The sequence below is a fragment of the Schistocerca nitens genome, chromosome 2 (genome assembly GCF_023898315.1).
Source record: "Schistocerca nitens isolate TAMUIC-IGC-003100 chromosome 2, iqSchNite1.1, whole genome shotgun sequence".
In the NCBI taxonomy this organism is placed as follows: domain Eukaryota; kingdom Metazoa; phylum Arthropoda; class Insecta; order Orthoptera; family Acrididae; genus Schistocerca; species Schistocerca nitens.
This window is the reverse complement of record NC_064615.1, coordinates 801,001,628-801,073,716: the sequence shown is the minus strand read 5'-3', so window position 1 is coordinate 801,073,716 and position 72,089 is coordinate 801,001,628.

The following is a 72,089-nucleotide window of genomic DNA, read 5'->3' as shown; positions in this document are numbered from 1 at the left end:
TCTCGCATGCTCACCTTACAGTCCTTCTCATATTACACTATTAACTGGTATTGTGTCACTTACCTACGGGTAATCATCATTAAACAAGAATTAATTGCGTCTTTCCACTAGTATCGAAATACGACTCTGTTCATAATTATCATCATGCGATAAATAACCTTACGTGAAACTATCTCACTGTGAGAGTCTAAATGATCAGCATGTAGTTATGAAGGAATTCAAAAGAAGTATTTCATATGATCAGCATATAGCTGTGAAGGAATTCTAAAGATGTATCTCATAACGACCTTGTGATGATTCGTTGTATATCGAAATATCATGAATGGATTCCAAGGAATGAGTAACACAGTTACAAAATCATTATAAATTTTGCCAACTTCGCTACCCGGTCACACTGACGGATCCACCAAAATTTTTAGTTCCTACACGCCCGGAACCCCCTGCCCCCTCCTCCTCAAAGAAGAAAAGATGTCGTCTTAGAGTCCCATAAACCAAAAATATTTGAGAAGGTCGATTTTCTAGGTTTCTTTTAATTTACTTAAGTAACAAGAAGTTCATCGCAACCCGGTTCTGTATAAATGCCTCATGAACGTAGAACTCTCCGTTCAACTTCTGAATTGAAACAGATTGAACACGACATATGATGAATTGAAAAAGAATGGAGTTACGTAGAACGACATTCAGAGTTTCATACATAAAGGAAGTTCGTAAAATTCTTAACTACAAAGGCGGAGCAATGTATTAGGATTAGAAACCTCATCCGGAAGTTCGTAATTGGAAGGGTACGCTCGTATAATTTAATTATCATAGAACTGCTTCCTTATTTCCACCGCAGTCCAGTATCTCGCAGATAATCTTAATGCTTAAGCGTGCAGGTGTGTAGACTGATACAACTCTAAAATTAAAATTAGGTCACGTAGCAGTTGTTAAGGTGGAAAGCGTTCGTCTCCTCTATGCAGCTTCTGTTTGGTGTGAAGATGACACTGAGGGATGAGTATTACAATGTACGGATGTTCTGACAACGAACCCAACGGTGAAATACAGAGATGTAAAATCTCTGAGAAGTGAACGCTGCACAGTCGCGGCAGCAAGTAGTAATTCATAATATTGTTGTCAATAACGCTTCCTCGATATATATATATATTATCGATTATGGTTTGAGAACATCACGACTGCTTTCTTAGATATCACTGAAGAAACAACAGCAACCAGCTACTCTTTTTGAATGAATGATGTATTCCAATGCAACTAATTGTTGTGTTGGGCCATTGTCAGACAGCAGCGAAGATTTCCCGTACAAATTTCACAGTCCTATCCTACAGAATAAAAAATGTCCGTGATTTTGTAGTTAACATAAACTTTTAAATTGTGTGAATTGTCTGTGCATTTTATTTACTTGAGGAAAAGTTCTCCCTTTTACATTACAGAATAGGCGTCTGCTTCATTGATACGTGACATACTGAACCATTAGTTGGACTAAAGATACGATGGCGGACACATGTGTTGGCATCTTATTGTGATATGAGTGTACGAAAGGACATGATGGTACAGTAATGAAACGCCTTTGCAGTTTTGATGTCTATGACGGCAAATATTCTTGTCTTAGTCGAGGTCATCATGAAAGCTATCGCTACATTTTATTTTAAAACATAGTGGCAACATCTAATGAAGATTTTTTATTTTATTTTTCGTTTTATTTCCTTTTTTCAATTTTTCAGGATAATGTTTCGCTTGTTTTCTTGATTAAGTAGGTAAGCTAAATATGGAAGCAAACATATTCTCTCTTTCAGTATAAAATTGCAGGAGTTGGATGAAATTTTGTAGGTGCATTTGGTTTCTTTAACTGATCAATCAAGATGTAGTCAGGCTTGTGGTGTTTCTGCATGTTTTTAGTTCTTCCTACAAATTCATAGTATTCCTTTCACAGAAAGGTGTAGTATTTCAAGTTCTCTTCAATGCTGTTCTCTGTGTACACATTTTGGCCTATGTGAGCAACAAAAAATTATTAAGCTATATAGTCTAAGTGCACCTACTCTGCTCTATTTCCCCCGAAATGATCCTAACAGTTTTCGACTGTAAATTGTGCAAGTGTTTTGCAAGGAATCTCTTTCTACTAAAGGGAAATTTCCAACTATTCTTCCAATTACTCATACGAGTTACACACAACTGAATCCGCGAGTTCGTTCCATTTCATAACCGACATACTTTTACTTTCACGTTACTTAATGCGGCGAATGAACCTAGGTGTAAATCTTTCGTCATATTGGCCAAAACTATTACTTTTTGTCACTTTCATTAGCTTACAGTAAGAGCTAGTTCTCAGACCTAGCACCATACAGATATTGTATCAATGTATAAATTAATAATACTGCACACACTGTAAGGCAGCATTTCCTCGTAGATCATCACGCCATCTATGGTAGCTTGAGACTTGCATGTACGACCATATGGCAAGTCACTATTACATGTATTAACAGTGGGGAAGTTTTTACATTTCCCAGGGGGCATTTTCGACTTACTTCTTAGTCTGTAAAAGGTTCTCTGTGGAGGATAGTGAACCGTGTGCTCGACGAAAAGAGGTACTCACTGCTGTCACAAACTAAGCCCAGTAGATCTACTGAGGATTTTGTCTTTAGAAGGCTCCGGATCGCTGCAAAACTGAGCGACTTTCGAAAATATAGAACCGTAACTTCAGTTTTTGGTTTTTATATTATCTGTTTATTTTCAAACCATGTTAATTTCCATGGCGGACGTCATTTTGTCTCCGTTATGTCATTGGGTTTGAACTGAGACGTCAGTAACAAGGGAAGGTAATACTGTATTGCCTGTTCTCCTGACAAATTTTTTAAATTTATTTTTTATTTTTTAAATTTTTTATTATTTATTTATTTATTTTGAGATGTGTGTGTTCTTCGCCTTCTTCCAATGGTTGTGAACAACTCTTCGTTGAGTGCGCCTGCGGTAAATTGTGATTAAGAGTATAGTTAATTCATTTTCGAGATTATTTACAAATGTTGAAACGGACGGTTTGGGCTCGTAAGACCTTTCTAGTTTCTGGGATCTGATTCGATTTTGGATATTACTAGCTATTTCATCTACTTAATCCATGGTTAATGTGATATGGTAATGAAATACTGAGAGCTTTCCTTGAACCAGCTGTGTGAAGAAGCTGTAAAAAATACTGAATATTCTTGATGGAGTATTTACTTTGTCTTTTCCGGTTCTGTTAGGAAATGTTGTCAGGCTGATGAAACAATTTTTCAATACTATATTTCGATGACTGTCTTAGTCGATCAGCGACGGCTTTCGGCGTACTAGGTGTCCACAATGAATTGAAAAGTCATCAAAATATTGATCATTAATGTGATACTGGCAGTTGGAGCATATGTGTCTTCTTCCAATATCGTCGAGGAAATTCAGGAACAATATCTAGACCCTAATTTATCTTCCACAGAGAGTTTTGGCACACGACGCAATAGTTTTCGAGAGCTTACCGTATTTGCTTTATCAAGTAAGTGTGCGTTAGTTACATGTCCGCATCTACGATCATTCTGGTCTACAAGGATCGATTAAATTATAGGTTCGTAGATATTAGTCGATAATAGAGACCTTCTTCCGATTTTGCTTCCATTTATATTGCGGATGGTCCGATGTAAATGCCCAATTAACTGTTACATTTTCTAGGAAATACATTATGCACCTTTCTCTTAGGTTTTCCTTCAGCTAAAGAGATGTTATTTCCAGACGAGAAAACAAGGGCAACAAACTCAGTGTGTTAGATTTTCTTGTCCGTCCTAGTCGTGGGTCACAAATATGGTAATAGCGAAAAGCCACGATGCCTTGTCCCAGCGCTTCGTGGCGAAGCAATAAAATAAATACTCTCGTGCCTTTAATTCAACAAAGTTTTTCAGTCAGAACCACTTATGTTCATAGTAACTATTCAGCTGGCATGTACTTTTTTGCATTAGTAACTTATTTTCACATCACAGAAGATAAGTTTCCCTCGAGATCCTCAGGAGCTATGACACTGAGATACTTTCTTTTGTGATAGCATGTCACAACAACGAAGAATGATAGATCTGTGAACGAATCAATGAACGTACCGTCTTGTGTAGATCAGGTGAAATCTAAATGTACTTCCTGGGAACCAAACTTGGGTTCAGAACAGAGAAAGTTAATCAATGACTAACAGTATAGCATTTCATACGCTATAATGTTGCGTTTAAGTATGTGTGTCTGTGACGAACCATACCGTAGAATAATGAGACTGCGTAATATTATTTTCATTGGGGCTCATTCACTCTGAAAAAAGAGCAGCTTTTATATGGAATTCAGTGACCACTGAAAGCAGCAGCATAAGTATACAAATATATCATATTTTACAGAAACCATAGAGGTTCTTGTAAGATTTTCTATACAGTGGAATCTTCACTTCATTGTATGATTCCTATTTGTGTATCACACATGACAAATTGTGATCGGTATAAAATCGGTGAACCTGTCAACGTCCGTCACGCAAGTTTTTGGAGCCGATGTTGAAAATGTTTAATAAAAGTTAGGAATTTACACATGAAATGCGCAGATCTACGTCTTTTTATTTTGACAATCGATTCCGATCACAGTCTCACCATCTTCGGTTTATCTGTGCCAGTGGAGAACAATAATATATCACGTACATACACAAACTGAACATTGTGCCTTACAAAACATTTTTCATCAAATATACATGCAGCAGAAACAGAGGTGACAGAAGTCTGGAATACCTCCTAATATCATGTCGGGCCTCCTTTTTCTCGGTATAGTGATGCAACTCGACGTGTCATGGACTCAACAAGTCGTTGGAAGTCTTCTGCAGAAATACTGAACCATGCTGCCTCTACCGTCGTCCATAATTGCGAAAATCTTGCCTGTGCAGATTACTGTGCACGACCAGATCTCTCGATTGTGTCTCATAGATGTTCGATGGGATTGGCGTCGGTCGACCTGGGTGGCCAAAACATTAGCTCGCATCGTTCAGAATGCCCTTCAAACCAATCGGGAACAATTGTGACCCCCCGTGAAATAGCGCATTGCCATCCATAGAAATTCCATCGCTGTTTGGGAACATGATGTTCACGGATGGCTGAAAATGGTCTCCAGGTAGCCGAACATAACCATTTACAGTCAACTATCGGTTCAGTTGGACCAGAGGACTTCGTCCATTTCATGTAAACACAGCCTACACCATTATGAAGCCACCACCAGCTTCCATAGTGCCTTGTTGACAATTTACGTCCATGGCTTCGTGCGTTCTGCGACAAACTCAAATTCTGCCATCAGCCTTTACTAATTAAAACCACGACTCGTCTGATCAGGCCAAGGTTTTCCAGTCGTCTAGGGTACAACCGATATGGTCACGTCTAGCGGTTCTGGCGCTGCAGTCCGGAACCGCGGGACTGCTACGGTCGCTGGTTCGAATCCTGCCTCGGGCATGGGTGTGTTAGGTTTACGTAGTTCTAAGTTCTAGGGGACTTATGACCTAAGATGTTGAGTCCCATAGTGCTCAGAGCCATTTTGATATGGTCACGAGCCCAAGAGAGGGGCAACTGGCAATGTGCTATTAGCAAAGGCACTCGTGTCGGTCAGTTGCTGCTTTTGCCCATTACACCCATATTTCCGTGCACTGTTCTAACAGATGCGTTAGCAGTACGTCCCACACTGATTTCTGCAGTTATTTCACGCAATGTTGCTTGTCTGTTAGCACTGACAACTCTACGCAAACGCCGCTGCTCCCGGTCGTTAAGTAAAGGCCGTCGTCCGTTGCGTTGTTCATGGTGAGATCTAATGCCTGAAATCTGGTGTGCTCGTCACACTCTTGACACTGTGGATCTCGGAATAATGAATTACCTAAATATTTCCGAAATGGAATATACCATGCGTATAGCACCAATCACCAATCCGTGTTCGCCGGCCGTTGTGGCCGAGCGGTTCTAAGCGCTTCAGTCGGGAACCGTGCTGCTGCGACGGTCGGAGGTTCGAATTCTGCCTCGGGGATGGATGTGTGTGATGTCCTTAGGTTACTTAGGTTTAAGTAGTTCTAATTCTAGGGGACTGATGACCTCAGATGTTACGTCCCATACTGCTCAGAGCCAATCCGCGTTCAAAGTCTGTTAACTCCCGTCGTGCGGCTGTTATCACATCGGAAACATTTTCGCATGAATCCCCTAAGTACAAATGATACCTCCGTTAATGCACTGCTCTTTCATACCTTGTCTACGCGATACTATCACCATTTCTATATACGCATATCGATCGTTATTCCATGACCTATGTCACCTCAGTGTGCAAAGAGATCACTTAAGTTTAGAAAGGATATACTTAAAAATTGCTGTAATGGGATATGGACGCACAATTCCCAACTTAAATATGTAATGAAAATCTACAAAAGCTCCATTTTGGGACCACTTGTGAATACAAAAGTACATATTTAGTAATATCAAATTATTCCTAAATGGGGCATTTAAAGAGTTCTGTTTCTAATTAATATACACTCCTGGAAATGGAAAAAAGAGCACATTGACACTCCCTGAAACTCTCTACAACCTCTGGTTCTTTCAGTTTATCCAGGTCCCATCTCCTTAAATTCCCACCTTTTTGCAGTATCTTCAGTTTCAATCTGCAGTTCATAACCAATAGATTGTGGTCAGAATCCACATCTGCCCCTGGAAATGTCTTACAATTTAAAACCTGGTTCCTAAATCTCTGTCTTACCATTATATAATCTATCTGATACCTTTTACTATCTCCAGGATTCTTCCAGGTATACAACCTTCTTTTATGATTCTTGAACCAAGTGTTAGCTATGATTAAGTTATGCTCTGTGCAAAATTCTACAAGGCGGCTTCCTCTTTCATTTCTTCCCCCCAATCTACACTCCTGGAAATGGAAAAAAGAGCACATTGACACCGGTGTGTCAGACCCACCATACTTGCTCCGGACACTGCGAGAGGGCTGTACAAGCAATGATCACACGCACGGCACAGCGGACACACCAGGAACCGCGGTGTTGGCCGTCGAATGGCGCTAGCTGCGCAGCATTTGTGCACCGCCGCCGTCAGTGTAAGCCAGTTTGCCGTGGCATACGGAGCTCCATCGCAGTCTTTAACACTGGTAGCATGCCGCGACAGCGTGGACGTGAACCGTATGTGCAGTTGACGGACTTTGAGCGAGGGCGTATAGTGGGCATGCGGGAGGCCGGGTGGACGTACCGCCGAATTGCTCAACACGTGGGGCGTGAGGTCTCCACAGTACATCGATGTTGTCGCCAGTGGTCGGCGGAAGGTGCACGTGCCCGTCGACCTGGGACCGGACCGCAGCGACGCACGGATGCACGCCAAGACCGTAGGATCCTACGCAGTGCCGTAGGGGACCGCACCGCCACTTCCCAGCAAATTAGGGACACTGTTGCTCCTGGGGTATCGGCGAGGACCATTCGCAACCGTCGCCATGAAGCTGGGCTACGGTCCCGCACACCGTTAGGCCGTCTTCCGCTCACGCCCCAACATCGTGCAGCCCGCCTCCAGTGGTGTCAAAAAAATGGTTCAAATGGCTCTGAGCACTATGGGACTCAACTGCTGTGGTTATCAGTCCCCTAGAACTTAGAACTACTTAAACCTAACTAACCTAAGGACATCACACACATCCATGCCCGAGGCAGGATTCGAACCTGCGACCGTAGCAGTCGCACGGTTCCGGACTGCGCGCCTAGAACCGCGAGACCACCGCGGCCGGCCCAGTGGTGTCGCGACAGGCGTGAATGGAGGGACGAATGGAGACGTGTCGTCTTCAGCGATGAGAGTCGCTTCTGCCTTGGTGCCAATGATGGTCGTATGCGTGTTTGGCGCCGTGCAGGTGAGCGCCACAATCAGGACTGCATACGACCGAGGCACACAGGGCCAACACCCGGCATCATGGTGTGGGGAGCGATCTCCTACACTGGCCGTACACCACTGGTGATCGTCGAGGGGACACTGAATAGTGCACGGTACATCCAAACCGTCATCGAACCCATCGTTCTACCATTCCTAGACCGGCAAGGGAACTTGCTGTTCCAACAGGACAATGCACGTCCGCATGTATCCCGTGCCACCCAACGTGCTCTAGAAGGTGTAAGTCAACTACCCTGGCCAGCAAGATCTCCGGATCTGTCCCCCATTGAGCATGTTTGGGACTGGATGAAGCGTCGTCTCACGCGGTCTGCACGTCCGACACGAACGCTGGTCCAACTGAGGCGCCAGGTGGAAATGGCATGGCAAGCCGTTCCACAGGACTACATCCAGCATCTCTACGATCGTCTCCATGGGAGAATAGCAGCCTGCATTGCTGCGAAAGGTGGATATACACTGTACTAGTGCCGACATTGTGCATGCTCTGTTGCCTGTGTCTATGTGCCTGTGGTTCTGTCAGTGTGATCATGTGATGTATCTGACCCCAGGAATGTGTCAATAAAGTTTCCCCTTCCTGGGGCAATGAATTCACGGTGTTCTTATTTCAATTTCCAGGAGTGTAGTTGTAAGCACTTATTATATACATATATTGTTCTCCTTCAGTACAGACGGCCTAAGGATGGAAGATTGTAACCTTTTGCACAGAGTAGTATGAAAACGAAGAATAAAATGTTTTGAGATGTCTCGAGCCGCGAGTGGGTAGACAAAATCCCAGGGGGGGGACATCAGAACCTAAGCGAACATGCCTGTCCGGTCTATTGATCCTATGACGGCGAGTCTCATTGCGCCTTTATCTGAAATGTAATATAATGATGTTTCGGTATTAGTTGACGATATGAGGGCAGCAGCTAAGTTAGGGAAATGGTTAGAGGAAACGCGTCTGTACATGGTTAAATTACGATTAGTGGGTGACACTAAAACGTAGGGCTGTACTATGAAACGCTTATGAAGGCATAGACATTTCACCAGATGCTTGTAGGTCTTGTGGATTTTCGTAGAACAGTTTTTGCAACATATCCAGCAGTACCGAGAGAAGCAGCATTACCAATCATCGTCAATAAATGGATGTTAATTAAATGCTGTCTCGTTGCCGCCTTAGGAGTGATACAGTTCTCGCTGCTAGACCGTCATGAATTCTCGTTGCAACAGGCTTAGCCACATGACAGACAACATAAAAGACTTGTGCAGAGATTTTGATGGTGAGGTATCTAATGTTCAAATGGTTCAAATGGCTCTGAGCACTATGGGATTTAACTTCTGAGGTCATCAGTCTTCTGGCGTGCCACAGGGGAGGGTTATGGGACCATTGCTTTTCACAATATATATAAATGACCTAGTAGATAGTGTCGGAAGTTCCATGCGGCTTTTCGCGGATGATGCTGTAGTATACAGAGAAGTTGCAGCATTAGAAAATTGTAGCGAAATGCAGGAAGATCTGCAGCGGATAGGCACTTGGTGCAGGGAGTGGCAACTGTCCCTTAACATAGACAAATGTAATGTATTGCGAATACATAGAAAGAAGGATCCTTTATTGTATGATTATATGATAGCGGAACAAACACTGGTAGCAGTTACTTCTGTAAAATATCTGGGAGTATGCGTGCGGAACGATTTGAAGTGGAATGATCGTATAAAATTAATTGTTGGTAAGGCGGGTACCAAGTTGAGATTCATTGGGAGAGTGCTTAGAAAATGTAGTCCATCAACAAAGGAGGTGGCTTACAAAACACTCGTTCGACCTATACTTGAGTATTGCTCATCAGTGTGGGATCCGTACCAGATCGGGTTGACGGAGGAGATAGAGAAGATCCAGAGAAGAGCGGCGCGTTTCGTCACAGGGTTATTTGGTGACCGTGATAGCGTTACGGAGATGTTTAATAAACTCAAGTGGCAGACTCTGCAAGAGAGGCGCTCTGCATCGCGGTGTAGCTTGCTCGCCAGGTTTCGAGAGGGTGCGTTTCTGGATGAGGTATCGAATATATTGCTTCCCCCTACTTATACCTCCTGAGGATATCACGAATGTAAAGTTAGAGAGATTAGGCGCGCACGGAGGCTTTCAGACAGTCGTTCTTCCCGCGAACCATACGCGACTGGAACAGGAAAGGGAGGTAATGACAATGGCACGTAAAGTGTCCTCCGCCACACACCGTTGGGTGGCTTGCGGAATATAAATGTAGATGTAGATGTAGATGAACTTAGAGCTACTTAAACCTTACTAACCTAAGGACATCACACACATCCATGCCCGAGGCAGGATTCGAACCTGCGACCATAGCGGTCTTGCGGCTCCAGACTGTAGCGCCTAGAACCGCTCGGCCACCCCTGCCGGTTATCTAATGTAGGGGAGCAGGAAACAGCCTAGTTAACAACTTAGAAAATAGCATTAACAGTGACACTCGTGTGGCTTTTGTCAACGTTTGGCAGTGACATGACCAGCTGTTTGCCATGTGAACAAAGATCTGAGCGAGTTGCTTTTGACTGAAACAACGTCTTGTATCTGAGCCGTGTCTGTTTCTGCGATTGGGAGATGCGGATACACTAATCATGTCCTGCTTCTAAATGGGAGGAGGAAGGAAAGATTAACTGAGTATTCTGCGGAAAGTGTAAGGAGAGCACAAGCTCACAAGACAAAATTCCTTTGATTACTGGAACCAAAGTCACACTTTTTATGTTAGAATCAGGTTACGGACAAACAGTACTGAAAAAAGTTAGAGCAATACAAGTCCAAATATGTGTAACAGATTCCAGAATAATAAAATTAATTTATTTCATGAGATCATTAGAGGGTTGAAAAACCAGATACATGCGTTTATCGTATGCACAGAAGATGTGGAAAGTTCTGAAGGGATAGCTGTTCTGTGCCTCTCTGAACACCATTTAACCACAGGGATGGAGAAGTTAAATATCAGGGATTATAGACTTGCATCATTTTTATGTAGAGTTAACATGGAGAAATGTGGACCTGCAACATATGTAAGGTTGGACACATAGTCAAAAACCTGGAAACAAATATTTTTGTGTTGATCAGAACCTAGAAGTATGTGCTTGTGAGCTTTTAGTGCAGAATACTTTGTAACCGCCTACAGATCCCCTCTAGGAAACTTTCAGCTATTAATGAGAAAACTACATACGTTATTGAGCTACTTGTCAGACAGGGAAAAGTTAGTAGTTTGTGGAAATTTCAGTGTACATTTTTGAAAGATACAGTCACGAAAAGTGAAATAGAATTATTACTTGACTGTTTCATTTTAATTTCAGTGGTCAATTTTCCAACTTTTGTGCCGCAGAATAGTAGGACACTGATTAATAACTTTTTATAGACAGTGCTAGGGCTAAAATCATTCCTGCGTACCTAGTTTCTAATCGGGTCTCCGGTAATGATTCACAATTAAGGGAAATAAACAGTCTGGCACATTACAGCCTGGACACACTCATACAAAGCAGTTAGGTACATTAATGAGAACAGGATACAATAATTTATAATTACACTGAAAGGGATGGTAACGGTTGAGGTATCTATAGGAACAGATGCCAATGCACAAATTTAATTTTTTACATACTAAATTTGTGTCAATACTTTCCAAGTTACTTTTGAATACATTATGGGAGTGACAGTGATCTATGTGTTACAAATATTTGCTATAAAAACAGTCTTGATCACGATTTATTTATTAAGGTGACCGGTTTCGATTACTACTGTTGTCATCTTCAGACCGTTGAGTAGGAACTTCTTTCTGCTGGAGAATAGAGAGTAGTGATTCTCCAGCAGAAAGAAGTTCCTACTCAATGGTCTGAAGATGACCACAGCAGTGGTCGAAACCGGTCACTTTAATAAATAAATCGTGATCAAGACTGTTTTTATAGTTAATAAAAACTTTTAAAGTTGTTTTACTAAAAAAATATCCATTAAGAAAACAAGTAATCCTTGGATAACAAAGAGAATTAAAATATCAAGAGGGAGACAGAAACTTACGTAAAACCCCAAAAAAGTCAAGATTCAACATTACTTGCATATTACAAAAATACTTCAGTATATTAAGAAAAGTCATTAAAATGTCCAGAAGTATCCATGTCCTGCCGGAAATACACTGAAGAGCCAAAGAAACTTCTACACTTGTCTAATATCGTGTAGGGCCCCCGCAAGCATGCAGAAGTGCCGCAACACGGCTTGGCATGACTCGACCAATGTCTGAAATAGTGTTGGAGGGCATGGACACCATGAATCCTGTTGGGCTGTCCATAAATCCGTAAGAGTACGAGGGGGTGGGGATCTCTTCTAAACATCACGTTGCAAGGTCTCCTAGATATATTCAATAATGTGCATGTCTGGGGAGTCTGGTGGCCAGCGGAAGTGTTTAAACTCAGAAGAGTGTTCCTGGAGCCATTTTGTAGCAATTCTGGACGTTTGGAGTGTCGCACTGTCCTGCTTGAATTGCCCAAGTCTGTCGGTATGCACAATGGACATGAATGGATGCAAGTAACCAGACAGGATGTGTCACCTGTCAGAATCGTATCTAAACGTATGAATTGTATCCTATCACTCCAACTGCACGCGCCCCACATCATTACACAGCCTTCACCAGTTTGAACAGTCATCTGATGACATGCGAGGTGCATGGATTCATGAGGTTGTCTGCATACCCGTACACGTCCATCCGTTCGATACAAATTGACACGGGGCTCGTCCGATCTGGTATCATGTTTTCAGTCATATTTCATGAGATCATTAGAGGGTTGGAAAACCAAATACATGGGTTTATCGTATGCATGGCAAATGTGGAAAATTCCGAAGGGATAGCTGTTCTGTTGATGAATGGAAACAGTCATCAACACTTCAATGTCGGTGTTGACGGGCGCAGGCGAAGCGTAAAGCTTTGTGTCGTGCAGTCATCAATGACGTTTCATTGAATGGTTCGCACGTTGACACTTGTTGATGGCCCAGCATTGAAATCTGCAGCAATTTGCGGAAAGAGTTGCACTTCTGTTACGTTGAAAGAGTCTCTTCAATCCTCGTCGGACCCGTTCTTACAGGATCCTGTACAGGAGGCAGCGAAGTCGGAGATTTGATGTTTTACCGGATTCCTGATAGTCACGACACACTCTCTAAATGGTCGTACATGCAAGTCCCCCCTTCATCGCTGCCTAGAATATGATGCGTCCCAAGCGTCGACTATAACCCCACGTTCAGACTCACTTAAATCTTGATAACCTGCCATTGTAGCAGCAGTAACCGATCTAACAAAAGGTTCAAATGGCTCTGAGCACTATGGGACTTAACATCTGTGGTCATCAGTCCCCTAGAACTTAGAACCACTTAAACCTAACTAACCTAAGGACATCACACACATCCATGCCCGAAGCAGGATTCAAACCTGCGACCGTAGCGGTCGCGCGGTTCCAGACTGAAGCGCCTAGAACCCCTCGGCCACTCCGGCCGGCCACCGATCTAACAACTGCGCCAGACACTTGTTGTCTTATACACGCGTAGCCGGCCGCAGCGCCGTATTCTTCATGTATACATATCTTTGCATTTGAATACGCATGCCTATACCACTTTCTTTGGCGCTTCATTGTAAATAACGCCAATAATAAGATTCAATCTATATAGAACATTGTCAAATCGGATACAGGACAGCCATTCAGTGTATAAGTTAAACTAAATAATAACAATTAAATTAACTGACAATGTTGTGACTCTTAATTTACAAGTTGCAAGTAATTTTAAAAATCACTTTCTAAATACACTCCTGGAAATTAAAATAAGAACACCGTGAATTCATTGTCCCAGGAAGGGGAAACTTTATTGACACATTCCTGGGGTCAGATACATCACATGATCACACTGACAGAACCACAGGCACATAGACACAGGCAACAGAGCATGACAATGTCGGCACTAGTACAGTGTATATCAACCTTTCGCAGCAATGCAGGCTGCTATTCTCCCATGGAGACGATCGTAGAGATGCTGGATGTAGTCCTGTGGAACGGCTTGCCATGCCATTTCCACCTGGCGCCTCAGTTGGACCAGCGTTCGTGCCGGACGTGCAGACCGCGTGAGACGACGCTTCATCCAGTCCCAAACATGCTCAATGGGGGACAGATCCGGAGATCTTGCTGGCCAGGGTAGTTGACTTACACCTTCTAGAGCACGTTGGGTGGCACGGGATACATGCGGACGTGCATTGTCCTGTTGGAACAGCGAGTTCCCTTGCCGGTCTAGGAATGGTAGAACGATGGGTTCGATGACGGTTTGGATGTACCGTGCACTATTCAGTGTCCCCTCGACGATCACCAGTGGTGTACGGCCAGTGTAGGAGATCGCTCCCCACACCATGATGCCGGGTGTTGGCCCTGTGTGCCTCGGTCGTATGCAGTCCTGATTGTGGCGCTCACCTGCACGGCGCCAAACACGCATACGACCATCATTGGCACCAAGGCAGAAGCGACTCTCATCGCTGAAGACGACACGTCTCCATTCGTCCCTCCATTCACGCCTGTCGCGACACCACTGGAGGCGGGCTGCACGATGTTGGGGCGTGAGCGGAAGACGGCCTAACGGTGTGCGGGACCGTAGCCCAGCTTCATGGAGACGGTTGCGAATGGTCCTCGCCGATATCCCAGGAGCAACAGTGTCCCTAATTTGCTGGGAAGTGGCGGTGCGGTTCCCTACGGCACTGCGTAGGATCCTACGGTCTTGGCGTGCATCCGTGCGTCGCTGCGGTCCGGTCCCAGGTCGACGGGCACGTGCACCTTCCGCCGACCACTGGCGACAACATCGATGTACTGTGGAGACCTCACGCCCCACGTGTTGAGCAATTCGGCGGTACGTCCACCCGGCCTCCCGCATGCCCATTATACGCCCTCGTTCAAAGTCCGTCAACTGCACATACGGTTCACGTCCACGCTGTCGCGGCATGCTGCCAGTGTTAAAGACTGCGATGGAGCTCCGTATGCCACGGCAAACTGGCTGACACTGACGGCGGCGGTGCACAAATGCTGCGCAGCTAGCGCCATTCGACGGCCAACACCGCGGTTCCTGGTGTGTCCGCTGTGCCGTGCGTGTGATCATTGCTTGTACAGCCCTCTCGCAGTGTCCGGAGCAAGTATGGTGGGTCTGACACACCGGTGTCAATGTGTTCTTTTTTCCATTTCCAGGAGTGTATATCAGCAAATATACGATTAAATGGTTTAGTTCAAGAAGCAAGAAAATATATTAAGAAATCACTCCAAAAAGCTTTAAGCAACTAGAAGTAGCACCAACTTGCATCACTGAAATTAATAAAAGAAAAAAAATCTGAAAGCAGAAGCTTTTGCACGTTTGATGGTATTCCAACGTAGAAAGTAATGTCCTTAGTGATATATGCAATGCATCTTTGACACAGGGAATTTTTGCAGACAGGTTAAAACACGCAATTATTAAATGACTTCATAAGAAAATTATCAGGTAAGGCTTAAACAATTACTGTCCAGTTTCCTCAGTGACAGCTTTTTCCTAAATAGTCGAAAAAGTAATGTACTCAAGAGCGGTCGGACACTTAAGTGGAAAGAACTTACTTAGTTCATCGCAGTTTGTATTCCAGAATGGTTGCTCGACTGAGGAATTTATACAAACACTCTTCAAATAGTATGAGCCTTAGTTTATAATATATCGCCAGTTATTATTTTCTGTGGTCTCTCCAAGTTCTTCCATTGTTTAGAACATAATACTCTCTTAGAAAAAACTCAAGTTTTATAGAACTGATGCATTTACACACGGCTGGTTGGAACTGTTCTTGACAAAAAGAATGCAAAATGTTGTGCTACATAATTCAATTTCGGAAAGGTAGAAAATATTAGAGACTAGGGTAATAACCACAAAAGGAATCCTACAGGCTCCAACTTTGGGACCACTTCTATTCTTTATCTATGTGAATGACATTCTACTTAACATCCAACAGGCAAAATTGGACCTTTTGTAGACGACGCTAGTTTTATAGTAAATCCCGTTACAGAGAATGATGTGGAAACAGTCAGTTTACATGGTTTGTGTTAAGACTGATTAACACATCTTTTTTGTTTCTTTACCTGCTACCAGCTTTTAAGTAGAAATTTGTCAATGAAACAGAAGGAGTTGTTCAGGAGAAACTATTTCAAATTAAACGAGCTTCGCTAATTGTCGGACATTTTATGTTATTGGTAAAATAATCAATAATTTGTATTTCTGCATATTGAATTCCCCTCTAAGCCACAGACAGCTTTAACAATGAGTAATTAGTGTTGTAGGTGTGTACGCTATTGTTCTTCTCAAACAGTGATGGATTATTTCAAATAAAAGTTTTATATAATGTTCTGAATATTTGTACATGACAACTTGGCGTGAGGTCCAGCTCAAAACGAACACATTTTACAACATAAACTTTTGAAGACCTGAAGATAACAGCAAAGTCTGTCGAAACTCGTCGTTTGTAAATAAAGAAATGTTTATGAGATCTTGGCATTAGAAAGTTTTTACTAAGTAAATTTCAGAGCATTAGAAAATCAATTTAAGCCGAAGTCTCTCGAAAATTTCTGGGCGCACACTTTGAATGAATATCCCAATTTAGTTAGAAGGGCAGTGTACGTGTTGTTACCCTTTGCATCAACTTACTTATGTGAGCTAACATATTTCCACAAAGGCGTTAATCCATAAGAAATATCGGCCTCGTCAATAGCTGGAAGGAGATCTGCGAGTTACCATTTCAGAGATACAACCAATACTGGATGTACTTTCTTCACAAGTTGAAGCACGCACATCGCATTAAATGTGGAGGTGTCCGACAATATCCGAATTTTGATCCGTATGCATTTTTACGCTTGTTTGTTTCCTTTGAGCATGATCAGCTTAAATATAACAGTTTTTAAATTGGCATTTAAATGTCAACTACTGTTCTGTTGTCATTTGTACGTCGTGATATCTCAAATATTGAAAGATTACAAATGAATTTTAGAAGCAATATACAACAGATGGTAACTTTAACTGACTATCTAATTTGAAACAAAAAAAAAAAAAAAAAAAAACTAACTTTGAGAACCCTTGCTGCAGATTAACCCTCTGCAGGTAGTAGTCTGCAGAACATGGCCACAAAATCTTAGTCTCTTGGCAACTCCAATCTGAAACACCACTACGCAACTTGCAGACATTGCAGACATGCGACCTCACTGTAGCACCACTTAACGCACGCAAAAACTTGAAATATCAGTCTTAAGTCACTGGTACTCAGCCATCTAAATGACTACCGCCAGAGACCCTAAGAGATTAAGACGACGCCGATGAGAGGGATTAATATCATATTCGTGGCGCCAGCTCCACGCCAACTAGGTGGGCGTTGCAGCGCATGTTGGACGGCGATGGTGCGCAGGGTAGATAACAATCGATCTGTCGCACTGGAGACAGTACGAAACTGGCTCACAGGGCGCGAAGCGTCGTTCAGGAGATAACGACGTCACAAGGATTGAACCTGTGCGATAACAGAACTACAGGACGAAACTCTCTTCAGACAGAGCTGAAATACGTGTAGTAATATGTGTGAAATATGTTAAACATATATGACATATACGTACTACATAGCTCTTATACTTCGTGAAGGGCGTCTTGTCACAGTCCGTGCGGCTCCCCACGTCAGAAGTTCGAGTCCTGCCTCGGGTATGGGTGTGTGTGTGTTGTCTATAGCGTAAGTTAGTTTAAGTTTGATTAAGTAGTGTGTAGCCTTAGGGACCGATGACCTCAGCAGTTTGGTCCCATAAGACCTTCCCACAAATTTCCAAATTTTTTACCTCGTGAAGGAATGGTGCCTATGGGCGCGAAGGATAGCGAAAATCCTTCCAATCAGAAGGCTGAACCTGCCCATCGGGGTCTCCAATCCATTCACGCTGTACGACTTTATTTTTATGATCCAGCTTTAAGTTCTTAGTTGATGGAATGAAACTTAAGCAGACGACAGTTAAGGTGAGCTACTTATCAGGGTCAAGAGGTTTGCAAAATTTCAATATCCATGGTGTAACACCCCACCTGTCACTTATCTGATTTTGGCATGTGTTCACCCCAGCTAATTGACTAACAGATCAACAGAGAGTTCAAAACTACCACAATAACGGATAATGCAAAGAAAGTAATAAGGCCCTGTGACTGCTGACTGAACTGTGGTGGCAGTGTTGACATTAATTGATTCAGATTTGATCCCTTTTAATTAAAAAGGGGTGCACATTGATTTTATATTCAGCTATTGAACACCAGATGCAAATGTTGAACATCAAATTAATTAAGAAAGTGACTTGGGATTTCAACTACTTGATTGAAAACAGATGCAGTCGATTAGCACAAATTTATTTTAACTCACAACCTTCAATCATCACATTACATGATTCTCCTAACAGGCAGTGGGAATAAATTGCGTTCACATGGAGTAAAGCGTGATAAATCAAAAGTAATTCCTATCAACTGACCCAGGCGTAATGTGAAGTACGAGAAGAATTCTACAATACACGGCCCATGAAACTCTCGTGGAAACTTTGCCGCCGTGATCCAACAAATTAATCAGTGACCTAACTCAAGCCGGAGCGGGCGCAATAGCACCGAATTGCGCGTGGCGGGGCGGCGTCATTGTGCGGACGTGGGCCGGCCTCGTGGTGCTGCAAGGCTGCACTCTTCTATTCACTCCTGGCTGTCTTACTCAGTAAAAAGCTGAACGAAAAGTTTCTATCACCAAGCTCAAACGTTCCGTTTGCTAAGTCCTAGACTGCAGAGATGCGCACTCTCTCGCAAGCAAGCTGAGTAGAGAACGCCATGTCCGGACTCTAGGCAAGCTTGGAACAGAACACCTCTACGGAGACTTCTGCCAGTCTGCTCTTCGCCTTGGTTTTCCCTCCAGCAAAATCACTTACGCCAATTGCAGCGCAAGTCGCGTTAATTATGCGTTACTTCCTAGCGCCGACCAATGCCTGCTCTGGGAAATGAACAAATTCCCACAAAATTTCCCTTCCTCTCAACTTCTGCTATTTTGCTCCTCCCACGCCACCCATCAAGGTTAGCATCTGCATAAAACACAAATTTTTCCGAAATTCTGACTCCCAGGAGAGTACTTCAAATTCCTTGGTCCTGTGTTCCCATCAGAGGCCAGCGTATTTCATTCTGCCACTCTTCACCTGTTCACTTCAGACTCTGTGGACCGTGAATTCAGTATGAAGTTGTTACAGTCACGAACACACATATTTCATCCTCTGTTGACTGCTCCACTGTAGCTTTGCACGGCATTCTCACTTGTTTCACTGAAAACAGAACGACAGACATTTATCAACAGGTGTACAAGTTCTCCGTCTGTTTCCCGGTACACCAGCATGGAGTCGGGGTCAACCACCCACTCACTGTCACCCATCTTAAGGCTGCTGGAGGCCGCGCCCCGTTACCGCTTTCTCAGACTTTGAGCCGCCCTAAGCTGCCTATTGTCGCTTCCCTTCGCCATTCCCCAGCTGCGTGCCGCCACCCAGCCGTGGTCAACTCTGGGATAAACTAGCCTCCAGTAAATCGACGCGTTTCCACAAAGTTTTCATGTCGCGTGAATTACTTTAAAACCATCAGCCAATATTAATTATTCCAATACGTCCATACTATACCCTCTACAAGATGCATTGTGCCTTGTCAGTCATTTTTGTTCAGCCCTACTGTTCGCTCAACGTGATCTTTAATGACTTCATGTAAGGGGCATAGTTCTTGCCATCTTACAATGGATGCGGAATGCTCTAAAACACTTGCTGATAAGGTTTTTGTCGATGCGGTGCTGATGTGGAACTAATTTACGTTACCTGCATAGACCTCTGCTTGTAGGACTACAGGCGTTCTGTACAACATGATATGTCACTCAGCTCGAGATTCGGAAGTCATAACCCTCAGCAACTGGTCGAGCTCGGCAGTGCCCCGTCAGACACGAAGCGGCGTGCTGTACACGTGTTTGGCGCGCGGAGCTGCCGGCGGCAGCCAAGCGTGCGACACCTCCGCGGCTGCGCTGCGGCGCGCACTGCGTGTGTGTTCCGCTCTCAGGCGGCCGCAGTGTAAATACGAGCCGTCGCTAAGCGTCTGGCCGGCGTTATTAACGAGCCGTGCGGGCCCCGCGGCGCCGCGCCGCGACACATGAGGCGAGGCGGCCGGCGGGCGCAGATGGCGTGTGGCAGCGGCCAGGGCGCCGCAGGGCCGCGCCGAGAAAAGCGGAGCGCGGCAGAGCCAGCCAGCCGTCTTGTTAGCAAGTCCGCGCCGCGCCGCGCCGCGCCGTGATGTATGGACCTGACGCCACACTGAGAAATGGATCCTCCCGCCGCGACGTGTCTACGGTCGCTGGCTCTCCTGTCTGTCAACTCGTGGGCCCTCGACGTAAAATAAATCGTACGGAATTTCTGCCACGAGAGTTCTTCTGCCGCCTAATTTAAAATATTTCTTCTTTCGACCGCAATTACACCTTTCATTTGGAACATATAAGCTGCTGGACTTAGGTGGCGTACAACAGCACTCTTGCACTGCTGGTCATTAAAACTGCAACAAATGTCAAACTGGCATGTTCAAAAATGGTTCAAATGGCTCTGAGCACTACGGGACTTAACTTCTGAGGTCATCAGTCCCCTAGGACTTAGAAATACCTAAACACTAACTAACCTAAGGACATCACACACATCCATGCCTGAGGCAGGATTCGAACCTGCGACCCTAGCGGTCGCGCGGTTCCAGACTGAAGCGCCTAGAACCGCTCGGCCACTTAGGCTGGCAAATTGGCATGTGGTGTGCTACTTGTTGGGATAAGAAAATGATCAAAACTTTAGCGCAATATTAGATATTTATGCAGGTGTGACGCCATCTACATTCTCTATGCAAAGAAAATTGAGCTGCAGTGCGTCATCTTTCGATTAGGCTTGTTGTGAGAGCGAGATACTTGCTCGATACGTGAATCTTCGGTAGTTGTGTGTGTGTGTGTGTGTGTGTGTGTGTGTGTGTGTGTGTGAAATCTTATGGTACTTAACTGCTAAGGTCATCAGTCCCTAAGCTTACACACTACTTAACCTAAATTATCCTAGGGACACGTGCCCGAGGGAGGACTCGAACCTCCGCCGTTCGGTAGTTGTCTCCGGGGGACAGACGGAAGATGGGGAATGTAGAGGCGCGCATGCGTCCGTAGGTCCTAGGGATAGTGCTCTTGGAGTTGTAAGAAGTAGCAGTGCTTTGGTCTGCAAGCTGAGTTCAGTGCTCACAGCAAGAATTCTATAGCTTGAGCCTTGTCCCGCAGATATGCAGGGTCAGCCATCGTTAATCGTATTTGGAATGTTAATCTTTAAGGGCTGGTCGGATGCCCTTCCTGCCACCACCCCGTACCTCCTGGGACGGAATTAGTGTACCCCAACTGTCTGCGTCAAGTGTAATCCATGGAATAGTACGAAAGTGTTCAGATGTCTGCCAGCCGTGTAACTGAGGCGGAACATGGGGACCAACCTGGTATCACCTAGCGGTATATGGAAAACCACCTAAAAATTAGATCCAGGTTGGCTGGCACAGCGGCCCTCGTTGTTAATCCGCCGGGAGGATTCGATCTGGGGCCGGCGCGCCTACCCGAGTCCAGGAAGCAGCGCGTTAGCGTTCTTTATTTTTTTATTTTATTTATTTATTTTTTTTACTCTTTGTTGGTCTCATTTTTGCTCTATTTTGTTCGTTATATACAACGATGTTCGGCGCGGACGTCTCATGACATCCGTTCAGGTACTTCGTTGATCCGTTCACTCAGTTTTTTATTACAGAGGGTAGCTAACGCTCTGACCCAACACGCTGAGCTACCGTGGCAGGTCTGTTCCACGCAAGAACCCTCAGGTATATTTCCGATTTTGGTCTAATGCAGGAGAGGGCAGTTGATAGTGACTCAGTCCGCCATCAAGAAGTGTGAAATATCTCCAGGAAGGTTTGGCAGTCAGGGGCATAGCGGAGGGACTCACCTCTACAGCGGTGTACCTTGGAAGGAGCCATTGCGAGGGCAACACGACAGTTGGGCCGTATGTTTAAAGTTGCACTTGGTATCGCTATGGTTCCTACTATGGTATTTGACCAACTTACTTCGAGCGTATTGCGTTAGTGTTCGAATGGTGAGCCTCCGCCTTACTACGTTCTTTCAGAAAGTTTTCGATTTGTTCTAGCCAACCTACCGGTCTGTATCATCCTGGTTTAGTATCTGATGTGTTGTGGTTTACGAAAAGCTCACAGAGGATGCAGCACAATACAGGGTGAGTTAAAACGGCTTTACAACTTTAGAATAGAAATGTGTTCAGAAAACTTACAGATCAGTAAATGTGCAGTTTTGTAACAGACAAACTCCAGTTTGAATCACCAGGAGCGCAAGCGTACTGCACTGTTAAAATGGCTGTTTTCACTGATGTGGAATGTGCTCGCTTGAAAACTTTTTTGAATGCTCATATCGATGAAGCTTACGAGATGAGATGGTTTACTAGCACGAAAGCGGTGCACCACCTTATTTCATCACAGGTCGGTGAACTGTCCATGAAAGGCCAATCGCCTGGCCACCTTTATAATGTGCGCACTTTGTTCTTGACCTTCCAGTCTTGTTGTTACCTCCTGACTGTTGTACATATTGTATATTACCCATCTTTCTCTGCATCTTACCACTATTTTTCTTATAACTTAGAAAATCTTACAGCATTTGATATTGTCAAATGTTTATAATTTATAAAAAACAGCTACCAGCCACATGTATGATTTAAAAAGGTTTATTATCTTCTGACCATGACCGGTTTCGGATTTTTCTTTACAAATCCATCTTCAGATGGCAGTTACAAGCATTCTAAGTTGGACCTAGTTTTGTTTTTGTTATTCGTTTGCTGCAATGGGAAAGAAAAGAAATATTTTTGTTGTCATATCGGTAATGGTATTTTTACAAAAGATTTACTTCTTTTACAAAATCTAATTGCTCATGAGATAGTTTTTTGTTTTAAGCTTAGTAAACGTGCAGGTTAGTGTACTTACGAGCTATGTAGTTCTGCCTGACGAAATATTCGTGCGTTTATATTTTCGAACGCAAGCTTAATACACTTTTCAATATGCACTATGTGAGTGCTATTCCAGTCAATGGACGTCACTTTCAACCTCTTCATCTTAATTACACACGCAGCACACACGAATAACGTTTACAAAACGTGGCCCAGCTTCATGTTACAAACGAGAACAATATTTGCAAAGAGCTTACAGTCATAACGATGTTAACTTACAGATGCTGTATAGTCGATATGGGTACAGTAAAATATCTCTTTGCTATTGTATGAAATTAATCTAAAACGGAATAAATAAAATTCCATACAAATAAGATGACAAACATTATATGTAGTACAGAAATACTGTGTGTTACTGATTAGTTGTTACAATTTTAGGAGATAAATTCTAATATATGACATGATAAGCAATGCACATGTTTTCATTATGCAATGTTTCAATGACATGTAAGCAGTTTTTGGGGGCCTGTATATTGAATGTTTTTAATGGAATATTAGGCTTAAGTTATTTTAAAAAAGTGAAAGTTTCATCAAAGTTATTTAGGAAGGGGGTGTTAACTGACTCTGTCTGTTCATTCAGAATGAGATCAGGGAACCTATTTTTATGTGTATGAATCTCAATCTCCTCTAAGAGATTCAATGTGAAACCCTTGTCTTTGAGGTGTAATATCTGCAGGTTGTTTTCTATATTCTCAACTGTATGATTGTTTTCTGCAAGATGGGTGGCAAAAGCGGATTTGCTTAGGTTTTTCAGACGTAGGGCATCAAGGTGTTCCTTGAATCTTGTTTCAAAAGCTCTACCTGTTTGGCCAATGTAGAATTTAGGACAGTTGTTACACTTGAGTTTATAAATTCCAGATCTTTTATGGGGTATGCTATAGTGTGGGAGTGAGTGTATGACTCTTTGTTGGAGTTTGTTATTGGTAGAGAAACTGATTTTGACATTCTTCATCTTGAATAGGTTGGAAATTTTGTATGAAAGTGGGCCTATATATGGTAGGGCTACGTATTTTACTGATTTTTTGTCTTTCATAGTTATTGTGGCTGTTGCTTGTTGGAAAGACTTATTGCTAGCAATTTTTTCTTTTGTTTTTTGAGAGAGTGTGTCTATGATTGAAGCATCATAGCCATTATTTTGGGCAATTGATTTGATTATGCTGATTGCTTTGTGCTGTTCAGTGGGGATGAGGGGGACTTTATGCATAAGATGTAGCATTGACCGGAAATTAGCCATCTTATGTTGGTTCGGATGGCAGGATGTGTTATTGATGGTAACACCTGTGGTTGTTGGTTTTCGAAAGATATCAAAATGGTGTTTGTTATTTATGTTTGACATTTTGAGATCCAGGAAATTGATGCTATTATTTATTTCATGCTCCACTGTGATTTTGATGTCGTTGTGTAATTTGCTCAGATCTTCAGCTAAGGTATCAATTTCGCTGCTGTTACCATCAAAAAGTAATAGAGTGTCATCTACGTATCTCTTGTAATAAATTATTTTACTGTTCATTTGGTTATTGGATGAGAAGAACTTTTGCTTAAGATGGTTAATGTAAATATCAGCTAATAATCCAGCAAAACTGCTACCCATTGCAAGGCCGTCATTTTGTTTATAGGCTTTATTATTGAAGGTGAAGTAATTATTAGACAAGACGAGTGTGAGGATCTCTATTAACTCATATACACTCCTGGAAATGGAAAAAAGAACACATTGACACCGGTGTGTCAGACCCACCATACTTGCTCCGGACACAGCGAGAGGGCTGTACAAGCAATGATCACACGCACGGCACAGCGGACACACCAGGAACCGCGGTGTTGGCCGTCGAATGGCGCTAGCTGCGCAGCATTTGTGCACCGCCGCCGTCAGTGTCAGCCAGTTTGCCGTGGCATACGGAGCTCCATCGCAGTCTTTAACACTGGTAGCATGCCGCGACAGCGTGGACGTGAACCGTATGTGCAGTTGACGGACTTTGAGCGAGGGCGTATAGTGGGCATGCGGGAGGCCGGGTGGACGTACCGCCGAATTGCTCAACACGTGCGGCGTGAGGTCTCCACAGTACATCGATGTTGTCGCCAGTGGTCGGCGGAAGGTGCACGTGCCCGTCGACCTGGGACCGGACCGCAGCGACGCACGGATGCACGCCAAGACCGTAGGATCCTACGCAGTGCCGTAGGGGACCGCACCGCCACTTCCCAGCAAATTAGGGACACTGTTGCTCCTGGGGTATCGGCGAGGACCATTCGCAACCGTCTCCATGAAGCTGGGCTACGGTCCCGCACACCGTTAGGCCGTCTTCCGCTCACGCCCCAACATCGTGCAGCCCGCCTCCAGTGGTGTCGCGACAGGCGTGAATGGAGGGACGAATGGAGACGTGTCGTCTTCAACGATGAGAGTCGCTTCTGCCTTGGTGCCAATGATGGTCATATGCGTGTTTGGCGCCGTGCAGGTGAGCGCCACAATCAGGACAGCACACGACCGAGGCACACAGGGCCAACACCCGGCATCATGGTGTGGGGAGCGATCTCCTACACTGGCCGTACACCACTGGTGATCGTCGAGGGGACACTGAATAGTGCACGGTACATTCAAACCGTCATCGAACCCATCGTTCTACCATTCCTAGACCGGCAAGGGAACTTGCTGTTCCAACAGGACAATGCACGTCCGCATGTATCCCGTGCCACCCAACGTGCTCTAGAAGGTGTAAGTCAACTACCCTGGCCAGCAAGATCTCCGGATCTGTCCCCCATTGAGCATGTTTGGGACTGGATGAAGCGTCGTCTCACGCGGTCTGCACGTCCAGCACGAACGCTGGTCCAACTGAGGCGCCAGGTGGAAATGGCATGGCAAGCCGTTCCACAGGACTACATCCAGCATCTCTACGATCGTCTCCATGGGAGAATAGCAGCCTGCATTGCTGCGAAAGGTGGATATACACTGTACTAGTGCCGACATTGTGCATGCTCTGTTGCCTGTGTCTATGTGCCTGTGGTTCTGTCAGTGTGATCATGTGATGTATCTGACCCCAGGAATGTGTCAATAAAGTTTCCCCTTCCTGGGACGATCAATTCACGGTGTTCTTATTTCAATTTCCAGGAGTGTATTTCTGGTAGATTGATCTTTTTGTGTTTTAAGAGGTTACTCTTTATTATCTTAATTGTTTCATCTACTGGTATGTTAGTGTATAGGTTTACAATATCTAGTGAGGCAAATCTAGCTGTTGGTGGTATGTGGATGTCTTTGATATGTTCTACAAGGTCCGCTGTGTTTTTAACTGTATAACTATGTTGGAACATGTAGTAGGTGGTAAGGGGATCCTACAATTTTCTGATTATGTAGTATGCTGGGCTGTTTCTTGAGTTCACAACAGGGCGTATGGGGGAATTTTCTTTGTGGATCTTATGCTGTGACCGAAGTTTCGGTGCAGTTGGGTTCATGGTAATGCAGTCCCGAATTTCATATTTATTTAAGAGGAATTCAAAACTGTTGAGTAATTTACGAAGTTTAGCTTGAAATTTTGCTGTGGGGTCTGTTTCTAGTTCTGTGAAATTATTGGACTGAAAAAATTCTAGAGTTTTTTAAATGTATTCTGATTCATACAAAACAACAACTGAATGCATGAAGTCCCCCTCATCCCCACTGAACAGCACAAAGAAATCAGCATAATCAAATCAATTGCCCAAAATAATGGCTATGATGCTTCAATCATAGACACACTCTCTCAAAAAAACAAAAGAAAAATTTGCTAGCAATAAGTCTTTCCAACAAGCAACAGCCACAATAACTACGAAAGACAAAAAATCAGTAAAATATGTAGCCCTACCATATATAGGCCCACTTTCATACAAAATTTCCAACCTATTCAAGAAGAAGAATGTCAAAATCAGTTTCTCTACCAATAACAAACTCCAACAAAGAGTCATACACTCACTCCCACACTATAGCATACCCCATAAAAGATCTGGAATTTATAAACTCAAGTGTAACAACTGTCCTAAATTCTACATTGGCCAAACAGGTAGAGCTTTTGAAACAAGATTCAAGGAACACCTTGATGCCCTACGTCTGAAAAACCTAAGCAAATCCGCTTTTGCCACCCATCTTGCAGAAAACAATCATACAGTTGAGAATATAGAAAACAACCTGCAGATATTACACCTCAAAGACAAGGGTTTCACATTGAATCTCTTAGAGGAGATTGAGATTCATACACATAAAAACAGGTTCCCTGATCTCATTCTGAATGAACAGACAGAGTCAGTTAACACCCCCTTCCTAAATAACTTTGATGAAACTTTCACTTTTTTAAAATAACTTAAGCCTAATATTCCATTAAAAACATTCAATATACAGGCCCCCAAAAACTGCTTACATGTCATTGAAACATTGCATAATGAAAACATGTGCATTGCTTATCATGTCATATATTAGAATTTATCTCCTAAAATTGTAACAACTAATCAGTAACACACAGTATTTCTGTACTACATATAATGTTTGTCATCTTATTTGTATGGAATTTTATTTATTCCGTTTTAGATTAATTTCATACAATAGCAAAGAGATATTTTACTGTACCCATATAGACTATACAGCATCTGTAAGTTAACATCGTTATGACTGTAAGCTCTTTGCAAATATTGTTCTCGTTTGTAACGTGAAGCTGGGCGACGTTTTGTAAACGTTATTCGTGTGTGCTGCGTGTGTAATTAAGACGATGAGGTTGAAAGTGACGTCCATTGACTGGAATAGCACTCACATAGTGCATATTGAAAAGTGTATTAAGCTTGCGTTCGAAAATATAAACGCACGAATATTTCGTCAGGCAGAACTACATAGCTCGTAAGTACACTAACCTGCACGTTTACTAAGCTTAAAACAAAAAACTATCTCATGAGCAATTAGATTTTGTAAAAGAAGTAAATCTTTTGTAAAAATACCATTACCGATATGACAACAAAAATATTTCTTCTCTTTCCCAGTGCAGCAAACGAATAACAAAAACAAAACTAGGTCCAACTTAGAATGCTTGTAACTGCCATCTGAAGATGGATTTGTAAAGAAAAATCCGAAACCGGTCATGGTCAGAAGATAATAAACCTTTTTAAATCATACATGTGGCTAGTAGCTGTTTTTTATAAATTATAAACCTTTAGTACAACAGCCACGTTTCTCAACATGTCGACTTTCGACAAAATATCGTATTGTCAAATGATTTTTCCATTAGATAAACGCTATGAATGTCTCTTGGTTTTTCTTTAGTCTTGCTTCCATTATCGACCGCAATGTCAGCATTACCTATCTGAGCATTTATTCATGAACCCAAACTGATCGTCAGCTAACAGATCCTCAATTGTCTTTTCCATTCTTCTGTATATTATTATTGTCAGCAACTTGGATACATGAGCTGTTAAGATGACTGTGCGATAGTTTTCGCACTTTTCAGATCTTGCAGTATTCGGAATTGTATGGATGAGGTTTTTCCGACGTATATGTATATCGTCAGCCTCATACATTCTACACACTAACGGGTACAGGCGTTTCGCTACCACTTCGTGGCCGAGCGGTTCTAGACGCTACAGTCTGGAACCGCGCGACCGCTACGATCGCAGGTTCTAATCCTGCCTCGGGCATGGATGTGTGTGATGTCCTTAGGTTAGTTAGGTTTAAGTAGTTCTAAGTTCTAGGGGACTGATGACCACAGATGTTAACTCCCATAGTGCTCAGAGCCATTTTTGTGCTACCACGCCCCCAATGATTTTAGAAATTCTTATGGATGTTGTCTATCCCTTCTGCTTATTCGACCTTAAGTTTTCCAAAGCTCTTTTAAATTCGGATTCTAATATTGGACACCCTATCACTTCCACATCGACTCCTGTTCCCTTTTCTATCATGTCATAAGACAAGTTGTCACCCTCATAGAGGCCTTCAGTGCACTCCTTCTACCCACACACACTCTTCATTTAACAGTGGATTTCCCATTGCGCTTTTAATGTTACCATCCTTACTCTTAATTTCACCGAAGGTTGATTTAGTTTTTTGTATGATGAGTCACTCCTTCCAAAAATAATTTCTCTTTCGATTTCTTAACATTTTTCATGCAGCCGTTTCATCTTAGTTTCCTTGCACTTTCTACAAATTTCAGTGCTAAATGATTTGTTGTTATTTCATTATTCCTGAATTTCCGTGAACGTTTTTGTAATTCCTTCTTTCATCGATCAGCTGATGTATTTCTTCTGTTACACATCATTTCTTTGGAGTTACCTTCTCTGTATCTATATTTTTCTCTTAAACCTCTGTTATTGCCCGTTTTAGAGATTTCCATTCGTTTTCAACGGCACTGCCTACTTCGTTATCCCTATCACAGTATCTATAGCCTCAGAGAAATTCAAGCGTATTTGTCCATTCCTTAGTACTTCTGTGTCCACTTCTTTGCACATCTAAGTGATATCATCCAACATCTTCCGGTCTTTTCCAAATGTACCTCCTTCTCTTGCGATTCTTGAACAGTGCTGCATTTACTAATGAAATTTATTGCAGAACTCAATCTTTCTCCTCTTTCATTCGTAGTACCAAGCCTATATTCTCCTATAACCCTTTCTTCTACTGCTTCCCGTACAATCGCAATCCAGTCTCGTTTTACGTACTGAATTACCTGTTCAGTATCTTCATATACTTACTCTATGTCGTCACTGAACTGTACACAGTAACTCACCCTCTGTCCTATCATCCTATTCCTAACGAATCCTACTCCCTATTTTCTGTTGCTATTAATATTACCCTCTACTCATCTAACCAGAAATCCTTGTCTTCTTGCCAATTCGCTTCACTGACCTACTATATCTGGATCGAGCGTTAGCATTTCCCTTTTCAGATTTTCTAGCTTATCTACCACGTTCAAACATGTGACATTCTATGCTCTGACTCGTAGAACAATATCCTTTCGTTAGTTGCTCAACCTTCTGCTAATGGTCACCTCCCCTTGGCAATGTCCTCCCAGAGACCGGGATGTGGGACTGGTCCAGAATCTTCTTCCAAGGGCGAGATAATCATGACACCTTTTAGATTATGGAGCACTTGTACCGTGGATAAACATTACGTGCCTTTAATGCAGTCGTTTCTATTGCCTTCTGAACCTTCCTTCCGTTGATCATTGCTGGTTCTTCCATCTATAGGGACAGTTTCCCACACCAAGGGCAAGAGAGTGCCCAGAACCTCTGTCTGCTCCTCTGCTCTCTTTGACAAGGCCGTTGGATGAATGAGGAAGACTTATGCAGAAAGTCTTTGGCCGCTATCGCTGATGATGTTTATTAAAATTTTAAGCCCTGGTGTGATTCTAGCCCAGGACTGTGAATATTTTGATTACTAATGAAAGCCGCTACCCCTCCCCCCCCCCCCGCCCCCCGTTGTTTTTTTTAGATCTCATTTTGTTCTATATTGTTCATTGAATTTGTTCGGGACGGATGTCCGATGACACCCGCTCAGGTTCTTTGTTGGATCGTTCACTCAGTTTTTTATTACAGAAGAAAGCTAACCCTATGTCCGAGCACGCTGAGCTACCGTGCCGGCTTTTTTTTTTTTTTTTTTTTTTTTTTTACCCAGACATTGCACAAGCTACGCCTGATTGTCTGCAACGAGTGTAGGAAGAAATTGATTACCAGTGGGATGTTTGCTGCATCACAAATGGCAGCCCTATTGAACCAAAATGATAGTTCTCACTTTTATGTAAAACTTGAGGTTGTTTGCTACTAACAGACATATCTACCGATTCTGTAAGTAATCTCAATAAATTTTTATATTGTTCCAAAGTTGTAACGTGCTTTCCGACTCACCCTTTATAAGGCTCATGTAGAATATAGTATTATATCAAATAATATGTGTTCCATGGAGTTACACATAAGAAAGTGTGGTCATTTATCGAAAGTTACTGTTTAACTCTGATCCGAGTGCTCTCACTATTAGGCTACAGTAATGGTAAATCAGTACTTGTTTCCTGTAAAGTTCTTTAATGTTGGTGGCTCATTCAGCTGCAGCTGCTGGGTAATAATTTAGAGATAGCCTTCAGGTTTAAAGTACTTTGTCTGTTGAATTTAGGAAGGGTTATCTTATTGTATGTGTGTGTTAACTGTATTTGTGCTTATATATGTTTGGTGGGTTACAGATAGCTTTTTCGTTGTATTGTAAACAGCTGGAAACTAAAAATGGTTACATGGAGACCAGGGTGTACGTTGTAATAAATAAGTGTAATTTGTTGTGACGACTTTGCCACTGGGTCTTTATTTTGTACATGAGAGCTAGCATGGCTGCCGTTTCTGGAAATGACTATTGTAAACCTGTAATTATTTTTAAAAAATAACATACCATCACTTGCTGTAGTATTTATCTAAATAGTTTAAGTAGTAAATAGTGAGTTGAGCTTTGGTTGTAGTTGTTTTAATTAAATTCATTTTATCAAGATTATTACTTTCTATTGTCTATCGTGGACGTGTCGTATAAAGTAACAGTTCAACTCTGATTCCACGCTCTGAGTTTTTACATATTTTAGATAAATTTGTTTCAAGTATTACGGTTCTTTTGGTAGGATATTTAGCTTGGCGTCAATGGAGTTAGGTTGTAATGAGAGGGACAGAACGAGAGCGGGGTATCTTTGGGAGGGGCGGGGGGTTGGGGATTGGATGACTGTAAACCTGTCATGAACTAGTAAGTCTTCGAAAAACTGAAGAAGAAATTTGTTTGTCAGTTCTGTCTGGACATTGAATAGGAAATCTGGTGTTTTAGTTGTGTTGATAAAGATTTCAGTATCTTCAAGAAGGTCAAGTACCATGCCTTTTCAGCAAGATGAAGTATCTGGAGGTTCTGTTCTATGTTATTTTGGAAATGATTGTATTGGGTAAGATGTGTGGTAAAGCTGTATTTTTTAAGAGTCATGTGCTCTTCAAACCTTGTTGTGAAGCGTGTGCCAGGAAGTAGTGCACTTAATTCCGACTTCACAGTTGTTGCATTCTGGTTTCTTGGTGCTAAAATTTTAATGACCAGCGGTAGATACTGTTCTAAACACTGTTAATCTTGTAAGCTTTCCATAAAAATTTATCTAGAAATCAAAATACTCTTTTATCAAAAACTTTCTCTTTGTGAAGTATTGAATTTGGAATAATGAAAAAAAAATCCAATTAATTGCCGAAAGTAGCTGACCATATACTCAATAAAAATTATTTAACTGAAACTAGATTCTGAAGTACATTATGAAAGTTGTGTGACATTAAGTGCAAGTTCTGATTTTAAATGTACACAAAAATCAAATATTACTCTACACAGACAAAATTACTGCTTGGGATTACCTACACTGTTCACTGTTAATTAATGTACTTATTACAACACTTGATAATTATGAGTATGAAGTGTTTCCTCATAAGAATGCACAGTGAGATCTGCCCTAAAATGAAAACAACTTACCTCATACTGAGCATGTTGTTTTGTGTCTTGTGTGCTGACTTTCTCGAAAGCAAATAGAAATCAGCAAATGCAGAAGCTAAAAACAAAAAAGAATCAAATGAAACGAACTACTCACTACATTTTTTTTTCTCAGGAACAATCTGTGGCTATGTGTGGCGTAAGATGTAAAGCACACAATACAAAATACTCAAAACATGATCGAGAAAGATGGAAGAGGGTTTTACTCTAAAGAAAGTCGCTTATGAAAAATTAAACTGAGATTACTGTCAAAAAGGACTGTACAACAGAAGCAGGTACTAACAATTACGAAACTCTCTCGATACAAAAGTTACAGACTTCCAACCATCTGCGTTATTTGTGATGTAATGAAAGCAAAGAGATTAAAGTAACACTAATCAAGAATGTTATTAGGTATCTGAGGAACAAAGATTTCCTTCAATTATCATTTCTGACAGTTAAATCTTTCATTCTTGTGTATGAATCGGTTGACTTGAAAACTCCCTGTAAAAAATCCTCTCCGTGAATAGAAACAACAACTTATGTTTACAAACAAGACTTCATCTCAACAACTAAATTTTTCTAGATAATTTCTCTCAAAAAATACAAATATCATATTTGTTTCTCTAAAACGTCAACTGCGAGCTACTACGCCTCAAATAAGAATGCCCCAGCTCTGCACAAGTGACTAGCGACCAAGCGTATCACATATAAAGTTCAACATGGAATCAAGGATCTTATTACTACTCACGCAACGCGCTTATTCGTCTTTGTCCCAGAAGGGTATAGGTGAATTACTTACAGTGACAGAAAACACGAAAATCTTACAATCTCTGTTTAGCCTCGCTTCCTTCTCTTGCCAATGCCACAAGTTACTGGCTAGACCTCGCCGACACCGGTGGCACAGTCCGCGACTGGCGCGGGTGTAGCAGCTCTTAACACCCCCGGCGTAAACACGACTCGTTAGCTGGCCGCAGTGCCGCCGCCCCATAAATCGAGCCCGGCACCGCCGTACAAATGGCGTGTATCATTTGACGTGACACCCAGCGAATTGCTTCATCAGTTACGCGCCGGTTATAAGCGCCCGGGGGCGGACGCCTCGCCGGCCGCGCGGATGCTTTCCTAATAAACGGCTTTCCACATTGATGGGAAAGGCGGGCAGCAGCGAGCGGCGCCACCCCGCGCCGACAGATGGCGTCGCGCTCGCTGCCCGCCCGCTCTCGCAATAAAAGCGGCGCGCGCCGACCAGCGACTCGCCGTAACAACGCCCATTGTCGCAGGCCACTCGCCTAACACTGGCTGGGCCGGCTTCTGCAGAGGGCGGTGTACCATTACCGTCCCCGACAACCCAGAGGCGCGCCTATCAATTCTAATATCGCTGACGCGCCCGCACTTGTCGCGTCCAGAATTTTTCTGCTGACTATTTCGTACATTTGGCCTCTGGGCCATTTACGAGAAGCGACGGTCGCCCGCGTTTCCCTCTATGTGTATGTGTGTGTGTGTGTGTGTGTGTGTGTGTGTGTGTGTGTGAGTGTGTGTGTGTATTGGTGTGAAGCGTTTCCCTCCCGAGCTGGCAAAATTGAGTTGTTCCCTCTAGGCGGCGGGCCGCGCCGCTCTTCACACGGGTCGTGAGAGAGGGCTGTCGGGCAGTGCTGCAGCGCGCCATATGGCTGTGCAGTTCAGCGCTGGTGTCTCGCCAAATGCGTGCAACCTTCAAAACCCAAATCTCGCCGCTCCGCACAAAAAGCAAGCTCCCAACATACAGAATGCACCTTGAGGAATAAAAAATAATTTATCACAGACTGATTCGAATAAAACATTACATATGTTTCCAATTTGAGCAGTGCGCATACCCGTTTTCTGGAGCACACATCGGCTACCGGGGTTAACTGAAGAAGTGGTACAGCCCTACGGCTTTGACCACTGACGTCATAGTTTACTCACAGATGTTACTCTCTTCATTTTCGAGCCACAGATAATAAATTAGTCATCTTCTGTGGCGAGGCGTTATCATCGTAAATTGATATAAATGAAACTGTTTTTAAAAGACAAGACTAGACATTGTGTACGACTTTTGTCGTATGTATTAATTTAAATCGGATTTAATTGCGATTCATTCTGTACTTATTTTCGTTCTTAGTGAGTTTGACATGTTTTGGAAGAATTGTTTTTCATTCTGGAAATTTTTACTTTTTTATTTTCGTTATCTCTTCCAGTAAATGTGGAAGTCTTGAAGCAGGGTTCGTCAGTTGCAGTACTGAATACAAATTTTACAGTTATCGCTTTTTTTCTCCTTCACTGGCACTAGTATTACTCCCATATTTTTCAGCCGATACTAGCACTATCTAAGGCGAAAAGACCGACATAAGAAAAATTTGTATCCCGTACTGAAGAGTAGGATCCTGGTATTAGCAAAGACAGAAAAAGCGACATACGTAACGTTGGCATCCTGTACCTCAGGAGAACTACGAAGGTCAATTGTTCTTCAGTTGACTTTTATAGGCCAACTGAAGTACGGGATAGTACCGAGGGCGAAAAGTAATTTCGTATCCCATACTTCAGTTGACCTATATAGGTTAACTGAAGTATGTGGTACAAATGTTATGTATGTCGCTTTTTCTCGCGTTCGCGTAGTTCAGCAGAGGTACAGGATTCCAATGTTACGTACGTTGTTATTTTCATCTTCGCTACAAATGGTTCAAATGGCTCTGAGCACTATGGGACTCAACTGCTGAGGTCATTAGTCCCCTAGAACTTAGAACTAGTTAAACCGAACTAACCTAAGGACATCACAAACATCCATGCCCGAGGCAGGATTCGAACCTGCGACCGTAGCGGTCTTGCGGTTCCAGACTGCAGCGCCTTTAACCGCACGGCCACTTCGGCCGGCTCTTCGCTACAATTAGTATCCTGTTCTTCAGCTGACGTATGTAGATAGGCCAACAAAAGTATGGGATACAAATTTTACGTATTTCGGTCTTTCCGCCTTCGCTAGTACTAGTATCAACTGAAGAACAGGATGCTATAGGATGCCTGTAGTAGCGGAGACGAAAAAAGCAACACCTGTAAAATTTGTATCCCGTCCTTCATTTGATATACATAGGTCAACTGAAGAATAGGATACCAGTAGTAGCGAGGCGAAAAACTCGACATAACGTTACATTTTTATCCCATTCAGTAGTTAACCTATACAGATCAATTTAAGTTCGAGATACAACTCCTGTATGACAGCTCAAGTATTCCACGCTTAAGTTATTTCTGTTATTGTTTCCTTTTCCTTTCTTTCTTGCTCTAGTATCCAATTCTTCAGTTGAGCTATGTAGGTTAACTGAAGAATAGAATCCTAGGACTCAAAGAGGCGATGTGCTTAACATTACGTCGGCGCGGAGTGCCCGCACGGTCAGAGGCGCTATGTCACGAATCGCGTTGCCCCTCCCGCCGGAGGTTCGAGTCCTTCCTCGGGCATGGCTGTGTGTGTTGTCCTTCTCGTAAGTTAGTTTAAGTAGTGTGTAAGACCGATGACCTCAGCAGTTTGGTCCCTTAGTAATTCACACACGCACGCACACACAAATACTCACTAAACACTATGTTCAAAATACGAATGTAAGTGCTCTATGTCTACCATCTGCTTCCTCTGTACTGCATTGCTTTGTTTATCAACATTCGGCCTTGCAGTTAAATCTGTGCAATACACCATCTCTGGTAACTTGTGACGGTACTGGTCAAAGCCGATGGGTTGTATGCCATTCTTCAGTAATCTCGACTATCCATAGCTGCGATCCTGCTCTGCATGTCTTAGGAACGGGAGGTGGGGGGCCGTACGGGTCGTGCTTTGACGTAAGGTTCCGTGTGGCTGGTTTGGGGACGCAGTTGAATTGACTGACTGGAGGAATTCTGTGTTGTTACAGAGCCGCGTTGGCCGCGGTACTTCTTCCTGGCGGTGCACAGCCGAGTACGGAGAAAACAGCGGCCTGGTCTCGTTTTCGTTGCTGTCAGTGGTTAGCTCAGCCTATTGTCGCAGGACATCCGCCTAACATTGGCTGGGCCGGCCTCGGCGGCGGCCGGTGTACCATTACCGTCCCCGACAACCCAGAGGCACGCCTATCAATTCTAATATCGCTGACGCGCCCGCACTTGTCGCGTCCAGAATTTTTATACTGACTATTTCGTACATTCAGCCGCTGGGCCATTTACGAGAAGCGCTAACCGCAGTATGGAATTATCTTATTATCTAAAAATGGTGCAAATGTTAATAGGAAGCGTTGGCTTTGGCATTATATGAAGGTTACTGCCTGTTCCTCAAAGTTTCTTGCTTTCCGGTTTCGTAACGTGCGTCTTGTACTATCTGAATGTGGCGTGTGGCCGCTTAAGTTGTAAAATATTTCTCTACTGTACTTGTTGGAACCACGCACTGCGAGTCGTCGTGCGGCTGTGCAAGAAATTCATCAGGTTAAGCGAACCGAGTGATCAAATATCACGATTTTTTATGCTTATTTGTGTGATGTGTCCACTGGTACCAACTTGTACTCAATTAAGTTTAAATCTGCCCGCCCGGTTGGCCGTGCGGTCTAACGTACTGCTTTCCGAGCGGGAAGGAGCGTCGGTCCCCGGCACGAAACCGCCCGGCGAATTTGTGACGAGGTCCGTGAGCCGGCCAGTCTGTGGATGGTTTTTAGGCGGTTTTCCATGTGCCTCAGCGCATGCGGGCTGGTTCCCCCTATTCCGCCTCAGCTACGCTATGTCGCAAACAAGTTCTCCACCATTACTCTACCATGCAAACATAGGGGTTACACTCGCCTGGTGTGAGACGTTCCCTGGGGGTTCCACCGGGGGCCGAGCCGCACAATAACTCTGGGTTCGGTGTGGGGCGGCGGAAGGGTGAAAGGGACTGCGGTAGTCGTCGTGGGGTTGTGGACCACTGCGGTTGCGGCGGCGACGGAGCCTCTCCGTCGTTTCTAGGTCCCTGGTTAACATAACATAACATGTTTAAATCTTCTTTAAAGTGCACAATTACCGCGATCCTTATACCTTACGGTAGGTCTGTTGTTTGGTGTGCAGCATGTGTCCTTTTTCTTGGTGTGTTGTTCTGTTGTTTAATGTCCGTCAGTAGTACGTTAGTGGGGAGCTGTCATTTCTTGTTTCAGGCTGGTATTTGCGGCATTTGCGCGTAGGACGTGTTGATGTTGTAATGTCCGCTGGTAGTGCCGTACTGCGCAGCTGTTGTATCCTATTCTAGAGGCTCCGCTCCCTTTGTACTCGGACTGGTTGCGTGTCAGACGTGTTGTAATGTCCAATACTGCTGTCGGTACTCGCGCGTTTCCGCGTACGATGTAGATTTTTCCTTTTCTGTTTGATGCTTCTACAGAGCAGCTCTTACGATCTGTGTCAGGTATGTCGATCACAGGTACGTGTATATCAAAATTTCACTCGTAAAATCTGCTTCATTTGGTTTTCTTATTTTTTACAGGCTGTTATATGACACACAAGCTTATATGGGTGGCAAGCGTATTAATGAAGCTTATTACGTTGCAGGTAATACATACTAACATTATCATTAGTCGATTGTACATGGATTATATTGTATTCTTTCTATACCCAGTTAGTCCTAATCATGCTCACGAGACATTTTTATGTGGATGAAGGCACTGCATCGACAGTATATTTGTACACTGATTTTTGCAGCTGAGTTAAATAATACGTCTTATTACAATTTCGCGAGTGCTCGTTTTACCTTTTCCATCTTGATTATGTTGGTACTTGTGCTGTTAATTGTTCATGTTTATCACTTCTGTTTGCTGTTGGTGTAACCTTTTAGCCGTTCTCATGGGTAACTTTGTATACTTGTTCGCCGTTAAAACTGTAGCAACAAAGTTTTACTTGTTGACTGACTATAAGTTCTTGTAGGTGAAACCCATGTAATTCATCTATCGAATTATTACGAAATGTTTCGCTATATCATTTCTAATTCTGCTATCAGCGTTTTGCGAATTTTTATTATTTGTTAGTTGTTTGTAATTATACAACATTGCTTTTCGGATTTCGTTATCCTTAATTGTGATAGCTTTGACTGATTTTTCTAATGGTGATTGAAGTGTAAATTATACAAATCCGTAATCTGACTGACTATTGTTAACATATCCACCCAAATATCTACATTAGAAGGTATTCTTTTTAATCTCGCCTCACACTTTGCACAATGTTTAAAGGGTTACGGACCTAGAGCAGTCAGAATGTCACTCAAACAAACACTCACAAAAGATTTTAACCATTTAACTGCTAGCGACGTATATACCGGTGTATAGTCGTCGTGCACCAGAGCTAACGACCGAGGACAGAAAAAAATATAAACACCACTTGAAACGCATGCCTGAATACAAATGCAGACGCTAAGCCTGCAGGTTCCACTATTATACCTGGTCACGAACGGCACATGTAGTGTCCTCAGTATGCTGCATCTGGCAGCTGTAGTCAGAACAGCGTTTTGTGTAGTTGTGAGTGTACTTCGTCGGAGCTAGGTGAAGTGGAACGTGGGGAAATTGTCGGTGCTCGTACGGTGTGTACTTCCGTGACCAAGAAAGCCGAAGCATTTGGTGTTTCAGGAGCCACCGGTATCGAAAATTTATACCGCATGTAATGAAAGCGGAAAAAAATCACCCGATAAGTCACAACGGAGACGGAATTTTGTGTCGAGTGCTCGTGACAGATGGTCACGGAAGAGGAGTGTTCGAAAAATGAGAGACACTGCAGAACTGAATGTCATACTTGCGAACCATGTCAGCACCAAAACAAAACAAAGGGAGCTCCATAAGCTGTGAATTTCAGTGCGATCTGGAATTGGAAAACCATTCATTAGTGACGCAAATGCAACTAGCAGGAAAACGTGGTGGCGACGCCATAAAACGTGGACTGTGGAGCAATTAAAGAACGTCATTTCGTCGATCGAGGCATGTTTGACACAGTTTCCGACTTTTGTTCGAGTTTAAGTCGCAAGTGAAACATCCACGAGGTTTGGTGATGATTTAGGTAGCTATTTCATTGTATTCCATGGTCACCATGTTTATTCTGCATGGTAGCATTATTGCCAAGAATTATGTGACTACTTTGCCTGATAGGGTCCGACCCATTGAACAGTGTTTGATATCCAAGACGACAAGGCCCATATTCATACACCTCGTATCGTCCTGGACTGCTTTTGTGGACACGAGGATGAATTGTCGCATCTCCCTTGATTACCACGGTCACCAAATATCGGTATTATTGACCCTTTATGGTTTACTTTGGAGAGAAGGGAGAATGATCGCTATCCACCTCTATCATTGTTAGCTGAACTTGCCAATACTTCACATGAAGAATGGTACAAGATTCCCTTGGAAACCCTATAAGATGTGCGTTTCTCCATTCCGAGATGACTGGAAGCAGTTTTGAGCGGCCTTCGGTTTTCCTGTATCCTATTACGCATGGAAATTCAGTGTTTCCATTATATATATATATATATATATATATATATATATATATATATGATAGGAAATGAGTTTGCCAGAACTGCTAGCGTCAGGCATCTACGTTTCGATGTCTTCGAAGGAAAGGCACGCTATAAAACACATGCTCTATGTGAACAGTTGGTACACAAGTCCATCTCTCTTCCACTATTTGTATGAAAGAACAAATGCAGTAAATACAGTTCGTCTGAACAGGAAAGAGCGCCACAGCTCGAAGCCTAACTGCAAAGAAGAGAAATGGAGTTTAGGTCAACAGACACTATAATGACTTTGAAGTGGCATGACAAAAGAGACGGTATGACACGACAAGCCATACCGTTGCAATGAAGTCATCTTTGAAAATGGGCCACCAAACTAGTACGAAAAATTCAATGCAAAATGTCTATTGGATAACAACAGGTCTGTGGGTGCAGTGGACAAATATGACATTCTACTTAGCTCAACCGAATGTGTGCACGCGGTGGAATGGTAAAAGAAAGAAAAGAAAAAGTGCTCAGTTTCCAGCATGTACCTGATTCAATCCTGGCTTTCAGCAGAAACACATGGTGTTTCAAAATTAATATACGGATTTTAAGGCTTTGTATCACACATTATATTCACCTTACAATTATAAATAGTACACGAAATGAAAGAGAAACACAAACAGTTTTTCTTACAATTATTCAGTGTGAACACTGATCACACACCGAGTCGTCACGCGAGTTGTACCGAAACCTTGAAGTCAGGAGTAACTGTTACAATAGCATTGTTTCTGAAGTGTGACATATCAGCTGGTATCGGAGGCTGATACACATGATCGCTTCAGATCGTGTGTGAACGTGGAGATCATGCATAAAATGCTGTGTCAACCGGCCCCTTGCACCCAGTCCACCCATCGGTCAGATAAACGTCGTTTAACCAGTCACGTACTGAGTTATGCCAGTGAGGCGCGCACCATCTAGCTCACAAATAAAGATATGCTGTTCGGCTTCTTCCCATCGAGGCACGGGCCATACCAGTAGCACATCAAGATAAGAAACATCAGTTACAGGGGACTGATGACCTTCGCTGTTTAGTCCCCCTTACACATCCCAACAACCACCACCATCAGTTACAGAAGAATTCACCGAAAAAGAAAGGCCCATATCCACGGCGATATTTCTTGGGGCTAAGCGTGAAAGACACGCACTCTTTCAACACGTTCTTCAGTCATTCTTTGTCATTCCATATTCTTCCCGTGTCCGCAGCTCGTGGTCTCGCGGTAGAGTTCTCGTTTCCCGAGCACGGGGTCCCAGTTTCGATTACCGACGGGGTCAATGATTTTCACCTGCCTCGAGATGACTGGGTGTTGTTGTGTCGTCTTCATCATCATTCATCCCCATTACGGTCGGAGGAAGGTAATGGCAAACCACTTCCACTAGGACCTTTGCCTAGTACGACGGTGTGGGTCTCCCGCATCGTTCCCCTACGCTCTGTCAAGGAGTATGGGACTTCGTCATCATCACTCTTCCCGTTGCGCACATCTATACATACAAACTGTTTAAGGTTCTTTTTCATTTGGTGTATTATTTGCAATTATAAGATGAACGTAATAAATGCTACAACGCCTTAAAACCGGTATGTTCATTTTGAAACAACCCATACTTTTATGGTGTGTGCGCCGTGCTGCCCTCAGAGCTACGTGTATACTTACAGACAAGTTGCATAAAAGCACTACAAGGACTCGCAAACATACAGAGTTAGATAAAACACTACTAACTAGATTTGCGATCATTGATGTTAGATGGAAATGAGTGCATATACATGAATGTAGCGATAATATGAGGGCATGCTGGCAAGTAATGTTTCTAAATTTTTATTGTGAACACCCTTACAGAATTTCAAATAAAGCAAACGTTATTAACATTCTACGTCTTTATTCCTCATGTGTACCTATTTATTTCTCAACATAATCACCCTGGCGACGTACACATTTCTCCCACTCAAGTTCGGCGCTAGCAGCCGTGCGAAGCGGAGGTCCGATATTTCCGCCTGTGCGGCGTGTGCGAGTGTTTGTTTACTTGTGGACTTAGTCTGCACGCGGGCTAGTAACAACGATCATGGCGAACAAGTACAGGAAAACTACATTACGATTCAATTTCTGCAAAGACTACGAACGACCAAAGGCTTTAGCAGTAGAACGATTCATTCGAGAGGACGTCAAGATACCGCCAAACGATATTATCGGAATTCACCTATCCATCGTTAGTCCCACGGTGTATGTTAAGATGGTAAATGACGCGGCGTGTGAGAGAATTCTACAGGCGACAAAAGCAGGTCTCCGATTTTGCCATAGTGACGGGAATGTCGGCACGGTAACTGTAGAACATGCTGGTCTGGGTATACGGACAATACGTGTTTTTGAGCTGCCATTTGAGCTCCCGGCTGACGAAGTTATCGAGGCTTTTAAGCCATATGGCACAGTACATGGTCACACAGCAGAACGCTGGACACAATTCGCCACATACCCCGTTCTTAACGGAGTGCGGCAGATCACTATTGATCTTCAGAAGCATGTACCGTCCTATTTGACAATTGGTGGTTGTCGGGCGGTGGTGATTTACGATGGTCAACCACGTACATGTTCTGGATGTGGCCAGGAGGGACACCTCAGGTCGAACTGTATGCAACGGCGGATTACGCAACTGCCTTCAGTTATGCGGGAGCCGTCGCCGGCGATGACAGTACTACCGATTACCTATGCCAAAGCCCTCACTGCGTCCGCTGATGACCGAAAGGACACAGCCCCGGTGGAAGATCAAGATGGCACTCTCCGAAACCTTGTCGCAGACGTCGGGATGACAGAGCATGCTGCTCCGTCGAGCATACAATCTACGGCGACAACATCAGATGAGACCGAACTCCCACCAAGCACACCGATAGTACAAGAAGCAGTTCCAGCCACTACGGATGCTGTTCCGTCTGAAACGCACTCTGAGACGACGTCATTAGTTTCGACCGAACTCCCGCCAAGTTCAACGATGGGACTCGAAACACTTCCAGCTCCTACGGATGCTTTTCTTTCGGGCAGCCGTGATTCCCTGCAATCTGAGGACACGGACGGAAGATCACGCAAACAGCGTTCCCCGAAAAGGAGGAAACGGCGTCGTCGCACGACATCTCCTCGGGATGACTCCCCTTGCCCCGTACGACGATGTGCCTGTGGACCAAGACGACACAACAGCCTCTACGAAACAGGATGAGGCACTGGGAACTGTTCGATCCGACCCACAGCGGTCTGTCACATTGACGGTACCGGTACGTGGTGATGCTGAAGAGAAATCACAGCCAGTTGGCTCCCCAGACGCAGATGCTGTGGCTATGGACACGAATATATCACAGCCTGAAAAGATGTGGTATGAGGATATTGAGGAGGCGCCGGACGTCATACAGAGGCAGCCGGCACTCACGAAGACGGACTAATAATTGCTGAAGATGAAGGGAGAGGGGCGAGAGAACGTCTTCTAACTCAACCCCCGGCCCCGGTGCAGGGAGATGTTTTTGCGCCTCGACAGAGTGGGATTCAACGCCATGCGAACCGTATTGCGACATTAAATATCAATGATGTGCGTTCACCGGCCAAAATACACCTATTGAAGGAAACGGTTTGGGCATCTGATGTGGATATTGCTTTGCTGCAGGAAGTCCACATAGCTGCACTCCCATACATCGCAGGCTACCAATCCTATTCGTCACATGGAGATCACAATGGGAGTGGGGTGGCAGTTTACGTGCGAGATGGCTTCCCAGTGGAAAACGTGTGTTATCTTCCGTCGGCCAGGGGAATGGCTTTCACGACGTTTGGGACACGCATCATCAATCTTTATGCACCGTCGGGAAACAATCGGCGGTGGGAAAGGGCGCGATTTTATGCAGAAGACATTGCTCCACTATTCCATGGACGTTCTGAATGTGTAATAATTGGTGGAGATTTCAACTGTGTTCTCAGCCAGAAAGACCAATGGCCGCAAGCAAACATCAGCCAGGAGTTGCGAATCGTTGTCAACGACCTTGTACTTAGTGACACGTGGGAATTACGACATGGAGCTGCACCGGGATACACCTATGTGACAAGTCATTCGGCGAGCAGATTAGATCGCATTTATATCTCACGGGCTCATGCAAATGATGTCCAGGACGCGGAACGCTGGCCATTGGCATTTTCCGATCACAGCGCTTACATCTGTACGGTGCTTCTTCCCCGTAGAGAGGTGTGGAACAGTAAGGCCCCGTGGAAATTAAACATTCAACATCTACATGATCCTGAATGCCGTCAACGGATCCTTGAGACATGGACGATGTGCGAGCGAAGGGTTGGAAGGTATACGACGATGCTTGATTGGTGGCTGACTTGTGCTAAACCGGCGCTTCGCCGTACGTTCATCTCGTATAGCAGGGAGATGGCAGAATGGCGCCGCCGTACCACCGACTTTTATTTTGCAGCACTGCGCGACCTGGATGATGGTCCGCCGGGACAGGACATCTGGATCGAACGCAAAAGGATAAAAGCTAAACTAGTGGCTTTAGGTCGGAAACATCTTCAGGGAACCATGGTGTGCGCCAGATGTCACGATACGGTAAGGCACGAGATTCCTTCCATGCACCACGTCGTGAATGAACGAAAGCACCGACGACGCGTTTTGGTACGGGAGTTAATCACCCGCGAAGACCGAAGAGTGACGCGTCAAGCGGACATTGTCTCTGCATTCGTCGAGCATTACCAACACATCTATCGGGAAGAAGCAGCCTCTTTCGATGACCTCGACCGTATAGCCACGTCCGTCTCCCGTACACTGACGGTGGAAGCCGCGGGAACCTTACTGGAAGCCATTAGCTGTGAGGAAGTACATGATGCGATCGCACAAGGTGCGTTGAATCGGTCCCCAGGCATTGATGGGCTTCCTGCTGAATTCTATCGCGAATTTCGCAACGAAATGGCACCGCGGTGGACGGTAATGTACAACGAGATGTTAAATTCCGATGCGCCTATTCCACCGGCTTTTATGGAAGGTCTCCTGGTGCCAGTACATAAACCGAAGCCAGGAATTATGGTCACACATTATCGCCCCATCACCCTGCTTAATGCCGACTATAAGATCTTTGCACGGTTGCTAGCGTCCCGATGTCGTATGTTAATTCGTAGCGTTCTCTCTCCGGAACAGACGACACCGGGTGGATCGGTGAATGTGCAAACAGCTACTGGCGAATGCCGTGATGTGATAGCGCTGGCGGAGGAGTGCCGGCTTAAAGCGGCGATGGTGGCGGTTGATTTTGACAGTGCTTTTGATAAGGTGCGCCACAACTATCTGTATGCTGTACTGGAACAAATGGGTTTTCCAGACCGTTTTACTGGTCTCATTAGAAGGATTTACGGGGGTGCACAATCCTTGGTACAGGTTAATGGGCGTATAGCAGGGCCCTTTCAAATTTGACGATCCATTCGCCAGGGCTGCCCTCTTTCGATGCTGCTGTTCGCGATAGCGTTGGAACCATTAATTGGGAGGCTGACCAATTCTCTTTCTGGGGTGGAACTACGGGGCTACACCTTCAAATGTGGGTACGGGGCTACACCTTCAAATGTCGTGCCTATGCGGACGACCTCCTGCTGCTCGTTCGTTCTGAGGAAGAGGTGAAGACGGTCCTTGAACTGTTGTTGGACCACAGTGTGACGGCGGGTAGTGCAGTGAACATGAACAAATCGGCGGCAATGCCGGTGGGAAGGGGCCTTACGCCGGAAGAAATCAGTCCGTTTCCTTATGCGCAACGATTCCGCTATCTCGGCATAGACTTTACCTCATCTGTAAAACATACTGCAGCAGTTAACTACCGACGTATGTTACAGACAACACGTACCATGGTCCGACAACATCTCCTACGGCGCCTTGATCCTTTGCAGCGAGTCGAGTACCTGAACACTTATGTGGTTTCTCGAATGGTGCATATTTCGCAGATCCTGCCCCTACCACTCACGCTCGGACGTCGACTTCAATCAGCACTAGGCTATTTCGTGATGATTGGATCGCCCCTCAAGGTGCGATACGAAACGCTCACTCTCCCTACGGACAAGGGGGGACTCGGACTTACGAATGTTCACTGCCGTGCGACGGCGCTCCTTCTAGCCACGATGTATAAGCAATGGCGTAGCGGGCGTGATTCCCTTACATCCCGCCTACTGGATCTCCTGGTTCCAGCGTCCCTCACACCTCCGGTGGCGGTGGGCAACATTACGCCACATTTTGCGCATGTCTCAACATTTATCGTGGAACTTAGTTATATCAGAGAAGAGCTTCCGCGCACGAGACCGCCATGCGCGAAGGATTTTTATGTTTGGCTGCTACGACGGATAAGTTGTAATGTAATTGAACTGAAACACCCAAGGTTGCATTGGCCGAAGATTTGGAGACATGTGCACCAAAAATTCTTTCCTACCTTCGTTCGGGCACTGTGGTTCTCTGTCGCCTGTGGCAAGTTCAACACGCACCAACGGCTCCATGCAATTGGACTAGTGGACACTCCACTATGCCCGAAATGTCACCAAGTGGATGACGACCATCACCGCTTAACTTGTATCGCGGTGGAGGACGTCTGGCTCCTAGGAAGACAGATGGTGGCTTGCTACCTCCGTGTGACCCCGCAACATATTACACCTGCTTCCTTCTTACATCCGGAGAGTGACTACTTTCCGGCGACTAAATCACAGTCGATCATCTGGATCAAAGGTTGGACGATCGCGTACCTCTATAGGGATACTGCCACGTCGCGACTTGACTTTTGGTATTTCTTGCAGCAAGCCCACAGTGAGGTTCATAGATGGTCCCACTATCGGAAAACCTTTGCCAATTATCTTCAGGCAGTCTTCCTTGACCCCCCACGCAGTTGGAATGTGCCGGGTGCAGTCGGTGTGCACATTTGACACCTGATGATGAACCTCACGCTTCTCTCACCACTCACTATGTAATGCACATACTATACGATGAAATGGTCTATATGTTCCTTTTAACAGAGTGATCCTTCTTGAAAATAAATAAATAAATAAATAAAAACAACATCCCTATTCCTTTCAATTTGTGATTTGTTTTAAAATCTTTTGTTTTCTTCTTTTTGGCAGAGGATGCATTTCATTTAGTGTTTGTAAAAAAAAAAGTGGTTAGCGTTCAAGTCCCGTAATCACCGGGTCGCTGGATCGACTCCCACTAGTCAGTTTTTTTCATTTCTAAGACAGAAGAAAAAAAAAAGATGGATAGAGCTTCTGCCATTAAAAAAAAAAAAGCGGTTATAGGCGCTACAGTCTGGAACCGCGCGACCGCTACGGTCGCAGGTTCGAATCCTGCCTCAGGCATGGATGTGTGTGATGTCCTTAGGTTAGTTAGATTTAAGTAGTTCTAAGTTCTAGGGGACTTATGACCTCATCAGTTGAGTCCCATAGTGATCAGAGCCATTTGAACCATTTTTTTTCTCCCACTGAGAGGACTGTTATTGATAGTCACTGCATGATGTTTGACTTCGACAGTACCCGAATCTCACCTCTGCTTTCACCGTTTCGTCGCCATTAAAATGAAATCCTGGAAGGTGTTCTTTAATTTTCGTAAACAGATGAAAATCGGATGAGGCCAAGTCGGGACTGTGTGGAGTAAGATCGGTGACAGTGAACCCAAGACCTTGAATTGCTGCAGATGTCGCAGCGCTCGTGTGTGGTCTAGCATATTCATGCTGAAGGAGAGGGTGCTCGTGAGTGCACGAACACTTCGAATTTTGAAACTCGATTACAGCACGCTTTTTCTCACGCACTGACATAGCAGTTCCCCACCGGCGTGATACACTCTACAACTCGGAGACCTCTAGTGACAGAAGGTTCCAAATGTGTAAAAATGTATAACAGAGGTCTCCAAAATTAATAAAGTTCTTTTCATTTAGAAAATATTATAAAATATTTAGAAAACTATTACTTGTTTTATTTTTGTTTTATTTCACATGAAGAATTTGGAAGTATCACTTTTCATCACGCCTTCGTAATTTAAATTGATTGGATTTCCTCTCTGGACAAGGGTTTATTAAGGAGAGGTTTACTATCTTTGGCCCGAAAAAACATGTTTCTTGAGAATTTTTTCTCATGATGTTTTATAGATATCAATGTCAAATTTGGTCAAAATGTTTATTGATATTTCCTCTACAAACTGGAATTTTTTTGACAGGAAATGTCGAAGGGCAAAGGCGGAAGTGCTGTCGGAACGAAACAAAACTTCGATGATAGATCTCCACGCGCGGTATGTCACAGGTCCGCCGGCTTGTCTGAAATCAAAATTGAGTTGACGTTAGCGGAGTAGGAAACAAAATGGCGGCCATTTGAAAAAACAGGGTGTTTTCATCGATTTTTCGACTTCGTCGGACAAGTAAAAATATTTATAGTTGATGAATCGGAATAAAAGTGGTGCAACTCCTAGACAATTTAGTTAGCTTCGTCAGAAACAAAGAATCATGCTAACAGGTTCAGTAGATTTGAAGTTACCATACAGCGCGATAAAAAAACGTCATTTCGAGAAAAAACGCGTTTGCAGCTCTGACTACATATAAATGCAATATTATGTAAAGTACGTTCAATCTGCTATTTCGGGTCCATAAATTAGTCCTTCCTCTTCCTCATAGAGGGCATTCTGCTCCATCTGGGCCATCCTGCGCTGCTCCAGAGCCGCTCGTACGGCCGGTGACAAGCGGTTTTCGGCCGCTTGAATCCGGTGTTTGTCCGAATGCTTGGCGAATTGCGTCGATTATAGTCCCAGGGCGACGTCCATCGTTGTCATGATCTTCAGAATTGCTGAATACCCTTCGTTGAAGCTGCTCACTGCCAAGAAAGACGCCGTCTCCACTGTCTTTGCACCAGAATGCAAATGCTTGGGGGTTAACTTCCAGACACACGCGTTCCAACTTTCATTTGAATTTTGTGTGTTTCCTCCCAAGCACCGGTACAATAATTCGTCCTCCGAAAGAAAAAAACTGCTGCGTGAAAAAGGCCGATTTCAGGCAGGTGCATTTTTTTGTTCAATCGCGAATCCGGAAAATTCGGAAAAACCGTTTCAGCGGTGGATTCAAAACACTTTTATGGATCCAAAAATGCAGTTTTAAAAAAAATTAATTTTTGGAACCAAAAGATAGTAAACCTCCCCTCCCCTAAGGTTACAGAGCAGTTTTGGAAAAACTGTCCCGTAATACTGTGCTGTAGTACGAATATCGCTACTGCCCCGTATGTTCTGTTGTCTTCTATACGTTGCCTTGACTATTAACTAAACTTGATTGGTAGGTTGTCAGACAAAACCGTCAACAAACGTTCTCTCGTGGTGGGTGATCGGTAGACATAAGACCCTGCACACGCTGAAGATGATACGGTTACGTTAGTTGCTGGTGAAATATTCTCCATGCTGAACTTAGCTACGCAGCACATACCAGGGCCATTTGTCTTGCGCTGATACCTGGCGCTCTTTCGACAGCCTGTAGAACGTGCTCTTCCTAGCCAGGTATACGAGCAACACGTCGTCTTCCTCGATCGGTAGGGATTCTGTCTCGCCATATCGACGATGCACGGAAAGAAAGGTTGGATGACTCGGGTGTCTTTGATCTGAGACAGCCGACTGATACAGCGATACAGAATTGTACCCATTACCATCTACGTGGTCGTACATAATAATCGTGTCTGTCTACTCACGAAATGAATGTTAGAGTTTTGAATAGAGCACTTTCAGTTGACGCATTACCTGTAGTACATGTACACAATAGACTCGTTGAAGATAGACAAAAGGCGAGTGTAAGCAAGTTTTTAAAAATGCACATGCAGAGTCACAACCACAAGAAACTTCTTTTTTATGTAGGTTACCAGTTTCGCTCCGTTTTATATGGTAGACGGTGGCGGTAAACGGAGCATGCGCTACAACTCCATGAACGCTAACTGCAGTTAGCTAAGAATGGCTACCACAAATGTATCGAGAATAAATAAATATACCACGGTGCGGTTTTTCCAAGTTACAGCACAGAATATAGCGAATTTCCTGACATACCTGTCATTTTTATCGCTTATAGTCGCTGAATTACGACACCGACTTTGTTTCGCTCTAATGGAAGTATATACCTTTCTCTGTGACATTTGAAAGAATCTTCTGAGAAAACTTCGGTGACATAACACATATGCGCGGCTCCCTCCGTCGGAGGTTCGAGTCCTCCCTCGGGCATGGGCCTGTGTTGTCCTTAGCGTAAGTGAGTTTAAGTTAGATAAAGTAGTGTGGAAGCTTAGAGACCGATGACCTCAGCAGTTTGGTCCCATAAGGTCTTTCCACAAGTTTACAAATAATACATATTCCACATGATCAAATAGTATCAACATAACAGCGCCACAAACCACTGTAACGGGTCCACGAACGAACGTCAGTTAACTCGCCATACTGTAACTTGGAGAAAACCGCACCTCTATATATTTATTCATTCCGGATATATATGGCGAGGCTCCTCTTAGTTGCCTCCCCTGTACATGAGGTGTCCTCTTAAGAGAAGTCAGACACAATTTCTCTGGTGTTTCGGCAGCTATCTGCAATTTCATTATTACAGTGTGCAGCTGGAGGAAGCCCAAACAAATACCGGTCATCACGTCTTTCTTGGAACTCTCGATGTCGACAGAAAGCACCGGTTTGTCTCCTGTTGCAAACAAAATGATTTTTAAAACGTAATTTTACGTGTTCAGTCGACAGGCCGGTCCCTAATTCGTCTGTGTGATATTCGCCTTATCGTTACGTATCAATGGCTACAGTAAAACACGGAGAATAAGCAGTACTCCAGCAGCAACAGCACCGCCATGACGCGAAGTGTTTGTTACCACCATACAGCAGCGCTCCTCAGTCGCTGCTGGGATGCTGCTTTTTATTCGAGTTTTTCTGTCCCCTTTAATAGGTATCGATAAAACAAGTATAGTACTAGAGTAATTTGGGACCTCTGTATCGAATGGGCACGTAAAATTTCGCTTTTAAAACCATTTTGTTTGCAACGGGAAACAAGCTGTTGGTTTCCACTAACACTGGGGGTCGCATTGAAAACATGACGAGCACATTTCGTTCTGCCTGACACCAGCAACACATTGCAGGAACGAAACTGCAAATATCTGCCACAACGGCAGAGAAAATGCGCCTGACGAGTCGTACGAGAAGACGTTATATATATAACGAACGAGTCGTAGGAGAGACACACGGCATATATATACAGGGTGGTCCATTGATTCTGACAGGGCCAAATATCTCACGAAATAAGCGTCAAACGAAAAACCTACAAAGAACGAAACTTGTCTAGCTTGAAGCGGGAAACCAGATGGCTCTATGGTTGGCCCGCTAGATGGCGTTGCCATAGGTCAAACGGATATCAATTGCGTTTTTTTTAATAGGAACATCCATTTTTTATTACATATTCGTGTAGTATGTAAAGAAATATGAATGTTTTAGTTGGACCACTTTTTTCGCTTTGTAATAAATGACGCTGTAATAGTCATAAGCATATGGATCACAACTTTAGACAAACAGTTGGTAACAAATGGTTCAAATGGCTCTGAGCACTATGGGACTCAACATCTTAGGTCATAAGTCCCCTAGAACTTAGAGCTACTTAAACCTAACTAACCTAAGGACATCACACACACCCATGCCCGAGGCAGGATTCGAACCTGCGACCGTAGCAGTCCCGCTGTTCCGGACTACAGCGCCAGAACCGCACGGCCACCGCGGCCGGCGAGTTGGTAACAGGTAGGTTTTCTAAATTCAAATACAGAACGTAGGTACGTTTGAACATTTTATTTCGGTTGTTCCAATGTGATACATTTACCTTTGTGAACTTATAATTTCTGAGAACACATGCTGTTACACCGTGGTTACCTGTAAATTACCACATTAATGCAATAAATGCTCAAAATGATATCCGTCAACCTCAATGCTTTTGGCAATACCTGTAACGACATTCCTCTCAACAGCGAGTAGTTCGCCTTCCGTTATGTTTGCACATGCATTGACAATGCGCTGACGCATATTGTCAGGTGTTGTCGGTGGATCACGATAGCAAATATCCTTCAACTTTCCCCACAGAAAGAAATCCGGGGACGTCAGATCCGTTGAACGTGCGGGCCACGGTATGGTGCTTCGACGACCAATCCACCTGTCATGAAATATGCTATTCAATACCGCTTCAACCGCACGCGAGCTGTGTGCCGGACATCCATCATGTTGGAAGTACATCGCCATTCTGTCATGCAGTGAAACATCTTGTAGTAACATCGGTAGAACATTACGTAGGACATCAGCATACATTGCACCATTTGGACTGCCATCAATAAAATGGGGGCCAATTATCCTTCCTCCCATAATGCCGCACCTTACATTAACCCGCCAAGATCGCTGATGTTCCACTTGTCGCAGCCATCGTGGATTTTCCGTTGCCCAATAGTGCATGTGGTGCTACAGAAGAATGCTGAAGATTAGATGGGTACATCACATAACTAATGAGGAGGTACTGAATAGGATTGGGGAGAAGAGGAGTTTGTGGCACAACTTGACCAGAAGAAGGGATCGGTTGGTAGGACATGTTGTGGGGCATCAAGGGATCACCAATTTAGTATTGGAGGGCAGCGTGGAGGGTAAAAATCGTAGGGGGAGACCAAGAGATGAATACACTAAGCAGATTCAGAAGGATGTAGGTTGCAGTAGGTACTGGGAGATGAAGAAGCTTCCACAGGATAGAGTAGCATGGAGAGCTGCATCAAACCAGTCTCAGGACTGAAGACCACAACAACAACAACAATAGTGCATATTACGTCGGTTTACGTTACTACTGTTGGTGAATGACGCTTCGTCCCTAAATAGAACGCGTGCAAAAAATCTGTCATCGTCCCGTAATTACTCTTGTGCCCAGTGGCAGAACTGTACATGACGTTCAAAGTCGTCGCCATGCAATTCCTGGTGCATAGAAATATGGTACGGGTGCAATCGATGACGATATAGCGACAGCAGCTAAAACACCTACTTGGGCGTCATCATTTGTTGGAGGTCGTGGTTGACATTTCACATGTGGTTGAACATTTGCTGTTTCCTTAAATAACGTAACTATCTGGCGAACGGTCCGGAGACTTAGATGACGTCGTCAAGGATACCGAGCAGCATACATAGCACACGTCCGTTGGGCATTTTGATCACAATAGCCATACATCAACACGATATCGACCTTTTCCGCAATTAGTAAACGGTCCATTTTAACACGGGTAGTGTATCACGAAGCAAATACCGTCCGCACTGGAGGATTGTTACGTGATACCACGTACTACACGTTTGTGACTATTACAGCGCCATCTATCACAAAGCGAACAATGTGGTCCAACTAAAACATTCATATTTCTTTACGTACTACACGAATACGCAATAAAAATTGGGGGTTCCTATTTAAAAAAAACGCAATTGATATCCGTTCGACCTATGGCAGCGCCATCTAGCGGGCGCACCATAGCACCATCTGGTTTCCCCCGTCAAGCTAGACGAGTTTCTTTCTTTGTAGTTTTTTCGCTTGATGCTTATTTCGTGAGATATTTGGCCCGGTCGCTATCAATGAACCACCCTGTATATATCGTCATGCGGATGCGGTATAGAGGGGCATGGAGTCAGCACACCGTTCTCTCGGTCTTTTTCGACTTTGACCTTTGAACCGCTACCTCTGAGTCAGAAAACTCCCCAATGCACCGTCTATATACGACAAAAAATTACTGCAAATTCATTTGCCAGTCGCCATTCTTCTACAAATTGTCTGAACTCATTGTTCAACAGGTTCCGTCCTTAGCGTGAGACACTAAAGCGCCACGGTTTTTTTAAAGACGTTCGTAATTTTCATATACATTTTGTCCAGCTACAGTAACGTAATACACTGAAGTGAAGAAGATATGTAGTAATACTTAAGACTCTTTTTATCGTTGCTGTGAACACGGGTTCATAAAATTAGTCACAGGTTTTCAACTTGCGAAGCATAACTAACGAAGAGGATGCGTTATGGGAAGCAGATGTAGTGCGCACGCCGCAGCTGCCGGCCTTGCTCCCAAAAAACGACGAGCGGACTTATCGCGGGTACCACTCAGCGCCCTCCCGCCACGGTGCACGACGCGGCCGCCTATAAACCACTGCCGTACTTGAATACGGGGACGAAGGAGTAGGACATTCCAGCGGCCTGTACCATATTTTATACCTAGTCTCCTAAGTTATGTGTTATTCGACGCTCTTCCCGTTTGCCTTTATTTGAACCAGAAAGTAAAATGCTCCTATCATAGCACAAAAACGGCGATTGTGCCCTGGGCCGTGTTACGGATGTAAAAGGAGGGAACAAGGATTTCGACTTATCTAGCAGTTTAAAGACTTTTAAATCTAAACATCTTGAAGTATTCACGCTTTTTTACTTGTTAGTATTAGTACTCATGTAATACACTCCTGGAAATGGAAAAAAGAACACATTGACACCGGTGTGTCAGACCCACCATACTTGCTCCGGACACTGCGAGAGGCTTGTACAAGCAATGATCACACGCACGGCACAGCGGACACACCAAGAACCGCGGTGTTGGCCGTCGAATGGCGCTAGCTGCGCAGCATTTGTGCACCGCCGCCGTCAGTGTCAGCCAGTTTGCCGTGGCATACGGAGCTCCATCGCAGTCTTTAACACTGGTAGCATGCCGCGACAGCGTGGACGTGAACCGTATGTGCAGTTGACGGACTTTGAGCGAGGGCGTATAGTGGGCATGCGGGAGGCCGGGTGGACGTACCGCCGAATTGCTCAACACGTGGGGCGTGAGGTCTCCACAGTACATCGATGTTGTCGCCAGTGGTCGGCGGAAGGTGCACGTGCCCGTCGACCTGGGACCGGACAGCAGCGACGCACGGATGCACGCCAAGACCGTAGGATCCTACGCAGTGCCGTAGGGGACCGCACCGCCACTTCCCAGCAAATTAGGGACACTGTTGCTCCTGGGGTATCGGCGAGGACCATCCGCAACCGTCTCCATGAAGCTGGGCTACGGTCCCGCACACCGTTACGCCGTCTTCCGCTCACGCCCCAACATCGTGCAGCCCGCCTCCAGTGGTGTCGCGACAGGCGTGAATGGAGGGACGAATGGAGACGTGTCGTCTTCAGCGATGAGAGTCGCTTCTGCCTTGGTGCCAATGATGGTCGTATGCGTGTTTGGCGCCGTGCAGGTGAGCGCCACAATCAGGACTGCATACGACTGAGGCACACAGGGCCAACACCCGGCATCATGGTGTGGGGAGCGATCTCCTACACTGGCCGTACACCACTGGTGATCGTCGAGGGGACACTGAATAGTGCACGGTACATCCAAACCGTCATCGAACCCATCGTTCTACCATTCCTAGACCGGCAAGGGAACTTGCTGTTCCAACAGGACAATGCACGTCCGCATGTATCCCGTGCCACCCAACGTGCTCTAGAAGGTGTAAGTCAACTACCCTGGCCAGCAAGATCTCCGCATCTGTCCCCCATTGAGCATGTTTGGGACTGGATGAAGCGTCGTCTCACGCGGTCTGCACGTCCAGCACGAACGCTGGTCCAACTGAGGCGCCAGGTGGATATGGCATGGCAAGCCGTTCCACAGGACTACATCCAGCATCTCTACGATCGTCTCCATGGGAGAATAGCAGCCTGCATTGCCGCGAAAGGTGGATATACACTGTACTAGTGCGGACATTGTGCATGCTCTGTTGCCTGTGTCTATGTGCCTGTGGTTCTGTCAGTGTGATCATGTGATGTATCTGACCCCAGGAATGTGTCAATAAAGTTTCCCCTTCCTGGGACAATGAATTCACGGTGTTCTTATTTCAATTTCCAGGAGTGTATATGCACCGTTTTAAGTAAAGTAACATGATATATGATAACGTCCCTCCAGGAACAAATCCAACGCCAGAAATGAGAAATTTTGTCAGTCCTATATATTGAAACTTCCTGGCAGATTAAAACTGTGTGCCGGACTGAGACTAGAACTCGGGACCTTTGCCTTTCGTGGACAAGTGCTCTACCATCTGAGGTAGCCAAGCATGACTCACGCCACGTCCTCACAGCTTTACTTCCGCTAGTAACTCGTCTACTATTATATTGTTTACTATGGCTGTTGAATCTTCTGATTTTTGGACACTGGACCAGGGAATTCAGCCAATAAATTTCAAGAAACGTGTGTGCGAACACCTTGATGCTAAGACAGCTCACTGCGCTCGGAATGTAGGGTTAACCCGTAAAAAAGTGCGACTACGTCAAGATGTTCCGATTTAAATGTCTTTCAAGCTGCCAGATAATTCGAAAATTTAGTTTCCTTCTTTCACAGCCATAGCTCTGCCCCCGAGATATTCACCTTTCGTGTGGTACGACAGGAGCATTTTTGTATGGTTTCCAAGTTTTACTCCATCTTAAGTTTGGTATTAGACCACCGTAGCCGGGCAGCAGATGCCGATTTTCGTTGACTCGGGCAAAGACTGATGAGGTATATGTTTCTTTATTGTCTTTCGAACCATTTTGCGGGCGCTGATAACCTCGCTGTTGTGCGCCCTAAAACACTAATAATAATCATCATCGAACCATTTTGCTTATATCGTGGAATCATATAAAGCTTTTACAAAACAATAGGACGAAAATCAGTTACATATATTTGTCTAACTTCTTACAAAATGTGAACCGATTCGCACAAGCCCGAAACATGTTAGTGGCGCGCGTAAAAAATCTCACAAAAACCTTTTTTTTTTTCCACGTAAAATCCGAATGAACCTACACTTTTGAAAGCCAGTTCTGAATTTTTTTATTTGAATCGATTTAAACAGTTTCCGCATATTCAGGTCGCGTAAGAATGATTTTTTCTTGATAAATTTAGCTCCATCGTATCTCGACAACGGATAAAGATTACTGGATAAAACAAATTTCGTCTTGAGTTTATCCGTTTATCCACCTTAGTTCAAAATTTGAACCGATTCGTACAAGTTTAAAGTATACAAGTGGCGCGCTTCGTAAACCTCGCACAAAAACGTGTATTTTGCACGTAGTTGCATATAAAATCCGAACTGTGCAGGTATAAGTGGTGCCATTATCTCTTCATTGATTTCAGCCCAATTAACATCTTTTACAAAAGTAATTCATCGATTCGCACGATCTGCTTGGGCTCCATCTGCGGTTCGTCGTTCAGCCCCTGCTAAATATACTGTAATGTAGCAATGTGCGAATGGCTATACATATGGCTGCTGGTCCATAGTATAACAAAAACTTTTTACTACATGTTTCTAGCTCAAATAAGAACCGATCACCAAGACCCCGTCCCCCTCCTCCAAACCGGCATCTTGCCTGGGGCTTTTTGAAACATATGTGTTACATGGTTTCCGCTCTGTAACGTTATGCTCTCAATATATTCAGCTGACAGATTCCAGTCTATTATTTTAATACGACTAGCTCGGAGAGTGTTGTTATAAATTACACCTTTAATCGTCTTGTTGCAGCTCAGTGGTCTGATTACCTCTGTATGTATGCCAGTGGGTTAAAAATTCCATATGAGGAATATACTGGATGTGCATTTCTGTGCAAGCCAGAAAATCCTTTGAACTGCGTAAATGTACTTTTACTTTTAACGCGGAGACACTGGCACGTTTGGAAACATTCATTGTATCTTGAACTCCCTTCTCAAGGATTTAATCGTGTCTTAATACTAAAGCGTACTTAAAATACTGAACACAATAAAACAACCAACGCATATATTGGATGCGATTTTTGGAGTATGTTCGCGATAAGTGGAGGGGGCAGAGAGTCCATTTGCTGTGGCTACGTCATACGCTATAATGAGCGACGTATTAGCGAAGCAAGGTACTTACTGATGTAGATGCGAAATTGCCGTATACATACCTGCTCGAAGTCAAGATCCACGTAAGACGTCATTGGCAAGAGATGTGGAATGTGTTCGAACACACAAAAGGTTGTTATCATGCGGTGTTGCAACCTAGAATTCCTACAAAGTCATGGTATACGAGGACTCAGTAATATGGATCGATCAGCTATTTTCACCATCACTCAGCTCCGCTTCGACCACGCCTTTTCTTCTCAATCTACATCGAATCGACATTTACTGTTCTTCTGCCCATGAAAGTGTTTGTGAGCCACAAGCTGATTTCAAGGTCATATTGTTTTGGTATCCCAAATGTGGCTGTAATTTTTTTTTTTTTCGCGACATTGCTTAGCATAGAATAACACCTATCTCATTCACCTTCCTCTCTTTTGTTTAGTAAAGAACTTCGCCTTTTAAAGTGAGTGTTCAGTGCATTGGGAAATGTATTCAACTTTTATGTCTCGCCTATGAGGAAATTTCGGAAATAACATGAATTTATGAATCAAAACCATCAAATTTACATCCAAATCTGGATGTTAATAATGTAAGTGGACAAAATTAAGTCAGCTTGAGCTCGTATAAATATGGATACATGTATTCCGTTCATGCAGTTCAGCAGTTCAGTCTACTCTAGAGACCAAATAAATAAAGGAAAGAATAGGTGTACGGAGTCAATACACAGAGCCGGAGGCGGAAGTACATAAACTACAGATTTCCGTAGATATAAAGTTCCTGCAATAATGCCTGAGCCTGCACTGTCTTTTTCTTTTCTTCCACATTTTGATACCTTGCTAAGTGTCCTTATGACATGCAGTCATATTCGATATTTCTTTATAAAATCACCACGCTAAGCTGCTAAAACTTTTTGATTTATTATTTTGCTTCAAGTTTCGACCTAGCGGTCATCATCTAGCAGCGGTCGTCATCTAGCCGAACCTGGATACGGAACGTAAACAGGAGCTTAAGAGGAAGGCGAAAATACGTAATACAATTACCATTACCATTACCATTACCAACCATTGAAACCATTAAGCACTTACTTTTAAATTATTCATGGTAAATACTACACGCTTACAGTTTTCAAAAGTGATCCACAATACTTATCGCTGAGTTAATATGTGTACCGATAAGAATGATAAACAAATGAATATGTGTTACATACGTACCTAAAAGACTACATTTACACTGTCGTAAAATAAGTTACATATGGCGTGCCATCGTCAGGTTTGAAACTAAATAAGAGACCTACGTTCATTTCGTTTATTGGTCACACAGGGTATCTCGAACTTCCAGTGTATGTGGTAAGTAGATGTACAGTCTATACTATTCAGTACATTTAGTCCACGTTATATCACAATTTTCGTGTATTTTCTCACACAACAGAAAAAAATTATTATAATATTATCAAACGAGGGCCTAAACTGAAAGGGGTGTAAGTTGATTGCTTAGTGTTCGGGAATGGTCTAACCATTTTTGGCAATAATATTAACTCATCTATTATGGAAACTGATTGGCTCACAGAAAACTGAGAAAGTAGTGTTACAGGCGTCCTTTGAAGAAACAAAATAGATGACAAACATCATCATCCGACAAGAATGGATGATTTCAAACTTAGGAATATTGATCATGTTAAGAAATTTAGATACCTAGTTTAGCTAATCCAACAGAATGGCTTAGATTAGGAAGCGATGGATCTTAGGATCTGCAAAATGGACCGAGCACATCACATGACGAAATAATTCTGTAATAAGAAGTTGCTGAACATTGGAAACAACTTACTACGGTACAGTTTTCAAGTCAGAAGGATTATGCTTCGGAGACTGATTATGCACAAACAGGAATTACTTAATATATTAGTCAAAATAGTTCGCAGTATATTAAGAAAGAATTTAAGCAACATATGGAGTAATGGGCACGAATGTTTGAAATCAAATGAGGGATTGTAGAGAAAGATAGAAGCAGTAACATCATCGATGAGAAAGAAAAGGTTTTCCTGGAGGCACATCTTCAGAACGTCTGATGATTGTCTAACAAAGAGACTCTGAAACTTCATCAGGCCGAAGGCAGAACGATTGGGATGGTTTTAATAATGTGATAAAGATCTGAAATAAATCTGTAGGCCGGAGGAGAAAATAATGGATACGAATAAATTTAGAAAAATGGTGAAAAAATACTCAGCTTTTAAGCTGGGAAAAGAGCTCAAAAGACGAAGGCTCCCTCTGTAAGAACACCAGAATGAGTCACTGAGTGATAGGTTCGAGAGATGCTGTTAGCACATCAACGCTGGCAGCAAACAAGAATTAACATTGGAAAATGATGATTGTTAATTCGTAGTCCACAATGGTTTACTTCGAATGTTAAGAAAATATCTTATAAAACTGTATGTCAAAAAAAGGAAAAAAAATAGCTGTGAAAACTGTTAATGCGTCTAATAAACAAACTGTAGAATGATTATATTGCATATCAGACTCTAGTGACTTGTGTTAGAAATATTTGAATGAATTACGTTCAAAGATATAGTATCTACCTCATGGTCAATGCTTCAATACATATGTGCTAATGGTGTTAGGAAACAAATAATGAAATAGCTATGTATTGCGAAGTACAGTAATTATGCCAGGAATAAAGCGTTGATTGATGGTATATCCGTACGTAATTTCAAATTATCTCAAAGAGAATAGGTAACACGATCCCGTTTACTAGCACGCCGTGTGTAGGGAATGGTAAGAGAAAGCTAATTAATGTTAACAGAAACTCGATGTTGTTTCACTACAGTAATATTATGTTGTGTATTGAATTTTAGTAACTGGATGGTGCGAATATCGTACGAGGCTGAAAAATTCTGTACAAATTAATGTGTTTGTCACCTAAATTTATTAAAAAATTCGTGTAGGTTTTCGGTAAAATGCAACACAGTAGTCACCGTTACCAGGCTGACACACATTCGAACACAGTTTTGTCAGCTAGAATCGGTGGTAAATAGTTGTAAATGGCATCTGAGTCTATTCGTTGTGAATGGCACTGACGGGAAAAACTCACAAATAGAACTGCTCTATGTAGTATCGTAGTTGAGAGTGACGATCAAAAATTTTCCGTCTGAGGGCATTGCTGCAGCGTGCATGCAACCTAGTGCGACCCCGATGAAGGTATCTAAGCACCAGCATGCACGCAAAGGGTTAGTGCAGCATCTGTGTCTTTCTGACGTGCGTGCACTAAACGCGGAAACGTGAAGTACGGTATCGACGTTATTACCAAATGCCTCCAAATAGAATAACGTGCTGTTACTCTTTTCTTGGCTGCCGTAGGACAAACACAGGTAGACATTCATCGGATAGTAAAGAACGCGTATGTGCGCAGCGTGTCTGACGAAAATCACCGTTGCCGAATGGTGCGCGACAAGCGATATTGCTGCTTCATGATAACGCACGTCCCTGCGTCGGAAATACCATAGCGCAGAAGTTAGCCAACCCAAGTGGAAGACACTCCTGATCTTCCCACATGCGATTGTCACGCCTTCGGTCCCTTAAAAATGCTCTTGAAGGGTCGACGACCTCTGTCGGACGAAGATGATTAGCACGCAGTCACGGACTTCTTCACACAGCCGGACACCTTTTTTTAATAAATGGATACCTTCAAACTGGAGTATCGGTGGGATTATATAATCGATGCTCACAGTGATTTGGTCCGATTGACATATAGATTCTGGATTCTACGGCCTTCCTAAGTCTAGACTTATGGAACAGGCAAACATGCATGTGGAATTTGTGATGTTATAGATTCACCCCCTTCTATACTCAAAGATAAAAGCACGTATAAAGCACACACGTAATCGATTGCTTCTAATTGGAGAATTTATATTTTACACTCAAATCTGCAGTAAACCAAAATCTGGTCCTGCCTTCTCACCCAAATATGTACATATAAATGCCGATTAAATTTTCTCGTTTCATTACCGCGCCCGGGTTCGATTCCTGGCGGGGTCAGGGATTTTCTCTGCCGCGTGATGACTGGGTGTTGTGTGATGTCCTTAGGTTAGTTAGGTTTAAGTAGTTCTAAGTTCTAGGGGACTGATGACCATAGATGTTAAGTCCCATAGTGCTCAGAGCCATTTTTTTTTTTCTCGTTTCAAGAGTACAACATTGACTGAAAAGAATAACAGCACCTGAGCGAAGCCACAGGATCAGTTGACAGTAATAAGGGTAGTGTAATGCTGCCTTGTTCCGGCCGGTATAGGTTTTTTAAATGTTCGTTTACATTATGAACTGAAGGCTTCAGTGACGTACGTTGAAATTTGGGAGCGTGGCGCCTTTTTGGTACGTCGGGTCACCAAGCCGATCACTTTCACCTAGTTAACGAGCTAAAAATAAATAAGATATTGAATTAGTGTAGCATGGTGCTGATTACACTACTTCAAATAAAATATAACGCATTTTTAAGCAGTTGACTATTATTTTATTAGTAATTACTGTAGCAAAAAAACACATAACCATCTCATCTGTAAACCCTAACAAGAATCAAAAATGAGTTGGACACCGCTTTTTCGCATTTTAAAACAATGGAGAAACGAAAATTCCACAGATAGTTGAATATACTCAAGAGATAAACTTTCTACAGTAAAATTAAGTCTTTGAAATAGAGTTCTAGTAATTTCTTGTAGTAGTAATAAAGTTTTAAAATTGTACCCGGCGACGAAAATCGCGAGGATGTCGGCCCTTCTCTGCAAATCCATTCTTCACGATGAACGACGTGGAGCGGTACTCTAGTTGTAGGAGTCTGCGTTTTGGCTGTTCGGAAAATGTTCCATCGCGTCATTTTACCAATGCCTTCCTCGCAATGGTCTCTTAATGTGAGGAAAGACGAAGTAGTCACTGGCTTATACAAGTATGTTTGGATAATACGGAGGGTGAGGCAAAGTTTGATAGGTCTAAGAGAACACGAGTAGCTCTAACTTATGTGGAATGACCTCGGACTTTAGTGTCGAGCAAAAACATATCCTTGAACTCTTTTATGCAACCGTACATTCGATAATGAACACCAAGCATCATCGCCGGCCGCGGTGGTCTCGCGGTTCTAGGCGCGCAGTCCGGAACCGTGCGACTGCTACGGTTGCAGGTTCGAATCCTGCTTCGGGCATGGATGTGTGTGATGTCCTTAGGTTAGTTAGGTTTAAGTAGTTCTAAGTTCTAGGGGACTGATAACCACATCAGTTGAGTCCCATAGTGCTCAGAGCCATTTGAACCAACCAAGCATCATCTTTCCCGGTGATGGTTGGATCCGTGCCTTTCTCCACGCGTTTACGTGTTTCCGTCACTTTCTTCGTTGTGGAACACCCAGCACTCCTTCATCGGGACTAGCAGGGTAAACAGTGAAGTGGTCTTGACTGGCCTGACACACCTGCCTCAGTTATGTGGCCGTCTGAATGGGTGTAAGCTGTCACGGATTCCAGTGGGCGTTGACTTCTGTCATGTTCAGAACGTAGCGCAAGATGCTGAAAACTTATCCATGACTGATTTTTACTAGACTGTGATTCGCCGATTTTTGAGCATCAGCTAATCCACGTATCTTGTGATTCCAGATGTTTCAGAGAGCAATTGACTTCCATTCCTCTCTACGTCACACAAACCTTTACCACACTGAAATGTGTGCGCTGCCTTACCATTGTATCACATTAACATGTACTATTACGAGGCTCGAGACCGCGGTAACCTTTAATAAAAATTCTACTAAAGGAACGCGACAAACTTTTTTCTTTGTTAAATGATTCTTTTCGTTAACAGTGTAAATGCCTACAGCGAGACGTATTCTCCTGTCATTTCGCTAAGCATAACAGAATTAATATTAATTTATATATGAGTTCGAGAACTAATCACTTTCAATATGAGTTTATACTGAAATGCAACAACCTGAATTAAACTCAGCTCTCACCGTCCATGTAATCGTTGTTATCGTCGAAAGAAATCGTGGTATTTACGCATACCGAACTCAGATCGATGCCCTCACTTAGTCGAAAGAACATGAAAACTAGTAATAAAATAGGGGCGACCAAGAAGTTTTCGTTCCAAGGCCTTACAGTCCAGAATCGGTGTGTCAGTCAGGCAAAATCGCTGTGAGCATCCAGGCAGTCATCCCACCGACAAACCAGATTGAAGATACGCGTTTGTTAAAACACCGTGTCCTGCTGCGTGAAGAAGACCGTACTTGCCTGCTGAATGCCCTCGTCCTGCAGGATTCGTCAACCCTCCAGGAGACTGAAGGCGTGATAATCGCATGGCTACCCATTTATTCACAGTGTGTCCCAATTCCGTTAGGATGTTGCTACGAAAAATAAAACTCATGGATTACGTTCACAAAATCGGGTATTCATTCAAAATAGACACCCTCAGAATCACAACACAGCTGAAATCATTTTAAAAGTCATTTGAAACAGTCATCGTAGAGCTGTTTTTGGAGTTGCATTAAGTATTGCAAAACAATTTTCTTGAATGTCTTCAACTGCGTCATAACAGTGTCCTCTCATTGCTAACTTCAATTTGGGAAAGAACCAGAAGTCAGCTGTGGCCTAATCTGGCGAATACGGTGGATGGTCCAGGATTTGATCCATTTGCTGCCCTAAAACTCGTGCACAGTCTTCGCTTTGTGGACTGGAACATCGTCATGCAGGAGCAACCAGGAACCAGTCCTCTAGGTATTCGGGTCGAATTCGACGAATTCTCGCCCACAAACGCTGGAGGTCTCGAAAAACTTGATGTTGCTGCACTGCTCCACTGCCATTTTCCGTCGTGTGCTAGTAATGTTAACCTACTGCTACATTCGAGGCGAGCATGCCTGCTTCATCAATGACAGCGTTTTGACTTCCTACACAGCTGTTTTTGAAACTCGCCACGAGATAGCATTGCTGTTTGCAATTTCACACAAGCAGTCCTAACGGAACTGGGACACACTATGTAGGGCGTGTGCTCGAGGGTCTCCTAGGTGATTTGACGTAACTTCTGCTACATGACATTTGCAATATGAAGTCGTGCGTTATCATGAAGCAGCAGCAGCACCCTTCACAGTTTCCACAACGGTGGTTTTTGACGGACATACTGCCCCATACACATTCTTTATGCTCCGAAGAATGTCTACCGATGTTTGTCCTTCGGCAGCCGAGAAAAGAATAACAGGACGTTGATCCTGTTCCGACGCGTCTGGTAATATCGTCAGAAAGACACAAATGCCATAGTAATCCGTTTCCTTCATGTCGGTACATATATACCCACACTGGAATCACACTACGTTTCATATACCCTGCAGCAATGCCCCCAAACTGTGAAACTTTTTGATTACCGTTATAATGAAGTAGGATATTAGAACAACAAAACATAATAACTTCTATCATCATGTATTACTTTCTGATCATGTGGGTGAATTATCCGTTATTCGCGAAAGTGAAGCAAGAATGTATTTCCAAAAATGATGATGAGATCTACATATGACTCAGTTCATTGAACGGAAAACATCTCCAAGCCGGCCAGGAACGGAGACCGGGCCCGTTACATGGTATGCAAAAATATTACCACACATCTAAGCAAGCGTATAGTTTACAAAAGATGATAATAATACGAGGCGCGTTTTTTTTTAAGTAATTACCGTTTTGAAATTTAAAAAAACGTGCTAAAATATCTCAATAATTTTAATTTTACATGAAAGCCTGTACCTTAATCTACTTTTCTACATAATTTCCGTAAATATTGAGGCACTTGTCATAACGTTGTACCAGTTTTTGAATACCCTCCTCATAGAAGTCTGCTGCCTGACTTGTTAACCACTGAATCACCACTGTTTTGACTACGTCATGAAGACGCTGACCGCCCAGGTGTCTTTTCAAGTGCAGTAACAGATGGAATTCACTGGGCGCTAGATCGGGGCTGTACGGAGGATGATATACAGTTTCCCATCGAGAAGATGTGATGAGATTTTTGGTCTGATTCGCCACATGTGGACGGGCATTGTCCTGCAGCAAAACGATGCCCTTGCTCAACTTCCATGGAGTGTTGCTTTGATTCTGGTGTGACGTAGTCCACGCATGTTTCATCGCCCGTAACAATTTGGCTTAAGAAATCATCACCGTCGTTGTGGCACCGCTCAAGGAAAGTCAATGCACTGTCTAAACGTCAACATTTTCGGTACCCAAAGTGTGCACAATTTTCTGTAATTCAAGTGCTCGGTCACACTACCATACAAAACACTACGAGAAACATTAGGAAAGCGTCTGTTTTTCTCACCTTATTGTCCACTTTCAGCAACAAACTTTCATTGACGACCGAAGGACGCCCATTCCGTTGTCCATCACGCACATTTGTGCGGCCATCTTTAGATGCTCTCACCCACTTTTTTACCATTCCATCTCTCATAATGTTTTCTCCGTAAACTGCACAGATCCCACGATGAACTTTCCGTTCTCACTTCGCATAGTTCTGAAGAACACAAGCTACAGTAGGTAACGCTTCAATACTGTTATAACACATTTCACTTCTTTTATATGACCCTAATTAATCCTCTTCCTCCCGTACACTCTAGTCTTTTTCGAGAAGGACACAGTCCACAGTTTACGACGCACTACATCACTTTTCCAGTGTCCAAGTTGACTGACTTCAGCAAAACACCGTCAAGCTCCTTTCTTCCATGTTTGTCAGGACAATTCGCAGTTCTAATGAAGTCCCGATTATAAATTGACGCACAACCGGAATGAAGTTTCCGAAAGCAGCGCTCCCCTTCTTGCTAAAGCGCTACACTCTCGCAAGGCCATTTACATTCTCTTGTTTTTAAGAAATTAATTTTCCTACTTTAATAAATGTTTAACTGATATTATTAATCCCTAATTGAGCCATAGAATTACATTAAACGCAGAGTAAAGTTTTTGTACAGCATGACGCAGCCGCCGTCAGCTTGTCTCCGTTCCTTATTATAGGTGTCAAGCAGCTGTTTCCCTGGAAGACGACGGATTCACGCGATCGCATCTTCAGGATGAAGAAGGTGTCGGGATTCATGAGACCAAGAGACGCTCTGCCACTGCACCAGCGTCCACGGCCGATGATCACGTGCCAATTTCAATCGTAGTTGCCGATGTCGTGATGTTAACATTGTCACACACGTGGCTCGTCGGCTACGGAGGCCTATTGTTAGGAGTGTTTGGTGCGCTGTGTGTTCAGACACACTTGTACTCTGTCTAGCATTAAAGTCTGATGTTAGTTCCGCCACAGTTCGCCGCCTGTCCTGTTTTAGCAGCCTGCCCAGCCTACGAAGTCCGGCATCTGTAATGAGGTGTGGCCGCCTAACCCCACGACGTCTGGATGTCACGTGTTGAAGACACCGCATCGCTCCTCCACACCAGACAAGGCGGGTTCTGGGCCATCACAACCTGCCCTCGGTCAGACTCAGATGGATCGCGCGCCTTCCCCATTCTACACACAGGTAGCACGTTCAGTGATACTATATGGCCCGTGCGTATGTATGACTGGCAGGCATTCCTCGTCAGGTGACTCTGCTGTCGCCTGGGAGGGCTTATATCGATAGTAGGCCGGTGGTCATAATGTTCTGGCTGGTCAGTTTATGTTATCGATACTTCAAGAACATTATGTAATAGCGTAACATTTGCACTCTTTAGCTCATTGCACTACTGAAACGTTATACGAACTAAGCAGATTGATTCTTTTTAACGCTTTTTCTATTCTTAGCACAGATAACTAAGAATAAATAAGTTACATCTCGTTGGCAAAGGAAAATATATGATAGCATGGACATATATGACGACTTCAGTGTGGTCGACAGTGAGCAGGTAAAAAAGCTTGTTCTTTAGAAGTCATCACAGATATTACGAGGCATACGCCATCAGTATATTTGTAATCAGCGAAACCAGCAAATAGATTAGGTTGATTCACTTAGTAAGACGATTCTCGCCCGTTGAAATTGCGCCTTTCCTGCAGCTTCATTAATTAGCTGTTGTCTTGTGACAGCCAGAGCGAGAGCACCAGCAGCAGCGAGTACTGTTTGTATAAAGCGTTTATTTTGCATTTTGTTTACGACCTTCCACTAAGGAAGGGATTCTATTAGTGTTTATCTGCTCTGCATAGTAACTAACAGTTCTTGATAAAACTTTACGTAGTTTTCGTGTTAGATTTCTTAGTGTTTTCTTGATCGTTTAGAACAGAAAGCGCCCTAAAACCGTCTTTTGTTTGTTTCGCGGCCGTTAGCCACTAGTCACTTGAATCAGCAGTTGTCTTGTGACAGCCAGAGCGAGAGCACCAGCAGCAGCGAGTACTGTTTGTATAAAGCGTTTATTTTGCATTTTGTTTACGACCTTCCACTAAGGAAGGGATTCTATTAGTGTTTATCTGCTCTGCGTAGAAACTAACAGGTTTTGATCGTTAGGAGAGAAATTTATTTTGTACTTATTTGCTGCGCTTAGCTTTTAAATAGTTTTTCTGGGAAAACCTAGCGTAGTTTTCGCGTCTCGTATTTCAGTGAGTGTTTCTTGATTATCAGAGTAGCTCATCAGAAGATTATCTTGGGAATTTGTCACCGTATAGAGTAGGGTAAACATAGTCATGTGTAGGGACTGTGGTTGTTGTGAGCGGACGCAAGGAGAATTGGCCACTCTTCGGGGGCAGGTGGAGGCTTTGTCTGTTAGGCTCATCGAGCTCGAGGCGCAGGCGTCGGCTCGTAGTGGCGTTGGGGCAACTGTGGTGAGACCTATGCCTACTTCGGTGGCCTTGGAATCACATGGAACCCCTGATGTCGCTGCGTCTTCCGGCAGTGAGCATCTTACCGGTCAGCCATCACTCCAGGGTGAATGGCGGACAGTGGTGGGCTCGCGCGTGCCTGGCCGAAAGGCGAAGGTGGGATCTGGCCGCGTGGCAGCTGCCTTACCCCTTTCCAACAGGTACGGGGTGCTTCCTAGTGGTGATGACATCGTTTCCGAGCCACCACAGGATGCCTCGCCTGTTGGGCCAGTGGCCGATTCTCCGGCAAGGTCCCGACAGTCACAGAGGGCGGGCCTATTAGTTATAGGGAGCTCCAACGTTAGGCGGGTTATGGAGCCCCTCAGGAAAATAGCAGGTAGGTCGGGGAAGAATGCCAGTGTGCACTCGGTGTGCTTGCCGGGGGGTCTCGTCCGTAATGTGGAGGAGGCCCTTCCGGCAGCTATTGAACGCACTGGGTGTGACCGGCTGCAGATAGTAGCACATGTCGGAACGAATGACGCCTGCCGCTTGGGTTCTGAGGCCATCCTTGCTTCCTTCCGGCGGCTGGCTGATTTGGTGAAGACAACCAGCATCGCACGCGGAGTGCAAGCTGAGCTTAATATCTGCAGCATAGTGCCCAGAGTCGATCGCGGTCCTCTGGTTTGGAGCCGTGTGGAGGGTCTAAACCAGAGGCTCAGACGACTCTGCGACTATAATGGTTGCAAATTCATCGACCTCCGTTATTGGGTGGAGAACTGTAGGGCCCCCCTAGACAGGTCAGGCGTGCACTACACACCGGAAGCAGCTACTAGGGTAGCCGAGTACGTGTGGCGTGCACACGGGGGTTTTTTAGGTTAGAGGAACCCCCCCTTGGGCGAAACGATAAAATACCTGACGGCTTACCAGAGAGAACATCAGCATCGTTGATAAAGAACGTCCGTCCTCAGAGACCAAAAACAGGAAAAGTTAACGTAATATTGGTAAACTGCAGGAGTATCCAGGGCAAGGTTCCTGAATTAGTATCGCTTATTGAAGGAAATAGTGCGCATATAGTATTAGGAACGGAAAGTTGGTTAAAACCGGAAGTGAACAGTAACGAAATCCTAGACACAGAATGGAATATATACCGCAAGGATAGGATAAACGCCAATGGTGGAGGAGTATTTATAGCAGTAAAGAATTCAATAATATCCAGTGAAGTTATTAGCGAATGCGAATGTGAAATAATCTGGGTTAAGTATCAAAGGTGGGTCAGATATGATAGTCGGATGCTTCTATAGACCACCTGCATCAGCAACCGTAGTAGTTGAGCGCCTCAGAGAGAACCTGCAGAACGTCGTGAAGAAGTTTCGTGATCATACTATTTTAATAGGGGGAGACTTCAATCTACCAGGTATAGAATGGGATAGTCACACAATCAGAACTGGAGCCAGGGACAGAGACACTTGTGACATTATCCTGACTGCCTTGTCCGAGAATTACTTCGAGCAGATAGTTAGAGAACCAACTCGTGAAGCTAACGTTTTAGACCTCATAGCAACAAATAGACCGGAACTTTTCGACTCCGTGAATGTAGAAGAGGGTATCAGTGATCATAAGTCAGTGGTTGCATCAATGACTACAAGTGTAATAAGAAATGCCAAGAAAGGAAGGAAAATATATCTGCTTAACAAGAGTGATAGGGCACAAATCGCAGAATATCTGAGTGACCACCATCAAACGTTCATTTCTGAGGAAGAGGATGTGGAACAAAAATGGAAAAAATTCAGAAACATCGTCCAGTACGCCTTAGATAAGTTCGTACCGACTAAGGTCCAAAGCGAGGGGAAAGATCCACCGTGGTATAACAATCATGTACGAAAGGTACTACGGAAACAAAGAAACCTTCATCATAGGTTTAAGAGTAGTCGAATCATAGCTGATAAGGAAAAGCTGAACGAAGCGAAAAAGAGCGTAAAGAGAGCAATGAGAGAAGCATTCAACGAATTCGAACATAAAACATTGGCAAACAATCTAAACAAGAACCCTAAAAAGTTTTGGTCATATGTAAAATCGGTAAGCGGATCTAAATCCCCTATTCAGTCACTCGTTGACCACGATGGCACCGAAACAGAGGACGACCGAAGAAAGGCAGAAATACTGAATTCAGTGTTCAAAATGGTTCAAATGGCTCTGAGCACTATGGGACTCAACATCTTAGGTCATAAGTCCCCTAGAACTTAGAACTACTTAAACCTAACTAACCTAAGGACATCACACACACCCATGCCCGAGGCAGGATTCGAACCTGCGACCGTAGCAGTCCCGCGGTAATTCAGTGTTCCGAAACTGTTTCACTGCGGAAAATCGTAACACGGTCCCTGACTTCAGCCGTCGCACGGACGCCAAAATGGAAAATATTGAAATAAACGATATCGGAATTGAAAAACAACTGCTATCACTTAGTAGCGGAAAAGCATCCGGACCAGACGAGATACCCGTAAGATTCTACCGTGATTATGCTAAAGAACTTGCCCCCTTTCTATCAGCAATTTATCGTAGATCTCTGGAAGAACGTAAAGTACCTAGCGACTGGAAGAAAGCGCAGGTCGTTCCCATTTTCAAGAAGGGTCATAAATCAGATGCGAATAATTATAGGCCTATTTCGCTTACGTCAATCTGTTGTAGAATAATGGAACATGTTTTATGTTCTCGTATTATGACGTTCTTAGATAATACAAATCTCCTTCATCATAACCAACATGGATTCCGCAAACAGAGATCATGTGAAACTCAGCTCGCCCTATTTGTCCAAGAAATTCACAGTGCCGTAGACACTGGCGAGCAGATTGATGCCGTATTCCTGGACTTCAGGAAGGCATTTGATACGGTTTCGCACTTACGTTTAGTGAAAAAAATACGAGCTTACGGAATATCGGACCAGGTTTGTGATTGGATTCAGGATTTCCTAGAAGAAAGAACACAACATGTCATTCTTAACGGTTCAAAATCTGCAGATGTAGAGGTAATTTCGGGAGTACCGCAAGGAAGCGTGATAGGACCTTTATTGTTTACAATATACATAAATGACTTAGTTGACAACATCGGTAACTCCGTGAGGCTATTTGCAGATGACACGGTTGTCTACAAGAAAGTAGCAACATCAGAAGACTCGTACGTACTCCAGGAAGACCTGCAGAGGATTAATGAATGGTGCGACAGCTGGCAGCTTTCCCTAAACGTAGATAAATGTAATATAATGCGCATACATAGGGGCAGAAATCCATTCCAGTACGATTATGCCATAGGTGGTAAATCATTGGAAGCGGTAACGACCGTAAAATACTTAGGAGTTACTATCCGGAGCGATCTGAAGTGGAATGATCACATAAAACAAATAGTGGGAAAAGCAGGCGCCAGGTTGAGATTCATAGGAAGAATTCTAAGAAAATGTGACTCATCGACGAA